General features: G+C 48.4%; 1 protein-coding gene across 2 annotated transcripts; it reads right to left on the bottom strand.

Moving 5' to 3' along the window:
* Nucleotides 1-48,253: 48,253 nt before the first annotated feature.
* On the bottom strand, nucleotides 48,254-58,810 carry INSIG1 (insulin induced gene 1). 2 transcript variants are annotated; one of them, XM_080386778.1, is made up of 6 exons: nucleotides 58,658-58,810; nucleotides 57,670-58,082; nucleotides 54,884-55,008; nucleotides 54,030-54,196; nucleotides 53,468-53,567; nucleotides 48,254-50,548 (listed from the first exon to the last, which is right to left on the bottom strand). In XM_080386778.1, the coding sequence occupies exons 2-6, from the start codon at nucleotides 58,064-58,066 to the stop codon at nucleotides 50,519-50,521; spliced, it is 819 nt and encodes a 272-aa protein (XP_080242904.1). In that variant the 5' UTR covers nucleotides 58,067-58,082; nucleotides 58,658-58,810; the 3' UTR covers nucleotides 48,254-50,518. The 2 variants fall into 2 exon arrangements, with proteins under 2 accessions (XP_080242904.1, XP_080242903.1); XM_080386777.1 differs by lacking the exon at nucleotides 58,658-58,810 and adding an exon at nucleotides 58,502-58,649.
* Nucleotides 58,811-59,223: the final 413 nt, after the last annotated feature.

Raw genomic sequence — 59,223 nt, 5'->3', positions numbered from 1 at the left:
CTTCCTTCCTTCCTTCCTTCCTCTTTTTCTTTTTTTCTTTTCTCTTTTCTTTTCTTTTCTTTTTTCTTTTCTTTTCTTTTCTTTTCTTTTCTTTTCTTTTTTCTTTTCTTTTCTTTTCTTTTCTTTTCTTTTCTTTTCTTTTCTTTTCTTTTCTTTTCTTTTCTTTTCTTTTCTTTTCTTTTCTTTTCTTTTCTTTCTTTTCTTTCCTTTCCTTTTCCTTTCCTTTCCTTTCCTTTCCTTTTCTTTTCTTTCTTTTCTTTCCCTTTTCTTTCCTTTCCTTTTCTTCCCTTTTCCTTTCCTTTCTTTTCCTTTTCTTTCCTTTTCTTCTCTTTTCTTCTCTTCTCTTTTCTTCTTCCCTTTTCCCTTCCTTCCATCCCTCCTCTTTTCTTTCTCTCCCTCTTACTTCTCCCCTTCTTTCCTTCTATCTTCCCTTCCCCTTGCCCTTTTGCGCAGTTCCTCTCACTCCCTGCTCCCGCCGGTCCCTCGGGCTATTTGCCCACACAAGCACGGGGGGGGCGGCCGCGCAGGAGGTCGGCAGCACCTCGAGGCCGAGCCCCCCCCGCCCCGGCTTGGTCCCCCCCGGGCTCCGCCGCCGCCCCCGCCAGCGGGCAGCGCTGCCGCCCGCGCCCGCCTCACGGGGCCGCACCTGCCTGCGGGCGGCGGGGGGGGGATGGGGGTGGCGGGGGGGTCGTCCCATTCCGTGCGGTATTCCCGCTGGGAGCGGGCAGCCTGCCAGGGCGAGCGGGGGGGACTAGCCAGACCCCTGAGGAACATCATCGCGCGGCTGCGGGGTGGCGGGGCGGAGGCGGGTGGGGGGGTGGCTGCCCCCGCCGGCCCCGCAGGGATTTGCCCTTACGAGGGGCGCGGGGGAGCTGCGCCCATCGCGGGGTGTCGGGGCTGGGTGAGCTGCGGCCGCGCACGGTTCCGCGGCGCTGAGCTGTTGCGCTCCCGGGGTGGATATCGCCTTCTCCGTTATCTTTGTCCCCTAGGTCCCCTGGATGCCCGGGATGTATTTATCTTGTCTGTCTGGGGCTGCTGCGCTAAGTCGCTGTGTCAATTAAAAGGCGCCTTTTTTCCCCCTTTTCCTCCCCTCCCCAGCTCACCACCTTTTTTAATTAAAGCTTTTAACTTGCCCGGTGTTTACTGTCTTATGTAAAGTATCTAAACAAACAGACCCGGCTGAATACAAACACCAAAAGGGAGCCGGCCCCCCATTCTTACCCCTTTATTGTCACCCCCAAAAAGCACATCTCCCCATGTTACAGTTCCAAAAGGAAACTGCTTTTATTTGTAAGGGAGGCTTTAAAAAGCAGTGACATGAAGGGGAAAAGCTCCTTAAGGGAGGAAGGTCACGGGGTTAGGGGTGAGATTAAAGGAGCGATCTTTCCACCTCGCAGGGAAAGCAGCGCCGGAGCCTCCCCAAACCTGGGAGAAGGGCTGCTGAGGCGGGGGGGGGGGGGGGGGGGGGGGGCGATGCTGGGGGCCGGGGCTGGAGGGGGCCACTGGGCCCCAGGCAGTCCCTGGTCCCACACAGGCACCTTTCAGCTGTCGGAGGCGGGGATGTATGCAAAAAGGTGAAATCCCTCGCTTCAATGCCCCAAACCTCACAACTGCTGTGTCATCCAGTAGGAAACATCACAGTGGGGGAAGTGGCTCCTCCGGAGCTCTGGTTCAGGTGGGTGGTGGGACACAGAGGGCCCTGAGAGGCAGAGGGGGATGGGGATGGGGAGCCCTGCTCCCCGCTGGGGCTTGGGGAAGGAGGCTGTGCTCCCTCCCCGAGGCTGTCTGTGGCTGTCTGTGGGAAGCTGAGCTGAGTGATGGAAGCGGTCAGGACCACACAAGCCATCACTCCCAACCCTCCCTTCCCTTCTACCACATCCATCCACGCTGGCTGTGTTTTTTGCTGGGTAACGGTCCGTGGTGCAGGCACGGCAGCGTGAGGGATGCGGGGGCACTTCCCTTTGCCTCCCTACAGAGGTAGCACCCTGCTTGGTCTCAGGCATGAATCAACAGCCCGGGGCTCCGGGGTCAAAGCCGACAAAGGCTGCTGCACCCCTCCCTGCATGCCCTCTGCCTGCCCGACCCCTTGCTCGTTCCCCTGCCCCTCTGGGCAGGCACAGCCCGCTCCATCTGGGGTTTGGGTCCTGGGCTGTCCATCTCCCATGCTCAGGAGGTCCCTGGTAGTAAGTGACCCCTACCATGGCAAGGGAAGGTGCACCCCTTGCTCTTCGGGTGCACCCAGCATGGGTGAGTGGCTGGGACTTTCTCTGCAGCCCTGGGGGAATGTCCTCAAGGAAGTGCATTTGGAAGGAGAGCCAGAGCTGGCCATACTTCCTCCTGGGATGAGCGTGGCAAGGGGGCCACATCTGCCGGACCCATTCAGGCTTCGAAAAGCATCACAGTGCAGTTACCCCATCACCACACCGAGCCTGAGCATACCAAGATGTGGATGCAGGGACATTCTCACTCAGGCTGTATGGTAAGATGTAGGATGTCTGCCGGGTGCAGCATTTGAGGCAAATGTTAGTGAGGTGGCCAAGTTCTTGCTGTGACCCTGAGCAGACTGCTTTTTCCCCCCATGCCCATATGGGGAGGATGCTCACACACTGTCTTTCCCAGCCTTTCCTGCATTCCCAGGGCTCTGTGACATTTGGGTAGCATGTAGCCAGTGCTCTGTGGCTTCTGCTTGGTGCTGCCAGTCCTCAAATCTATTCAAGCTTTCTTCTCCAAAGTGCAGTGGCCACATTGTCTTCAATATTTGGAAAGCATGTGTGAACGCAGAATGAGAATGGATGTATGGGAGGCTGCTTCTCTCCTAAAATATGTGCATTTAAATTGTCTGAGGGAATTACTGACATTAGCTTGCTTTGTTTTGGGGTTTTATTAGTGCCATTCAGTAAACATCCCCCTGCAACCTGGGTAGCGAATGCCCAGCCATGCTCACTGGAGATGCTACTCGGCGCTCCGCCTGCCACAGCAACTGCTTGAGGATAATAAATCCATTCACCGTTTTGCTTGCAGGTGTTGGGGCTGCATTACTTGTTCAGAGGTGGCTCCTGCACCTGTCTGAGGCTGGGTCACAGCTCCCCTGACTTACGGGACTTATGTGCCATGGAGCATCTGCAAACTGTCCTGTCCTGGGACAGGGACAGGCACAGGGACAGGGAACCCTCCCAGCGGCATGGACTCTCCTCACTCAGGCAAACACCAGTGGCTCGTGTGGACTGGGAACATGTCCTTCCCTTTCCCCTTACCTTTCTGCATCACCAGTTTTATATAAAAACACAGGATAGACCGTAAAGCCTGGCACACACCACTCGCCAAGAATTGACTGGGTATTGTAGATACACACTGCTTCTATCAATATTTATGGAGGTACAGTCAGCCTTGGTGTGGGCAAACACAAATGTAAATAATGCTGTACACTCTTAGCGTGCTACGGACAGGGCTGTGAGCAGGAATAGCAGTTCCTTGTGAAATCAATTTAATGAATCGGTTATAGTAGGAGGGAAATAATCCCAGCAGCATTATTATGTCCAATAGCAGGAACATTGTGATGATGGCTGGGTTATCCAGTGAGCCTCTGCCTGGGAGCATAGGCATAAGGAGAGGAGAAGGGGCTATCCCCAAGCTTCCCAGTGGAGGAAGATGAAGATGAAGAAGATGGATAACCACCAGAGGAGACATGTGGGTGCAGGTGACAGAAATGAGAAAGAGTTGGGCTTTCTTGGCTGTTACACACAAGGATGTTGTGATGTGAACTGGGATGGTGGCTGTTGGGGTGGGGAGAGGCACCCTGGGCAGAAGGGCTTGCAGAAGTGGATGAACTGAGATGGAAGAGCTTGGGTAGAAAGGGATGCTGCACACCCTGGGCCCCTCTGGTGTCAAATACCCTTGAGCAGAAAGACTGTTTTCAAGTGCTTTTGACCCCTAGATATCTGTGTGCCCTCAGTTAACACTGCCAAACCCTTGCAGGACATGGATGATGTCTTGCATTTTTTGTCTCTGCCAGGAAAACAAAGAGGTGAAGAGTTCGGGGATGAAATCTCCATTTCACAACAGGCTTCCTCATGCTTTCGAGTGAATCACTTCATCTTTCTTTCCATTTTCTGCAGCAGAGTGCTCTCTCCTGACCAGGCATCTCTTCCACACTCCATCTCTGGCACCTTGCTGAGTTATGCCGTAAGCCCTACAGCACAAAGCAGCCTCTGGTTTACTGTTTCTACAGCTGATGATCAAAGATCTTTCCTAAACGTGGAAAAGATAGATCCATATGTGTTGCTTTCGTTTGAGTAAAACCAACGGTGGTGCAAAAGGCCAGCGCAGAGGGCCTAGCAACTCCTATGTCCTTGAAAAGGCATGTGGACCTTTGAGGCACCTCTAGGCTGAAGGATGCTGTGTGTAGCTCACAGAGATACAGCACAGGGGATGGGGCGAATTTCACTGTCTGTGGGCATATTCCTGAAGCCATTCTCAGGCCACAGGTTGTTCACAAGCAGGTCACCGGGAGCGTGCAGTAGTTCACAGCATTGAGGCATGCTGCTGGACACACAGGCCCTGTCAGTGCTGATCTGCCCTCAAGGGTGGATGGTACTGTTAGAACTGGGTCAAATTTCTGGAGATCTTTTCTAGTGTATAGTTTTTGCAGGCTTGTTCCAGCCAGGTAATTAATCTGTTCGGCCATATAAGGGAAGTAAAGACAGAAGAGGCAAGAACACGGCCAAAGCAGATCAGAGTTTTTTTTTAAGTGAGCATGTCAGGATATTTTTTGAGCTGTCCATCAGCTCAAACAGTGAGGACTGTCTCCTTTAGCTGGGCATGGTCTTTGCAGAACTTCCCCATGTGCTGATCCTGTGTTTATTAATTCAGGGGTATTTTGACCTGACAGCTCCAAGGCCATTGGTAGAGCAGAAGAGTCAGAGGAAGGGGGTGATTTGTTGTCTGAAGAGTTGAGCAACCCAGTTTTGGTCAAACTGCCTTCTGAATAACTGGACTTCAGAGGCAAGAGCTGGACTTCCACACTGGGGACTCCAGCAGGGGCTTGAAATCTGGGTGCAGCTGCGGAGCGCTGTAGAAACCCAACATATTTAGCATCTTTAAAAGTGTATTCCTAGCAGTCTGATCCTTGGCCTCACAGTTATTTTCAATTAATTAGTCTATCAGAAACTATTTTTGTCCTTGCCTTCCCTCCTTCCCGGAGGTTTGCAAGGCCGTACACAGCGCTGTGCTCCCACACAGAGCGGTATTGTTTTCATGAGCTTCTGAGCGGATGCTCGTTTTCATTAACATGGCACATTAGCATCCATTAATACCAGGGACTTACACATCATCAGATTTATATTTTTTTTGCATCTTTTCCTATTCTAATTAATGGACTGAAGGTGTGGGAAAGAAAACCAGTGAAGTGCAAGGGCCAGGAGTGCAGTTGTTCAACCTCCTTGTTGAAATCAATGATTGTGCCTTGAGGGCTGGATCCTGCTCCTTATTACATTGCCCAGAATCTGGAGTAGCTCTGTGGGGCTAAACCCCTTTCACCGATAAGCCCATGTGACAGGAGCAGGCGGAGGTCTGCCGTAGCTGAGGGCTGGCAGTGGGTATTCAGCTGGGCTGAGAGGAGATGGATCTAGCTGGCAGATGAGCTGAGCAATAACATGGGGGTGAAAATAAAAGCAGGAATTTTATGGACCCTTGAGTGAGGAGCAGAGAAGGACCGATGTAACAGGCCAAGACTGGACACTAGCTCTAAGCACCCAGCTAGAAACCACAGTGTGGTTTGGAGCATCCCTGAGGACCGCTGTAGGTTTGTTTGTTATTTAAGCTGCTGACACTCCAAATTGTTGCCATTAAAGCCCCTTGCTCTGGCTGCTGCCACTGAGCAGAAGCCGGAAAGTGTTTGAGGCTAGAGGCAGCTGGAGCCTTCACAAAAGCAGCCACAGAATATCGAATCGGAGAGAAATTAGGACAACCCTTTCTGGGAGATTTGAAGGCAAAGGCTGTTTGTTTAGCCTTAAAGGAGGCAGGCTGCTCCCGTTGCTGCTTCGCTTGCCTCAGCCTGGGAGGCATCCTCCACGCTTTCTAAAGGCAAAAGCCCTGCCAAAAGAGGAGGAGAGGCTGGGTTCCTTTGCTGTGGGGTGTGGCGAGGGCAGCACGGTGCCATCGTGGGGTCCCTGGCTGCTGGCGTGCCCAGGTGGTGGTCAGCAGGTCGCCAGGGTTTGATCTGCCCTGATCCCCCTTCACAGGGGAAATGAAGCGACAGGGACTTTGCTCCAGCACAGTGGCCACTTTGAAAAAATGTTTCAGGCAGGTAATTTATCGGGTTTAATTGCTCTTTAATCCCCCTGATCGGCCTGGCGTGGAGAAATCCCCTCTGAATGGGGGACTCTGTTTGAAAAGGCTCGGGAGGGCTGGGAGGGCTGGAGTGAGGATGGAAGAGGGATAGAAGAATGGAGGAAGGACAGAAGGATGAAGGGAGGAAAGACAGAGGGAATGGAAGGATGGAGGGAGTGAGATACTGAAGAGAGGATGGAAGGAAGGAAAGACGGAGAGATGGAGGGAAGGACAGAGGGATGGAGGGATAGAGGCAGGGAAAGGGGAGGGGAGGGAGGGGTTGATGGAAGGATGGAGAGAAAGAGGGAGAGCTTCTTGCTGTGCCCACAGAGCCCATCCCCTCTCTGCAGCCTGGTGCCCCAGCACTGCTGCCCACAGCCTGCATCTCTTTTAGTGATTTTATGAATGGGTCAAAAAGCCCTGGATCAATTCTCCTCCCTCCTGTATCCTCCTGTGCAGAGAAGGCTGGACCAAACTGTCACTGCAGCAAGTGTGCAGCTGGGAGCATTCTTGCCCAACCCCATCTGGGGAACACAGCAGCAATGAGCCAGGGAGGGGCTCACCAGTGGCACCCACACCCCAGTACTGAGCCCCTGGGTCCCCAGAACAGCAGGGACGGGTGTCCTCCTTCCCCCTGTTTGGCAAGGTCCTTCTCTGTGTGCTTCTTGCTGTTTCCTTGCTATACACTGGGCTTTGTAAGGATTTCAGAGGAGGAAATGTTTGGCAGTCTTCACATAGGAGCTGTACCTCTGTGCTCTGATGCAGTTACTTGGGGAACGAAGGCTTTCCCAAGAAGGGCAGCAGATGCACAGGGTATGGCAAACCACCATCCTCAACATGGGGCAAAACCTCCTTTAAGACCCCCCCTTTATTTCTGTCCGGTGCTCTTGGACAGGGTCTGAGTCTGGAGGCAGGAATGACGGGCAGCATGGGCTCAGAGCATCCGTGTCACAGCTCTTTTTCTTTGGTCTTTATCTCCCTCTAGGATGGCAAGGGGTTTTCTAGTGGGATATCTCAAGCTGCTTTTGTGGGATGCATTTAGCCTTAAATACAGCAAAGGATGCTGTCCGTAACCCAGCCCACGACCATGAAATCATCTGGTCTGTACCATGACACTGAATGCTCAGAGAATTATAAAACTCAAATGAAGTTTTAAGAAAACCACAGGCTAAACTGAAAAATGTGTCTGTGCATCTCACCTCTTGCCATCTGCCTTTGACTTTTCATGGCCAAGCTCTGCTCTCTTGTACACTGGTGTAAATCAAGAGTGCTCCAGGAGTGAATTTGATTCGACAGACACCAGAGTAAAACCAGACCTCAATTACAAGGCAGGTAATATTTGCTGTGTGTAACCAGCAGAATAATCTATGTATCTTTATCCTGAAAAAAATGTATGTTTTCTATTTTTTTGGTACAGAAACCTGCCCAGCTAAGGGCTTCTCCTACTTCTGTTTCCATAACCCAACATCAGAACATTTATTATTTGTGTTGGATGCAGATGAGCCACTTCCTTTCAATCCAAGTGCTTACAGGTAATTTCACCATGCTGGTTCAAGGCATGTGTTGCCTCTTATCCTGTAAGTATCATTCTGGTTTTATTACACATTGAGTCCAGACTTCGCTTGCTTGAGTACAAAACAAAGCACTCAATTAATTCCCAGCATTATAATATGCTACTGGGAACATAAGTAGAGCGTCTATGGGCTCCCAAGAAAATTAAACCAGGCTTTCCACTTGAGACTTCATTGGTTTTAAATCAAGATCACAAAACCAACTATAAGCAGTTTAATGACAACTAGAAGAAAAAAATTGCACTGATGAGCCCAAAAGGCCCCTAAGTAAATTAACCACAAGCCTGATTTTTTTTTTCCTCTCCAACCTTCAGTGATACAAACTCTCAAAGAAAACCTTTGGAATGCCTAAAATATGCAACACAAGATTGTTTTCATTCTTACCTATAGCATAAAAAATATCCAGGCATCTTCCAGGCCAGAAAAGACTCAAATCTTTTATGGAAATTGCTGTAGCCGGAGGGGTGCAGACCTACCCCAACCATCCAAAGCTGCAGGGAACATCAAGGACGAGTTGCTGTGCTTTGCCAAAATAAAAAACCTGGTTGCAATGATGCTGCAATGAGCTTTGCGGATCACGTGAAGAAAGGGGATATTTCCACCTTAGAGTCTGTCATGTTTCAGCACAGCAAAATACGGGGACTTTGGCTGAGCAATTCATTTAGGAACAGGACTAGCTGTTCCCTCTTGCTTCAAGGCAAGCTGTGACCATGAGCTCTCGTTCATTCCAACACACTGGCATCTCCTTTGGAATTGCATTTCTGGGCTCAGTGATAGACAGAGCTGTGAGCTATAAAAAGGCAAAGGACCAGAAATCTTGTTGTTTTCTTCTTCCAGTGGTTGCTCTATCTGTTTAGGCAGACATGGGAGTAGTGGGCACCAGCTGCAGAAGTCTGAAGAGGTGAGCACCCCTTCTCCTGCAAGCCCATCTCCAACGAGTCAGGGTTTGTCCCACCACACTCACCCTCTGAGCTGCCAGCAATAAGTTAGATGCCTGAAACGACCTTTTTTTCTGGATAAGAAAGTTTGATCTGGGGATTTTTAGCAGTGAAAGTGACACACTACTGCTGTTCTGTGGCAATGAGCTAGCCTGTAACCAACCAACCAGATGTTTTCACATCCATTTTCCCAGCAAGAAACAAGGGAGGTGATAGAGCAAAAGAGTGACCAGGAAACTAATAAAACAAACTCAGTTTCCTTAACCTGCGAGCACTCCCTAGTGCAGGCAAAGAGATGGCAATGCTGTAATTAACTCCCTTAGAGCATAACTAGAGCAACTCCCACTGAGGCCACATTTCCCAAAAGTAACCCACAAACCCATGAAGTCACTGATGGAAGGCCAGGCTGAAGGCTGGATGGGCTTTTTAACTTCAAACTTCATTTACAGAGGAGCCTGCATGGAAAAAAAGCCACGGGGTTTCCTGAGTAATGCAGTTAGGAAGAGATTTTCTCTCTTGGTTCAACCACATCATCCTGGTAAATCCAAGTAAATGACTCCTGATAATGGTAATGTTGGAGAGTGGAGTCAGAACCTTAAAACCTCCTATTTTTAGCATGAGGTCTTATATTGCTGACCCAATGTACTGTAATTCCTTCCATCCATGCCTTTTCTGTGGTTTCTTCTTAATGGAGATGTTACCTTCCCTCTCTGTATCAGGAACCATGTGGAGAGACATTTTGTCCTTGCAACAGACACAGCCCATCTAAGGGCTGCTGGCCTTTTTTCTTTCTTCTTCTTCTTTCCTTTTTCCTTTTTTTAATAAATGTTTTTGGCAAATTTCTCTTTTGGCTGATGAAACCCTCCCTGAGGCAGGAAAGTTTTGCTTTCCCAGGCAGCGGGCTTGCCAGGCGTGCTCCCCCAGCCTCTCACTGCTCTAATTATTAACACGAGGACAAGCAGATGAGGAGCCACAAATGGGGTCAGCTCCACCTGAAAAAAAAATATTAATGTATCACCTCTGAAAACCCCAGGCCAAGGTGTGAAAGCAGGGAACAACTGGCAGCGATGGAAGTGCCCGACTGGTCCAATGCCAGCAGATATATAGTGTTGCTGACCCTAGGGCAATCTGTGAGCTCACTTTCCACATAAGAACTGATTTACCTGAGGAAGAGAAAAGTGAGGATCAAAAGTATCCCTAGGATCCTTCAGTATGAGGAACTAGCCAGGTGAAATTCCCAGGTGGTGGTAGGAAACAGGCAACACCTTGTGCTCTTTGGAAGAATGAACCAACATGGGATGAAGAACCCGCGAATCCCTTCTGCTGCTCCTGTCTTCTCTTCAAATGTGTTCTAAGCTGTCCTGGCTGCAGATCCAGGCCATCCATAGAGGGTCTGAATATATGCTGGAAACGGACACCAGTCCAGTTATTCCTACCCAATCTGAAGAGAAAAAATAAAGAAGATGAAGATGTAGCCATGACCGTAGCGCTGAATATCCTACTGGGTCATCCCTGTTCACTCAGGTCTGTGGAGACTGATGTACTTGTGCTTTCCTTCCAGGCTTTCTATTAAGGAGAAACTCTTTCTTGCATTTTCTTGGAGGAGCTGATGACTTTCAATGGGAAAGGGCAGAGCAGGACACAGAAATCAGAGATTACACGAGGTCATTTCATCTTGACAGGCTGCTGCCAATTTCTGAGCTCGATCTTTATCCAAAGACCTAGAAACAGTGTCAGGCTCACTGTAATGTTGAATGCCCTATGGAAAACACTTGTTTCCACTGCTGTTGACTTAATTAGGACCTAGCAAGGTTTTAGTCATAGTTAGCATTATCTCCAGCATGGCAAAGGAACAAACTTAAATGGCTGCAGGCATCTTTCCTGGTGGAAATTGGACATCCCCTCACAGCAAATGATGCTGATGAAAGGCCAGCTCAAAGTGTCTGTGGGCTGGAGCACATTGCTCCAAAAAGCAATGCAGTAATAATGCAGGCACCTGCACGATGATGGGTTTGATTATTTTAAGGATCCTGCATTGTCAGAGTGAAGCTGTTGCGAATTAATTGCTTTCAGTGATGGGATTGAAGTCATAGAGAGTCTGGGGCTTTTCCAGCCTTCGCCATTTGAGCAACGAGCATCGGATCCATGGAGCTGGCAAGTGAGTCGTGAACAGATGCTTGGGAAAATTGGATCATTTACAGTGTTTACAAATACTTCCTGCTGGCTCCTTGCCAATTTTGCCATCCTCCCCACTTTGAGAAAACATGCAGGTACGTCCCCAGCTGTGTCCTCTGGGTCCTTTCTGATGGGATTGGTGCTGAAGGCTTGTGGGGGGGCTTTGCAGGAACTTGTGTCCTCACCATTACCCCATCCACAAAGAGAAATACTACCTGCACAGCCTGGCTGGGGGAGTGGAGACAGCCATTGGCACTTATTGGTGCAAGACACAGCCCTGATTTGAATGCATTTTGAATTAAGAATATGGTAAATGGCTTGTTCTAAATATGCAGCCCAGCAGTGACTGGAGGTATTTCTCCTGTGCTGACAGGCTTTGTTGCTACATGCACAAAATTCAGGTGCCCCAACCCAGGGGATCCCCCCAAATGCCAGACAAGAAGGATGTGGATCATACTTACAAGGTGAGATAAACAGTGGTGCAAATCACTCTGGGGACCTAAGCATAAGAAAGACATGGACCTGCTTGAGCAGGTCCAGAGGAGGCCACAAAAGTGATCATGAGGCTGGAGCACCTTCCTTAAGAAGACAGGCTGAGAGAGTTGGGGTTGCTCAGCCTGGAGAAGAGAAGGCTCCGGGGACACCTTCCAGCAGCCTTCCAATACCTAACGGGGCCGACAAGAAAGCTGGAGAGGGACTCCCTGCTAGGAAGTGTAGTGGTAGGACAGGGTAATGATTTCAAACTGAAAGAGGGTAGATTTAGATTAGATATTAGGAAAAGATTCTTTACTGTGAGGGTGGTGAGACACTGGCCCAGGCTGCCCAGAGCAGCTGTGGGTGCCCCATCCCTGGCAGTGCCCAAGGCCAGGCTGGACGGGGCTGGGAGCAACCTGGGCTGGTGGCAGGTGTCCCTGCCCATGGCAGGGGGGTGGGAACTAGGTGATCTGTAAGGTCTTTTCCGACCCAGACCAATCTATGGCCTGTGAAATCACACACTGGCACAGGCTGGGCCATCAGGCTGGTCTGAGATGTGTCAGGTAGACCAAAGGAAACTTGCATCGTGGCTTGGATGTGGGCATCACACTCTCCTTCATGTGCTCATTTTGCAGTGAATCACCTGGCACTGGATCTGGTACCTTCATGAGATCTCTGGGCTTGGCTGTTGCACATCAGGGACAGACACATTGTCTGGGGCTTAAGGAAGTGTTAGCAGGCACAGATGGGGTTGTGGAAAAGCAATTTGAGTGGATTCCTTCATCTGCTGGATTTCTGTCCTTGCACCAACATCTTTGACATCAATCAGCTTACAAATCCATCAACAGTGATTTTGGGGAACCCAAAGATTTTGGTTTGTGGCTGAATGAGATGCAGTTTAGAGCCTGCAGAGGATCTGGTGATGGGAAAAGCAAAGGCTGATGTTTTCTTTAATGTACAAAATTAGTAACAAACCACTTAATGTGCCACAGAGGTCGTGATGTCTTGGACAGTGGGCTTGGCCACTTACCTGCACCATGAAAGACCATGAGCAGTGCTCAGTCTCTGCCTGCTTTCAGGACAGACATCTCTCTGAGAAGAGCCCCGGGAGGTGGCGAGAGGGGCAGGGCTGTGCCTGGGCTTCTGCCTCCACCCAGATGTGTCCTGGAGCTTGAGACAGATTCTGCCCATTCACTCAGCATTAGTTCTGGGTTAAATCTCCTGCATGGGAAAGCAGGGTCCCTCGGGGCTGGCTGGGCAGGTGTTTCAGGGGAACGAAGGGGGATAAAAATCACCATCTCCCGAAGGGGGATAAAAATCACCATCTCCCCCCAGGTGACTTTGTACTGATGCTGTATCTTCTCTTAGACAAGCAGTGATGCTGATGCAAATTGGTGTGTGCATTGCAAAGAATAAAACTTCCGCCTATGCAGGCACCTCCCAGTCCTGCTCTCTTCAAAATATCTGTTCTTTGAACCCCAAAATATTGCTCTGAAGCACAAATTTAACATGACTAAGGGGCTCCAGGGCAATCACCATAGCATGCATCTCTCCCTACAGCTCACTTACAGCCATTATCTCCACCTTGCCTTTCTGCTTGCCAGGAGCATAGCATCTACATGCCCCTACCCAGGCAGAGAGCATCCTCATCAGCTCTTAAAACTCCTTTTTCAACGGAGAAAACAAGGTCCTTGACTTTGTGAACTTGCCTTTCCCGGGCCGCGCATCCTGGCCACGCAGAGCCCTGAGCCCTTCACTGCTGCGGCAGCAACGGCAGAGGGAGCACACGGCGCTGCCTGCCAGGCACCCAGATGTGACTTTTAATTTTCATTTTCTAGCAACAGAGAGGTGGACTGCCCCTATCCTCCCCCCCGGTGATTTCTCCTGATTGGCACCGCAGGCCCCGAGCGAGTGCAGCTCGTGGGCAGCGGCAGGGAAGAGCTTTGCTCCGGCGGTGTGAGAGCAAATCCTGCAGCGCGGTTGCGGTTTGCTCCCTGGTAAGAGGCTTGGAAATATTGATCGAGACTGGAGAAGAGATGTGCACAGGAGAAAAAGCACAAGATTTGGGGATTTAAAAATGATATAATTGGATTCCTGAATTAAACACAGCAAGCAGGAAGGTCGGCAGCTACATCCAGCCAGGGGCTCAGGTTTTCTCAGCCTTGCTTGCCTGAATGTCCAACGTGGGACCATCCCAGATGGTATCTCCTGCGAAAGTGGTGTGCCTGAGCAAATATCTTTGAGAATGCCTTTGCTGATGGGTCAAAATTGTGGCATTGCCTCCAGGTGCATCGTGTTAGGGTGTTTTGCCTGTGGTGCAATGGCACGGAATGGTGGTTCCTCTGGTTGGGGTTGAACACTCTTTCTGAAGGATGGGATGTAGCTTCTGCTTTCCAGGGATGGCCCATAGCTGCACTTACCAGTGTTTTCTGTCACTAAAATTATTTACAATTTGTAGATTTTTAGGCTATGATGTTTTCTGCTGTTTGTGTTAATACTTGGATGCACCTGTTTATGCCATATCCCTCTCCCTAAATAGATCTCTCAATGCATGTGCCTATGTGGCATGGGAGCCAGCAGTTCTATAGCATAACCTCTTTGAACTGGTGGTGGCTTGGTCCTTGCACAGTGGGCTGCATGATGCTGGTATGGGAGACATGGGGTCCCTTTGTGCTGTGTCAGAGGCAGAGCCCAGTCCCAGCCCATGATACAGCACAGGCAGTATCCCCTTGCCTGGGAATGGTGCTGAGCTGCGCCAGGGGCCTCACACCAAAAGCAGGGACCACCCTGGCACTACTTTGACCCCAAAGACCCAAAGGCTTCCCCTGACCCAGGGGATGAGGCCATGCACCAGCATCCCCACCTGAAGCAGAGACTCTCCAAAACATACCCAGGTTCAGGTGGGAACTTTCAACTGTTTAACTGTGTGCTTATTATTATGTACAGGAAACCTATTCAACTTTTATATGCATTTAAACATTTTGAGACATCTGGGAGCCCCAAAGGAACAGAAAGCCCATGTTTTGCAAATTTCCCCTTGTAGTTTTCAGGTATGGAAACCTCTCCAGGAGGTTCCCCGCTCCCTGGGTGCCTCTGGCCAGCTGATTTTCTGGCCACATTTCCATGGAAACAAAAACTGGATGGGTGAAAAGAGGGAAAAAAAGTTCTTGCAATAGGTGGCATTTCCCAGCTTGGAAAATGGGATTTTCCCAGGCTGGGATATTTTTCCTGGGTATTTTTCTCAGGAGAGCAGGAGGTGGGACATGCCCTAGTGTGAAGGTAGGATGGGCAGCAGTGGGTTGCCCTTGCAGCCTGCTGCATTCAGAGTGTCGGCATGGATCTCACGGCTTTAATGCTATAACTTATGACCACTTTGCTGCTACAGAGGTGCCAATTCGGTTATAAGAAAGTGTTTTCTAATGACTGGGGTAGGACACAGGGGCTGGCCCATCCTGGTTGAGCCTGTTCAGTGGTGTGACCTTAAGGGATGGTCTAGCCAGTGAATAAGTCCTCTCCATGTCTGCACAGGTGCACAGTGATGCTTGTTTACTTTATACCTCTGCTACGAGGTTTCACTAAAAAGCATCCGCAAAGGCTTTGAAGTCCTTGGCTGGACATCTTGCAATGTCAACGGGAGCAGTCATAGCAACACCATCCTGTCAGATAGGGCTGGTGCAAAGGCTGTGGCTTCCGATGAAGATATCAACCCCAAGGTGCACTACAGCCAGCTCACAGCAAACCCGAAATTACAGTCTCTGCAGGGAGAACTGACAGCCCTGCTATGGAGATCAAGGATTTATGGAGATGGGGCGGCTAGATCTCTCTCTTGCATCCTGATAGCTGATGTGACACATCAGGTGTCAGGGTAGCTCCTATTCCTAAGAGGTTAAACAAGTCGTGCGATCAGGAGAGGCTGACATATTGGTCTAGGCGAGGAGCAAATCATTAAGTTATATTCCCATTGCTGAGACAGGCAGCGGCAGCTCAGTGAGGTTTACGTAGCCTCAGGTGAGCTGTACGACAGGAAAATATACATCTGATGTGAGCTTAGGCGCTCTGAAATGTGAAATGATAATCAGGATAGCTGCTTATTGCTGAGCCAGGAGAGGGGCTCAGCCACATAATGCAGGGTCATGGTTTGGGCTGGTATGTGTGTGTGTTTATGTGTATATATATATATATATATATATATAGCAGTAGATGTGTTCCTTTTGATATTTTAGACGGTAGTTTGCTTTAATTTTAAAAAATAATTATAGTCTGCTTCACTTGAAAACTAACTTCTGAAGTGTCATAAGATGGAGGGATGGGAACTGATGTGCAGCTCTTGGCTCCCAGTGGAGACGAGGCTGGTTATGGGTTCAGGGGCCCCAGCATAACGAGCACTGGGGATGGCCTGTGTCCAGCAACAGTCTTTGCTCATCATCAAGGAGAGGGAAGATATATATGTACAGATATACAGATATATACATATATACACATGTATGTGTGTGTATGCATACATGCATATATGTGTATATACACATACACATATCTATACATGCACATACATATATAAACCACCAGCACAAACCATGATATACATATATATGTGTGTGTGTGTGTATATAAACCACACACATGCACACACTGAAGGTGAGTGTTAGCATTTATACTGGAGTACACACACCTGGGGGATACCCGAGATCCCTGTCCCTCACTGTGGTTATTTCTATTTGTCTGCGCTGAAAAGCACTGCCACTCCTCTCCTGTCTTCTTCCTTGCACGTTTGGCCTTTCTAACCCTATTTCTCTTCTCACAACTCCAGGCTATTTTCTGTAGGAGTAGGATGAGGAAGTTTAGAGAGTGCCTCATAGGAGAAATACCATCAGCCTGAGCATCTCACGCCTGCAAACCTAACCTTGAGGACGGTGGACAGCGGTAGGGTCAAGGGGGAGGAACTGAGGGCTCATTTTACCGTGCCTATGATTAACAAGCCACAAGATACGCACTGAAGTGATGCTCCGGCTCTCCTCAAGCCTGCAGCAGTGAGGAGGGGCAGGGGCAGCGCTGTGCGGAGAGCGAGCGGCTCTGCGTGCGGGTACCGCAGCACATATGGCGAGCCTGGCCACACGCTGCTCCAGAGCTGCGAAATCCGGAAGCACAAGGGCACATGCCACAGAGAAAATATCGGCTCTGATCTTTAGCTAGCTCTGGGGCATTCTGTTCGGAGCCCTAGCATTACCTGAACTAATGTTTTTTCACAGTGGAAAGGGTTTGTTTAAAAGCTTTTCTCAAAAGAACAGAAAATAAGATCAGTTAGACAAGAGGATGCTGATTGCAGCAGCTACTTGCAGCAAAAGGCTTGTGATTTTTATGTGATTTCAGGAGCTGGGATGATGGGAGATGCGGTAGGCAGGGGCCACAGTGCAGAGCGCCAGCACCCCAGAGGAGCCCAAGGATGCTGAACCACAAAACTGTGCTGTCTTCTGCCTCCTTGATGACGTGCGAAGAATGTCACTTCTCTTTGCTGGACATGGGCCATCTCTAGTGCTCCTCATGCTGAGGCCCCTGAACATGTAACCAGCTTTGTTCTTCACTGGGAGCCAAGAGCTGCCCTAATTCCCATCAAGAAAACCTCTTTCCTTCATTTTGTGACACATTAAAAGAAAGTTTTCAGGTGAAGAAAACTACAATAATTAAAACATTTTTTTAAATCAAACAACCATCTAAAATATTAAAAGGAATACATCTACTTCTAACCTCCATCCCTCATGTTTGAGGAGCTGCTCCCAGTCTGTACAGTTTACTTGGGTAAAGTGAGTTGTCTCTGGTTTCATTGTCAGATCATTAAGAGGAAGTTTCATTATTGTAATTTAGCATGAAAATACATTTAAATAGCATTTCATTTTGCCCTTTCACAGTATTAAGTAACTGCAAGAATCTTTTCAAGAGCAATTTGCCCACAGCTTTTTGTGCAAATATTCTCTTTTCAAAAGTCTCATGATGATTTGAGAGAAGAAATAGAGGAAAAAACATGCTCCAATGACAGAATAAAGGAGAAATCTAGTGTAGTACTCAGTACGGTCTTATTTATCCTGTAGCTATTTACAAAGACAATCTGTTGTATAAGGGAGGCGTTTTGATGTCACATTTCATAAAAGGGATTAACTCTCAAGGAAAGACAACGTGATGGATGTCAGGGAGCATCCCTCCGCTCCTGCAGGTGGGAGCCCTCAGCTCAGTCCCAGCCACACTCCTGGCCACCGCGCAAGTAGTTTTGGGACTGACTGACTAATCTTTGGTTAGTTTATTAAATTCATAGAATTATAGAATGGTTTGGGTTGGAAGGGACTTTAAGGACCATCTAGTTCCCACCCCCCTGCCATGGGCAGGGACACCTGCCACCAGCCCCGGTTGCCCCAAGCCCCGTCCAGCCTGGCCTTGGGCACTGCCAGGGCTGGGGCACCCACAGCTGCTCTGGGCAGCCTGGGCCAGCGCCTCACCACCCTCAGAGTGAAGAATTTCTTCCAAATACCTAATCTAAACCTGCCCTCTTCCAGTTTGAAAACACTGCACCTTGTTCTGTCACTACAGGCCTTGATAAAAAGTCCCTCTCCATCTTTCTTATAAACCCCCTTTAGATACTGAAAGGTCTCAATAGGGTGTCCCTGGAGCCTTCTTTTCTCCAGGCTGAGCAACCCCAGCTCTCCCAGCCTGTCTCCATAGAAGAGGTGTTCCAGCCCTCTGACCATCTTCATGGCCCTCCTCTGGACCTGCTGTAACACGTCCATGTCTTTCGTGTGCTGAGGACCCCAGAGCTGGATGCAGCACTCCAGGTGGGGTCTCAGGAGCAGAATAGAAGGGGAGAATCACCTCCTTTAACTGCTGGCCATGCTTCTTGTGGTGCAGCCCAGGACATGGCTGGCTTTCTGGGCTGCAAGTGCTCACTGCTGGCTCATGTTCCATTTTTCACCCACCAGTGTCCCCAGGTCCTTCTCCACAGGGCTGCTCTCCATCCATTTATCCCCCCACCTGTACTGATACTGGGGATTGCCCCGACCCAGGAGCAGGACCTTGCTCTTGGCCTTGTTGAACCTCATGAGGTTTTTATGGGTGCACTCCTAAAGTAATCACACCAAACCTGTACAAGAATTTTGAAACACCTCAATGACCAAAACGTGAAATGATGTTAAAACACGAGTTTGACAGGACTTCTCTGTGTTCAGTTGTTTGCCACTGGGGAGCAGGTTTAAGAGAGCAGCTACTACTATATAGCAAAAGCATTTTAAAACCCAGTGCCACATACACCCTGCACAAGGACCTTCCTCTGTTGTACATACATGGCCCTAATATTTATTCAGCTCCCTGTGAGGTTAGTGAGTGGTGATCTGCAAGAACAGACTGAATTACCAGGTAATCACATTTCTTGTCCTGAAAAAGAGGGATGCAATATTGGTGTTGCTATTGCTTATGCAGGCAGAGACCAAAAATATTCAGGTAACACCTGTGGTGTTTTCCTAAGACTAATGAGAATGTACTGTGTGGTAGCAGTCGCCTGTCAGGTTTACCGAGTAGGAAATTTGCTCATAACCTTTTTGACATGTGCTTCCAGAAGCTGAGTGAAAAGGATACAAGTCCCAAGAAGACTGTCTCTGAGAGGGTCTGTTCAATTAAATCTTCCTCAAGACATCAATCACCCACTAAATCTTCTTCTTCTGGCGTGGCAAGTGCAAATCAACAGGTTTAAATGATCTGGGAAGAGCTGGACTGCAACAGCTGGAGTTGCTCAAGCCTCCACAGCTCCATGAGAATGCATGTTACCTGGACTGAGACTAAACCAATGCAAACCCAGTCTCCAAATGATGAATGTCCTCTGAACTCTAGCACAAAACAAAGCATTTATATTCCTTTGGATGATGTACTTAGCAATCCATAGGCACTAGAATAAAGTTTTCAGGTATCCAATCGATTAGTTAAACTGTGATGCTGCAGTGACCTTGCCAGGTGACCTTGGAAAAAAGCAATGGCTCCGTTTGTTGTTTGTAGCTTAATCATAAAAAACAGAGGACAGCCCCCTTTTCCCATCAATCTGGCTTTGCAGATTGAGAGCTTGTTGGGATGAGGAGTGCTGTCTGTGGTTTAGGCACAGAAAACACCAGGTGGGATGGTACCTGCATGTGCCAGAGCTGCATGAGGCAGTGGAATAATGATGATGATGATCACAACAACAATCAGCTGGTCAGGGAAAACCTTGTTAATAACACAACCAAGTAATTAAGAAGCATTTGCTCCAAAGTGCCTTAATCTGTGCAATTTTAGGCGAGACAAATTCTTGTGAAATCACATATTCAAATGCTGTCTGTGCTCTAGAGGGCAAAAGCCTGTCTGTGCCTCCTTGCACTGCCGCAGCTCTCCAGTGTCTCTGGTCTCTACCTAAAAATAAAACCCTAAGCAAAAAAGAACAAGCCCCCCGCCGGCAGCCTGGCACGGAGGCAGAGCACAGTCGCTGCCAGGCATGTGGTCTCTTTGTCCTTACAGGTCAAACCTGGAACTGAGTTAAGGATGCCAAGTCTCCAGATCCACACTCGGAGCCAGAGCTCCCTCTTGCCCGTCTCGTGCCTGCAGCCTGTGACCAGGAGCCTTTCCCGGACCCCTGGCTGGGACTCAGCCCTGTGGTGGTCTCAAAGCCGGGCACCGAGGTCGAGGCAAGGTCTGAGGGCATCGCTCGAGCTGAGAAGTGTCCTCTTCCCCTTCTCTGCCATGCACCAAAGGAGGGCAGAAGCAAAACCCAAGTGTTTTCTCCACCTCATGGTCCCACAGGATTCTCACTCATACCCATGAAAGTCTGGAAATTGTGAGATCTTGATTCCAGAGCGAGCCCAGGACAAGTGGGAATAGGACCTTCACCTTGCCAATGCTTTCTACTGTGTCCCTCTTGCTGGTTCCCTGGGGAATGGAGCCTGTTTCTTCAGGAGGATGTGGGAGGGAGGCTGGGCTGGGGCCTGATCCCATTTGCATCCTCTTACTTCCCAAAATCCAGGATAAACCACTGCAGTCCCAGCCAGTCTGAAGCACATCAGAACTGTAAAAGAACTGTCTGAGCTTCCAAAGTGCAAGGCCTGAAGTCCTCTGCTCTCAGGTGATCCCTGTTTCATTTAAGGAGCATGCCCTTAAATCCCAGCTGGCACTTGCCTTTTTTTAAGCCCAAGGAGAAAAAAGGAAACTAAACCAAACCCACGCAATGACAGACTGAAAAAAAAAAAAAAAAGAAATGCTGAGGTTTCACAGTACTCCAAATCATCACATAAACAGAGCATCATTTAAACAACATTCCGGGAAAGCCACCTCTCAGGCATCCTCTCCTGTCCTGTCCTACCCTGCCTCTGCCCCCCAAGGCAAGGAGCTGAGAGGTTACAAATAAAATGCTAAAGGAGGGGAGCTCTGACATAGGTTCCAGCAATGGGACTTCTGCTTTGTCTCAAAAAAGGTGGTGAATCTGTCACAGAGTGCTTACAGGTGATCCTCGCTGAACTCAGCCCTAAGCCCTGCGTGTTTATTAAACCCGTGCCCTGGCAGAGGGAGGGTGTCTGCCTGAATTGCAATAAAGCTCATTTTAAAACAGTTGGTTTAAGACTCTTTGTCTTGGTTAAGCTTTTTTAATAAATAAAAATTTCTATATTTTTAGAGTTTTATTTCTTATTTTTATCTTATTTTATTTTATTTATTACTTATTTTTTTACTTTTCTATTTTGTACTTTCTATAAATTAAAAAAATTGCTGGGATAAAGTGTTCAACCAGTTTCTCATGTCTAGGTTCTGGGTGCCTTGCCAGATGGCTCTGGTCACTCCAGCAGACACTTAGGGTTCTGGTCTGGCTGCTTCTGGGTGGTGTAGCATAGCAAAATAAGATGCTCCTGTTTCTGTTTATGAATATATATGTCTAGATGGATAGACATGTGCACTGTGCAAATATATACAAATATGTTAGATTTATTAATGTGGGGCTGGCTTTGCTCTCAGTCCCATTCACTAACCCTGGCACCAGCAACTGTCTATGTGTCTGAAACCTTTGTGTAGATCACGTACAAAATGGACCTGTAGGAAGAACAACTGCTGTCTTGGTCCAACCACTCACCTCTGGGCCAAGCCTTCCTAGGGGGCCACGGCACGAAGAGGCGGGTATGTGACCTGGAAGCTGACCATATTCCTCAGGGAACACAGTCTGGCTAGCCTCACTTTTAACGAACACTGGGCTGAACTTTGTTTCTGGCCAACAATAACAGGAGCAGACCTGCTGCTTGCACTGCAAAGAGGTGTAGGAAAGCCTCCACAGCCTGAAAAGTTCAGACTCCTCAGGCTATTTTCCTCATGTGGGCAATCGGATCCATGAGAGTCAACATGGTGATGTGCACATTTACATGGAGCTTAGTTCTGGGGAGCCAACTTTGTTGTTTCCAACATTGTTGTCATGCTTTCAAAGCTGAGGCGATGGAGCTACATATGAAGTTGTGGCCTTCTTCTGTCAGTCCGTGGTCATCTTCTATGGAGCAAGCAGACAGCGATCCAAAGGAGCAAGTCTCTCCCACCATGTTCTTCGCAAAAACCATGGTTTTGCAGCCTGTGAAGACCAGGAAGCCACCAGTGACCCTGCCCACGGCCGTTCTCCATGTCCTCATCTCAGCCAGTGTTTGATGTGCATGTCTTCTGTATCTCCAGCACACGCTGGGGGGCTACACCGGGCACCAGCACTGTTTAAATGACCTAAAGCCCATACCAAGCCTGGCAGCTGGGCAAACCGGGGAGAACAGTGGACAAATCAAATGTTTTGCTGTTTTTATGTACATTCAAACATCTCTGAACCGCCAGCCAGCAGTGGCCGGGCTGGGGCACCCATAGGCTATAGGTCATTTCATGGGGCTTCTGGATAGACCCAGCATGTTGAGGCAGCTCTTCATGGGCTCTGCAGCTGTGTTGGTGGGATCAAGCCTCCAGGCAGCCCTCGGTAAGGCCAGGCTCAGAGGCAGTAGCTTACTGAGGTTTGACAGGACTCTGATAACATCGCAAATGACCTGCTCCTGCCCGGGGAGGAGGATCCCCAGCGCAGGGGAACTGGTGCAGTTCAGCAGCCTGAGCAATACAGGGGTCTGTCCCTGCAGTGCTCAGTGGCAGGTCCTGCCCCTCTTGTCTCCTTTGGGGTCCCCTCCTGCTTACCTGCCCCAGCCCAGCACTGGGCCCTGTTGCTTCCCCCTCCCCTCCAGCCCCACACTGCTTCATTTTCCCCATCCATGCCCAACTGGGAGCCCAGGGGACAGGAACCAGCCTTTCTCTGCAGAAAATTTTCCCTGGTTATTTATGTTTCCCTGCTGCCAACAGAGATCCCACCGATCTCTGAAAACTGCTGAAGTTATTTGCTTGAGCAAACCGACAGCAGCCTCTGGGCTAAACTTTTGATGCGTCAGTTTTCTGCCATCTTCAAAAAGCACAGCAGCGCAGGCACGTGCCCGGCCGGCCGCAGGCAGCAGCCGTCCTGCAGTGGATGGGGCTGGCACGACGCTGCCTGGGCAAGAGGAGTCGGCAGAGGTGAACCTCCATCCTCCTGCATGTCACGTCTGGCTTGGCAGCAAGGGGACAGCTGGTGTTACCCGGTCCCTGGAGCTCAGGTGTGGGTGTCTCCACCCTGCCACGGCGGGAGGCCCCAAAGAAAGCACAGAGTGGTTCTGCTGTTGAAGCAAACCAGAGCTGCAGAGGCTTCAGCTTCCTCTTGGTCTTGCATCCCAGGAGACCTCCTGCTTCTCCTGTCCCTCAGGCAGAGGAGCAGTAGGAACCTGTCACGGAGCCCTGCCCAGGATGAAGTTTTTCATCTGGCAATGGCAAATTCAGCTTTGGTTGACTCTTCAGTGAAAGGTGTTTTTCAGTGTGTATCATTGACTCAAATCCTGAGGCTTTTCTATGCCCTCACAGACATTCAAAACAATCACACTGATGCCAAGGCTGTTGTTTCAACATTAACACCTCTGGGATGAATACTGTAAAAATAATGTGACAAAACAGACAAAAATGCAGGGGTGGATTCAAGCACAGGAGGGAGATGGAGTCAAGAAAGTGTAAGGTAAGATGGCTCAAAGTCTACAATGGATAGCCAAAACTTCCCACCCAGTTTCTTTAAGATACACATGGATTATGGAACTTTGTTCCCTAACTCAACAGGATGAACCAGTGTAGATGAAACCACAAGTACTGTGCATACACAGGGGTAGTAAAAAATACATCCACCATTCAGTTGACACTGAGAGACTGCCTGCTGTCCCAGAGGGATAAAGAGTATGGGTATGTTCTACTCTGGCCCACACATCAATGTTTGCTGACTTCAGTGTATGGCTCCTCACTGACTGCTGGAGCTTGCTTTTCAGTGGTCCTTCAGCTCATCCTCCAGTGGCGAGGACAAACTGCCTGAAGGCAATGCTGCTTGGGGTCGGTAGACCGGCAGACTTGGAAATGCACAGGGAAAGGTTATACTTGCAGGAATCGAGCACAAGAGCAGGTAAAAAGCCATGGCAGTGAAGAGCATTGTCCATCAGAGACAAACGCTCTGTTGTGACTGGGATGTGGATGGAAATCTGGGCAAGGGACCCCCCAGCTGGTACCATTCCTGTTGGTGAGCATGGCAGCAGCACCACAGTCCTGCTGGACCAGCTGTGGGTGATGCTGTCCAATCACAAGGGAGGAAACGCTGCCTGCCCTGGGCAAAATGTCATCCCTGGTCCCCAAAATGGGCAGAACCTGGTTGGCACCCTGTAGTGATCCTTGCTTGCCATTCTCAATTGATGCCTTTGAGATGGCCAGATTCTGAAGCCATTTCTCAGTCTTTGCTTCTACAGACTTTGGAGGCAGGTGAGAAGCAAACCAGAACAGCAGCTCTTCAGACACACTGGTGTCCACAGCTGGATGTCTAATTCCGCACTTAAAGGTACAGTGAGCAGTCTGACTGTCAAAGATGTTGAGCATCTGAGCTCCACACAGGGTCATAAAAGGAGGTCGACATATCTGACAAAAATGAGCTTTCTCACAGTCTCGCTGGAGAATTTTAAACCCCATTCAGCTGTCCACAGCCATGCAGGAAAATCTGCAAATCAGGAAGTTACTCCAGGCAAGATTTAAAACGCTCTAATTGCCTCTTGGATTTATGACAAAAGTACCATGAGATACAAACTGATTTCAGTACTTCACTGGTGTAATTTAGGGAAAAATATATCTTTACTTCTGTAACAAGTCATTATTACATTAAGTTTAGTGTTCAGACTTTCCCCATTAATATTACAGCATTTTATACCAAAAATGTGTGTATAATTGATGACCAAAAGTCCTTGAAGATCAGAAAAATACAATATTTGAGTGCTTAAAAACCCAACTGCTAAGTGAGATTACCATTTGGGGTTTTGCTGTGAAACACGATGGGGGGTAGATAAACAACCCAGGCCACATACTCTGATGTAATTTGGACTGATCCTGTCGAAACCCCGTGGGTTTCAAGGGTTGGCCCAATATATTTTTTAAATGTAGATTTAATGTTTTATGCAACTCCTACTAGGGGCCATCAGCCCCTATTATTAGTTGTGTTCACAGCCACAGGGTATGCTGATTAATCCCATAATTCTCTTGTTCACTTTTATAGCTCATTTTCAAGTTACCAAGACTTTAGGCAAACAAAAGATGTACTTATGCAATCCTTGGCAGACATGATCTCCATAACCTCAGATGCTGCCGATGTAAGGATGCAGGATTTGGCCATAGCCAAGGGAGGCATGCTGTGCCTGTGGTGGCACAGGGACACCCAGAGGAGCTGCCTATGGGGGAACCCTGTGGCTGTGTGCCAGCTCTTGCACTGCCTCCTCCAAATCTGAGTGAGCCATGGTGTCCCCCAAGCCTGCACATAGACAAAGATCATGATCAAAGAGAGGTCTGGGAGGGTGGGCTGCATTATCTCCCTGGGCTTCCCAAAAGATATCACAGGGTTGCAAAGGACACCACGTGGGGAAGGAGCCTGAGAGAAGGAGTGTTGTGTGTTTGGGAATGTGTGGCTGTGAGATGCTGTCAAGGACATGGAGATGGACCTATGCCCTGCAGGTGTCCCTGCTTCCCCACCGCAGGTGAGGAGGGACAGGGATGGAAGAGGAGGGTGAAGGGTCGAATAGGAGGGTGAAGGATGGCAGAGGGTGCTGAAGGAGCATCGCTGTCCCAGCTAATCCTGAATGTATTATTCCAGCTGCAGGAAACCAGCCTTCCCATCATGTTGTTGCACAACAAGGTTTTGTAATGGATGTAAGACCAAACATGCAGAAAGTTTCTCTTGAAAAACCAGGTTCTCACAGGGCTCAGTAACGAAGCTTCACCGATGAAGGTATCTAGTGCTGGTTTATAGCAGCTGTAAGAAATCATTGTAATGTAATGGCAACCAGGGGCATATTGACTTTAAATATGCTGACTTGTTTTGGTTTTAACTGGTATTTCGGATCAAGAATCTTAAAAGAAGATTTGACACCAGCTTTTATGGTAATACTTTTCCCTGATAATACCACACCTTTCCCCCAGTCACTACTGGAAGTAAAACTAAGAATAAAAGCATTTTTCTAATCTTTACACTTTATATTAAAAAATAACTCTCAATAAACACCTTCCAGGATCATTTTTGACATTAAACATTGATTTTTAAATCTGTTATAAACCTCGAAGAATTGCCTCAGGCACTTGTAATAATCTAAGCATTAGATAGGACCATTTTCACTACCTAATTATTACCCAGTTTAATACAAGACACACTTGAAAAATATTCAAAAAAAGAAATGATCTTAAAAAAAGACCTGTCCCCCAGCAATTTCACTGTTTCTGTTGGAACCAAATGGTGCACGCCAAGACAGGGAATACAAGTCAGACCACCCAGTAACATGACTTCTTTGAAAAGACATTGTAATGTAAACAGAAATGTCAGGGTCTTATTTTTAAACAGGTAAAATCTTCTCCCCATTGCCCTTATTTCCAAGAGGAATAACATTTGGCTTTGTTCTTTCCTATTTCCAAAGCATGCTTCATTGCTGAGCACATTCCAAACACACGGTTAATGTAGCAAAGGGGTTTGTGCACTCCCATGTCCAAGGCTGATTCCTGCTCGTTTACATTTGAGAGTGATCACTTATTTTGCATTTTTCTCCCCAAAACATGGCTTTTAGGCAATGAAAGCTAGGAACGTTCTCCCATAATTCAGCTCAAAGGAGGCCAGTAGGGTATATCCAGGCACAGCACTGAAAATTTCTGGAATAGCCCCAATTTGGTGTCTCCTCTACTTCATACAGCTCTTGCCATGATTTACATGTGCTTGCTTAAATTAGCTTTATCATTCTCACTCTAAAAATTACAGAGGGATAAAATACCCAACATAGGAAGTTAAATACTTGAGGTGGGATTAATCTCATCACATGTAATTACGCACCCTGGAACCGGTCACCTGGGCTGTCTTCTCAGTGCCATGATGTTTGCAGTGCTTCTCATTTCCCTGTAGGTATCTGAGATGACACCAAAAGGGCTTATTTCTCTTCACTGACCCTGAGGACCAGGGTGACAAGCCCACACAGAGACACATACACCGGAGAGAGCTACAGCTAAGTGGGGTGAATCCCACTTTCCAGTGTCCAAACGATTTAATAGAGATGAAACCCAAGAGATGTTACTGAAATGAAATAAATCTGGGCCGAAATGATTGCAATGGCGTTTGGGGAATGCAACAACAATGTATACACTGAGAGAGAGAGGGCCGGCAGAAAGCTTGCTGCTCTCTAGGGAAGCCTGTATGACTTTTCCTGAGTAGGAAAAAGTGAATGATGGCTCCATGAACCATCAATGCTTGCTTGGATCCCATCCTGAAATTGCTTGAGCTGTACCTGTCTTGTAAGGGCAGCTTTGGGTGCAGGTGGCATCCTTGGGAGCCGTAGGGGCAACCACAGGATGGACACACCAGCCCCTGGGTGCCTTCCCAACCCCTTCACCAGGGCGAGGGGAGACTGGGGATGGAGCTCACCCCTTCACCCAGGACATTTGCAGGGGAACCCTTCACCTGAAGTGTTCCCAGTTGCTGGACCAGAAACAGTATTTCTGAGGAGTCATCTGCTGGAGGTACTTTTGGGTAAGAGCTTCACCCTCTAGAAGCACCCACCTCTCTCCACAGCTGTAAGGGCACCCCGAGTGCCAGTCTTAGGTGTGACATTTGCAACACCCGTGTCCACATTTGGGCAGTGCATCCCAGCCATCTGCTTGCAACCCAGTCGCAGTAGGAACCCCAGCATGGCCGGTGAGCAGAAGGCTTCCCAGGAACAGTGGCTTTAGGTAGGGGAATACTTTTTATTACACTGGAAAGGTAGATGAGGTTGTATTATAGCTGAAAAGGTAGATGAAGTGCATTGTGCCCACGCTTTCCTTTAGATCTGAAAGCTGCAGACCCCAAAGACTACCTGCTGCGTGCAATCACCCCAAGTAATTTAATGAAGGGTAGTGTTTCTCCCCACAAGTTTTGCCTCATTTAAATGCTTGAATAAGGAAGAGCAATCACTGCTACCACCACAGTGATGTTTTCAGTACAGTGGGAAGATTTCAAGCTCTCCTTACGGCAGTGCAGCCCAAGAAGTATGAGACGGTGACAATATTACCAACGTTTTCCCAACACATTGCCACACACTGTGCAAACAGCTGAATGTGATTTGGGCTCCAGATATTGGCAGGAGAATACAATGGAGAGATCAGAAAATGTCTCCTGGTGGAAGGCATCAGGTTAAAAAAGGATAAAAGTCTTGAGGAAGGATGGGGTTTAAGATGAATATTGTAGAAAAATCAGAAGTTTGTGATGGAAGTGTAAATCAGCACAGCTTTATGGATGCTTATGTTTGCAAGTCCCATGTGTTTGATCAAACGTAGTTTGGTACAGGGGAATAAAGGAGTGTTGCAGAAGTGGGGGAGAGCAGGAATGCAAAATATGTCTAAAATAATACACTACCCAAATAGTCTTTCAGCCTTTCCTGAAGGAAAGATACACTTCTCTACAAGGAAAATGCCATATATCTCTACAGCCCCAGGAAAAGAATGAGGTCACATCTTTCACTAAAGCTGAAAGAGATTGGTGTTTTTTTTGGTGTGCAGCATTTCATCCCCTTCTTCCAGTAACTAGACATGCCTCACTGCAGTGGGGGCCTCTATATTTATCTTCTTTTGGGCTTCTCACAAAAAAAAGTTCAATCCTTACTCAATCTGAAGGGCTAAATCCTGCACCACCAAAGCAGCGCTGCTATTACAGAGAAAATGGGGTTGCCCCTTGCTTCCATCGGTGTGAATTGGGAGCAATTCTCAAGTGAAGAGGTGAAAGCTGTCCCACTGACTCCGGCTGCAGAAGACTTTCTTGCATGGGAATGAGGGAAAAGAAGCCAGCCTTATAAACCAGATTTTGGTCTCTTTACACAAGGACAATTTGTAATAAACCCTGTGGCTAACATGAAGTTATTGCAGATTTGCACTGGCATGAATGAGGTCAGAAACCAGCCCGGGGTGGCTGGGACAAGGCAACACAGAGGTGTTGGAGCAGACAAATTTGGAGTTTGACTTCCTTCAGCCCCTAAATGATCTCAGCGCAGTGACATCCTGCCTTTGATGTATTTTGGGTCAAATTGATGAGTGTCATGGCTCAGGACCGAGCACATCTGACATGGAGAAAGCCACGCGGAGCTTGTTGGAGCAAGCCGGCACCGTGTGCTAATTAGAGCTGTCTGCTCAATGAATTTAACTGCTTGCAGAGTGTCTGCAGCTAGATTGGGATTTCCTCAAATTGATTTGTAATTTGAGGTTACTCAATTAATTTTCTTTTTTTTATTATTTTTAGGGGTTTTTGTTGGGTTGTTTTTTTTTTAGTTTTCACTCTTTGGATTAATCGCACAAGTGTTTGACTCCCTGTATCCGTGCCCTCCTTGCTTCAATGGGGGCTGGCGCTCCCTGGCCGGGTGCCCTCTCCAGCATCGCAGCCCCAATTTGGCCACCAGCGGGCCAAACCTCCCAAGACTCACCAGTGTTTTAGAAGGAGGTTTCAAATAAGCAAGATAGAGGAAATTCAAACTTTTTTCCTTTTCTGGGCCACACAAGCCTTGCCCAAGGCATTATTCATAGAAAAATTAGGCTGCTGCAAGATTCACTGGCGGGGTGCAGAATTTAAATAGAATTTTCTCTTGTCCCAGTTACACAAAGTCAGCCTGATTCCCCCATCCCCTAAGCTGGTGTAAAGTGGGAGTAATTCCAGCCACGTGGCTGGGATTTACCACCCACCAGAGGGTCCAGGTCCAGCCCCAGCCCTGTGGGCGAGAGGATGGCCAGGGCAGATGCCCCGGGAGGCATCACACGGCAGCAGCCCAGGGCAGCCGGCTCAGCCCTGGTGGGTCGGGTTCTCGCTGTGTGAGCAGCATCTTCCTTCTGATGAGAAAACTGCACGGGTACAACTCAAATTTATTTTTTCCAAGCATTTTTTGTGGTCAAGCTTTGAGCACCAGCCTGTTGGGAAGCAGGGAATGCAGAGGATATGGTGACTGCTGCAGGTTCATGACCCTGCACGGCACATTATTCATGATGTTCATCTCCCAGCACTGCTTAATGTGGAGCAACCAAAGGACCCGCTTGCCTTTTCCAATCTTTCAGATCTCTCACTGCTTTAAGCTTCACAGGACAGAGTCATTGCTCCGTTGTGACAGTTTTATGCCAGGTAAACCTGGTTGACTCCAGGGAGTCCCAAAACAAGTGATGGGCTTTCGGGAACTGTATGGTTCTAGGAATGAATGCAGCTCCCGGTCAGTGAGATTTGCTTTTGCAGCAGCTGAGCCTGGTGACAAGAAGAGCTGAACTTTGCAGGGTGATGGGAACCCTTAGTTGCTGCTGCTCAGCCTTGGTCACTTTTTCCAGCACTCAAAACCAACCATCTGCTGGTGGGAATATCTGGTGCATCCTGAGTTCAATGAGCTTCTCTTTCCCCTCAGGATTTCCTCAAAAAGATGTAATATAACCCGGAAAAGGTACCAGGCACCACTCGCCCACCCAAGTAATACGGTTCATCGTTTATGCACTTAAAAAATGCCAACACAAATGCTTCTGTGATATTATGGGATTTTCACGACAAAGATGTTTGCTCTGGTTTCTGCTCAAGTTCTCCCCTGGGGAGCAGAGCCCAAAGCTGTTACTTGCTGCCTGTGGCTCTCCCTAGCAGGAGCTCAGACCTGGAGCCAGGCATCCCTCCTCTTGACTTGAGATTTTCAATCAGAGCAATTCCACTGACTTCAGAGAGCTGCTTCTCATTTCCAAACATATGCTTAGGAATATAATCAGGCTTACAAATCTCCGCTGACGGCGAAGCCGAGTGCCAGCTTCCCTTAACAAGTAATGCAAAACACTGCTGGGGGAGGGGGGAGCAGCCCATACCCGCCACCCAGAGCTCAACAAGCCCAAAGCTGAGCACAGTCCCGGCTTCCTCTTTGGAAATGAACATTTTAAGAGCAGGATAGGAAACTAATGGGTGCTTTGGCACTGCAAGAACATGATATACCTGCAGGAATGTGGTCTTTGCCATTGTGGCAGTGCTGGTGTTGCTTTGCTGCCCATGGGGTAGGGATGCATGTAGGGCAGGAGGGTCTCTGCAAATAACCAAACCCAGGGGAGAAATAGCATGGACTTCACCAGCAGTCCCCAAAGCACAACTCATGGGAGGCACGGGTTTCTCCCACCCACCTCTGAGCAGCCTGTTTCAGCCCCAGGTGCCAGCAAAGAATGTCCCTGTGCTCATCCTCACACAGGAGAAGGTGGCACAACAGGTCTGAGCCAGCAGATACAGTAATAAGCTACTCACACTGCTCAGCATGACAGTGCTCCAGACACATGTCTCTGCGATGAGTATCACCATGCTTGTCAATAAAATGATTCATCTGCTACCTGGATGCTGCTGGAGCTGGAGGAAACATTGCTCAGGCTTCTGTCAAAGTCGCAGACACGCTGGGCAGGATTTAGCCTGGTGTCTTTGCATCAGGGTCTACATGAAAGCAAAATGCACATGCTGTGATGGTGGTTAGCACAGACCAGTGCCACTGGAAAGGTGTCTGGGACACCCACATGGTGATGGTAGATGTCACCAGGGGTCTATGAAAGACCATTGCTCTTCTGGACCAGCATCTGGAGGTTGAGTGGGGCTTCATATGGGCAACCCAGAGCCCAGGCTTATGTAGATACCCACATCCAGACATCAGCACTTCCAAATCCAGTTGTCACCCTGCCCATGTTACCCTGACCATTCTGATCAGTTATGATGACTCTGACCATCTCTCCCTCAATGTTTGGCCACTGTTCCCAGCCACCATGGTGGTGCATAGCTCCAGAAGAACAAGACAGTCCTGCTTTGTCAAAATTCATTAAAAAAACTCCATGGAAACAGTAAATCTACAGGTTGGACCTTAGGAGCAAGAGAGTAGTTCTGCTCTCTGCAGAGCCCTGAGGAGAAATTCAAAGCATCCTGGACCACTCATGTTGGGGGAGATATTTGTTCAGCCAAGGCTCACTGGTGTCTCTGGCTGGACACCAGAACAGGCTCTGGCTTAGGAGGGAGGCATGACCCTGTGGCACATGTCTGTTCCACACCAGGTGGTGATTTTTGGGGCAGGGCACACACACGTGCAGCTGGGGCATATATGGCAGGACATGGCAGGGACCAGGCAGGCTCCAGGGTGCTTGGGCACAGGCAGGACACAGCATGGCATGTCTGAGGAGGGCACGGTTGGACTGGCTTGTGTCCTGAGAGAGTGGCATTGGGGTGTGCCTGGCACCAGGCACCGTTGCCTAGCCCCAGCTGGGTGGGTGTAGCACTGCTCAGTGCAGCATGACACTGCCCAAAAGCTGTGGCCGAGCTCCCAACAGGTGCCAGCATGCAGGGCTGCTACTCCCCTGGCTGTACTGGCACCGTGTCCCTCACCTGCATGAGGCCAAACACATCAGCAGCACCTCCAAAACGACCAAGACCAGCAGCACCAGGATCTTGGCTTGGGTGACAGGGCATCCCACCACTGCTTCGGGGCACCTCAGGGCCCCAGACCCACCCAGCACTACTGTACAACCCCTCTGTGTCCCCCTCTGCCCTTCTCCTCCGTGGAGGAAAATGGAAGTTGTCTTTTGTCTGGCAGGGGTCAGACAGAGCCGGTTTGTTCGATAAAGCTTTAACGCTTTGTGAACACGCAGAAAAGCTCAACCCGGGGCCCTTTGACAATCTCCATTGTTTTGCAGCTAAAAAAAAAAAAAAAAAAAAAAAAGAGAGAGAGAAGAAGGAAAAAAAAAAGAGGCTGGTTCGATTTAAAACACCAAGTTCATGGTATTTCAAAGAGAAATGATACACAGCGTATGGATTTGTGTGATACGGGGAGATAAAGCAGGAAATAAAATGCCAGGCAGGAGCATTACAAACGCTGCTCTCGGGGGTGAGCCTGGTATTTTGCCATCTGATTATTTTAAGAGGTTTCTGTCTCTGCAGCAAAATCTCTAGCATTAGCTTCACGTCCCAACTCTCAGCATTTGGAGCAAAGTCTGGGAAAGGAAAAGGTGTGAAAAAGATGAAAGAATAAGTGATACTTTGCCCTAATGTTGAATGTGCCTGGGAAATGGCATGTATATATGTGCGTACGGTCCGCTTCACCCACACCGGGGTTCATTGTCTGCAAAATTCATAAGCCACGTAATGCACCAGTTGCCAAGCAAAGCTGGGATATGGGAACCCTCCTCATAGTTTATTTAAGCAACATTTTTTTTTTTTTTTTTAAAAAGGAACTCCTGAAAGAATCATATTAGCTGGCGAAGAGGTCAGTTGATTGAATATTTCATTTATTGAATGTGCAATTGCCAAAATAAATAACTCAGGGAAGAAAGCAGTAGTCAGGAAATTGAATGTGGTTTTTTTGTCTCTGGCGAAGTTTCCCTTGAGTGATTTCCTTTGGAGGCTGCTGCTGCCCGTGGAGCGCATCCCGCTTCTCCGGCTCCACCAGCAACGCGCTCCTCCCGGCCAGCTTCCACCAGGAGAACAAAAATGTGTCGTTTCACTGTCCTTATAATGCACAGAGGAAATAGGATTAGGTCCAAATAGCAGCAAGGTAAGTAGGATTAATGGCTGGCTTAAATAAACTATGCCATTCTTTACAAGGTTTCTTGATATCGTTTCTGCCTGGTTGTGCTGCGTGCAAGGCAGCGCGTTGCCGTGCCCAAGAGGTGCTCGCATAGATAAGGTTGGGAGGACTGGAAATGTACTGGTTTGCAGATTTTTTTCCTTTTATTTTTAATAATAAATGAGACTTTTGCTATTGTGGGATGCTGAAACCCCTGTGGGATGCAGGGAGGGAGGGATGGAGGGGGGAAGGGATGGAAGGACGGAGAGATGGAGGGATGGAAGGACGGAGAGATGGAGGGATGGAGGGTTGGAAGGATGGAGAGATGGAGGGATGGAGGGATGGAGGGATGGAGGGAAGCAGCCTTTGTGAACGCCTCTTGCCCCCTGGCGTCCCCTCGCTGCAAGGACAGCCGGGGCCGGGGGGGGGGGGACCCGGGGAGACCGGGGAGGGGACAGGGGAGACAGGGGAGGGGACTGGGGGGACGGCGGAGGACGACACCAGCCGTTTCCATCTCTCATCGCCTCTTTCCCCAAAAATCCAACCAACAAAACCAGCCAAACCGACACAAGCGACACCCGCGGGTAAAACTTGTTTCTCCCTCCCCAAAGCACCTTGTAAAAATGAAGATGATCCTGCCCAGTTCCTTAAAAGAAGGTTCGGAGGGCAGGAAAGGGGGGAAAACAAAAAGAAAAAAAAAAAAAAGAAAGAAAGAATAAATTTAAAGAGTTGGTTGCTAGGAAGGGAATGAGCTGGCTTATTTGGCATTTCTACCCTCTTTTGCATAGTCTCAGTTTCAGCTGGCAGACCAGGAGGTATGTGGTTGCCTCCATTAAATCTGTTTCTCATTGCAGGCTGACAAGATTTTAAGAAAGGTTCCTAATGACCGGTACAGGCTGGCATCGCAGCTGAGTTTTGTAATTAAACGTTACTGAGCAGCGACAGTAGCTGGGGATAAATGTCAAGGCTTTCTTTCATTTTTTCCCCCCTTTTTTTTTTCTTCTTTTCTGTTTTTTTTTTTTTTTTTTCTTTTTTCTCTGCGATTTTCGGAGGAGAGGATGGGTATGTCACACGGAAACTGCAGCTGCCAAAACAATCTAACAGGAGCACATCAGTAAATATTTTACATCAGTAAAAATAACTTGCACAAACTTCCCCAGCGAGCCAAGGAAATGGCTCACGGTGCTGAGCTTCTCCCAAATCCCCCCAAAAGCTGCAATTCCCGCGGCGCCGGCAAATGCCCCGTCCCGCTGCAGCAGGACCTGGGGTGCTCGGTGCATCCTGCCGGCGTTAAATTGAATTTTACCGAGAAATGATACTCGGTTGGCAAATGGACGGTAGGGAAAAAAAAGAAAGGGAAAAGCAGGACAAATGGGAATGATTTCGTGTGCGGGGGGAGAGGCGGCAGGGCAGGTGCTGTGGTGACAGTGAGCCTGTGCCACTGGCATGGGTGCTGGCTGCCCGGCGGGGGTGCTGGCTCGGGGTGCGCAGCCCGCTCGGGGCTGCCGCATCCTGCCTGGCCGCCACGAAGCCTCCGTGCCCTGCCGAGGTGGGAGCAAATCCCACCCAGCTGCCTTGGCTACTTCTCTTTCCCCTTACCTTGCGGCTTTCTTGCTTTTTCTTTTTTATTTTTTTTTCTGTTTCCCGCTTTTTCTTTCTTTTTCTTTCTTTTTCTTTCTTTTCCTTCCTTCCTTCCTTCCTTCTCTTCTTTCGCTCTCCTCTTCTTTCTTGATTTTTTCCAGACAACTTCCCTTGCCTTGCCTTGCCTTGCCTTGCCTTCCCTCCCCTCCCCTTCCCCTTCCCTCCCTTCCCTTCCCTTCCCTTCCCTTCCCTTCCCTTCCCTTCCCTTCCCTTCCCTTCCCTTCCCTTCCCTTCCCTTCCCTTCCCTTCCCTTCCCTTCCCTTCCCTTCCCTTCCCTTCCCTTCCCTTCCCTTCCCTTCCCTTCCCTTCCCTTCCCCTTCCCCTTCCCCTTCCCCTTCCCCCTTCCCTTCCCCTTCCCCCTTCCCCCTTCCCCCTTCCCCCTTCCCCCTTCCCCCTTCCCCCTTCCCCCTTCCCCTCCGAAGCCCCATCCCCACTCCCCCTTGCTCAGCCCCGCTCCAGCTCAGTGCCGCCCCCGCGCCCCTCCGCAGCGCTCCGCGGGCTTGCGCGGGGGCCTCGGTCTCCCCTTGCCCCCGCCACCTCCGCCCGGTGTGAGCCGCCGCCGGGGGTGGCAGAGTCCCGCGGGGCCGTGCGCGGGTGCGGAGCCCCTGCCGGGGGGCGGCGGCAGACGGCCCGGTGCGCGCCCGCGGAAGCAGCGCGGGTGCCCCCGGGAGCGGGACCGACCCCCCCCGCTTGGCCGCTCCGCCCCGTCCTCAGCGCGGGGTTTTCCGCGCCGGCGGGCGCAGCGCCGGGCACCGCCGGGCTGCCGGGGACTCGCCCCCCTCCGGCAGAGCGACCCCGGCCCGGCTGCGCGCAGCGCGTCCCCTCCGCGCCTGGGCGAGGAATCGATCCAGACTTTGATTAATTTCTTTTAAACCGCATTAAAGCCATTTCCCTCGGCTGGGCGAGAGCAGGGGTTTAGCTCATTGAATATGCATGCGGAAAGTTTAACGGCGGTAGCAGCCAGGGGTTCAAAACTGCGAAGTTAAATATTTGTTTTTAATTTTCTGGCTCAAAAATTTTAACTAGCAGGCAGGATTCCCGGCTCTCTAATGTGCTTGCATAAACGGCCGTGTTATTACTCCTTCCCTGCTAAAACAACATTTGCTTCTCGTCCTGACACACGGTGTTTGAGAGCCGGGCGGGCGGGCGGATTTAGTATGTAAAACCGGGAAGGAGCCTGCGCGGCCGCGCAGCCGCCCGCCGCGGAGCAGCCTGCCCGCCCTGCGCCCGGTCCGCAGAACGGCGCGCTCGCGTCAGCTTTTAATTAGATTTTCTGATTATAGACGTGTTGAAAGGACAAGATTGCCTGTTTATAGAGGGAGATTTCCTCCAGAGTCTATTTGATGAAACGTATTTACAATAACTCCGGTGTTTAAACATTGTCACATTTTAGGGGACGGTTTAATGAAAGTATAATTTTAAAATGAGAAAAAGTTGCGGAGAACCGCGCACTCCAGCCTGCCGCGGCATTATCTTATATAATTTTATTTTATTTTATTTTATAATTTTATTTAATTATTTTTTATTTTACTTATTTTATTTTATTTTAGCTTTCCCTTATTTTATTTTACCGTCTTTTATTTCAGTCAGACCTTACAACCAATAACCCACAGAACCCGGGGCCGGTGGCCCTACAGCCAGACAAAAGGGTCTTTGTCACCGCATCTCCGCGGACGGGAGCCCTCAGGCCCCGCGGAGCGGCAACGCAGAGTAGGGGCTGAGGGTGAGCACCTGCGCCCCGGGCCACACCGCGGCCGCCTGCGCCGGGAACCCGCAAGCGGCGCGGAGCCGCGCTCGGCCGCTGCCGCCTCCGCGGGCGCGGACCCTCCGCGGGCGGCTGGGGGGCCGCTGTGGGCCCCCAGGCTGTGGTTGCTGGTCTCCCGCGGGGCACAAAGACCTTTGCTCTGCAGCAGCCAGCGCGGCTGGGGAATTTTTTTATTATTTTTATTTTTATTTTTTATTGTTATTTTATTTTTTTTTTCTTTTGGGTGGCGCCGCTTGTCGTTAGGGTCCCCCGACCCCCCATTCTCCCCTGCGGTTTCTTTCCCTCTTCCCCTTGCAAGCGCTCCTCCCGTCGCCGCGCACAAAGCGCGCCCGGCCGCGCAGCCAGCGTCCCCCGCCCTGCGCGCTGCCCCCCGCCAGGCTCCGCTGGGCTGCGGTACGGCGGAGCGGTGCTTACCGCCCGCCCCGTCGAGCAGCGGGGGCCCGGGGGGCGGCATGGCTCTGCCCTGGGGTGCACATGCTCTTCCTCCTCCTCCTCCCCCTGCTGCCTCCGGGGCACCCAGCCGGGCAGGGGCACCCAGCCCCCGCGGCCACCCGCACCCCGCAGCCCTCGACGGTGCCCGGCTGGGTCAGGTCCTGCCGAGGGGCAGCAGAATCACCCCGATTCCGGCTCCCTGGCACCTCGGCACTGACATCCCCACCGCTTAATTTTTTTAATTCCCCCCCTAGAGGTATAATTTCACCATGGAGAAAACTTTTTTTTTTTTTTGGACAAGCAAGGCTCCATCCGAAAACACATCTCCCTTTTTGTCTTGCCTATTAGATATAATTTAACATAAAACGCCTGTTATAATTACTGATTATACAAGGGGTCCCTTGTTTTTGCAAGCTACTAACAGGATTATCTAACAAGGGCTAGATTTCAAATTAGCCATAAACATTGCTCTGGAATTCATTTCGCTGCACTGGAAAGAAGAGAAGAATTTGGGGATGGGGGTATGGGATGGTCCCCGAGTCCCGTGCCCAGCATCTCTTCCCCTTTGCCCAAGTCAGGCACACCAGGTGGAAGCATCGTCCCTGCAAAGCCTACGGAGGCATTATTATAATTACAAAAATGTATATAAAAATGGGAAAAAAACCAGATGAACCCCTTCTAAAGCATTGTCTCGGGGCAGGGGGGTGGGAGCAGCCTGATCCATCCTGGGGCAGAGCAGCAGCTCAGCGTCCTGCCTGCTGCCTTTGCCCAGCCCCAGGAAATGGAGGGCTATAAAAAAATCTATTAGAGATGAGTTAATTAATGGTAATTGGAAAAGGGACCTCCCCTACACAAAATGCTCTTGCTCCACAAAAGAGCATTTAAAAATAACCTGAGAAAAAAGAACCACGACGTCATAATGAATCTTTTGAGCAAAAATGCTCATGTTTTTATTGCTGAGGGGGAGGCACGTTCCCCCTGGCCCCAGCCCTGGCCTCGCTCCTGCCAGATCCCGGCCCTGGGAGCAGCTCTCCTCGCAAGCCGCCTGGGCGAAGCCTCCTGCTCTGCCATGAAACCCACCTGTCCGGCCAACCCTGGCCGCAGCCCTGGTTTTCCTTCTGTGTGGAAAACCAGCTTGAGCTGGGGAAGGGGGACCTGGGGGGGCTCAGCCCCTTGCGGAGGCTCCCGGGGATCCTGCTGCGATGCTGGGGTCTCTCACCCCCCCAGCCAGCACTGCCGCTCCTCCCCTCCTTCCCCTCCTTCCACCAAAGCTTCCACTCTTTAGGCCTGGTGGAAAGTAAATCCTTTTAATGAGTCAAATAATTTTGGACATGAGAAATTTCCCCCCTCCTTTGTAATTAGAGCTGGCCGCGTGTCTAAAATGATCTGGTTTCCAGAGGGAAACAATAATTGAATTGTTGGGTGTCTCCCGAGCTTTGCAGGGCTCCGGGAAGGCTGCGAGGGAAGCTGAGCCATTCTCTTGTTAGCGCCTGCAATGAGAGCGAGACACCCTAGAATTCAATTACGCGGCTCCTCCAGGAACCGTTATAATTATAACGTCAAGTTGTTTTTTAAAATTTCATAATTACGTTTTAGGATCCTTGCGTGGATGTTTGGGAATGTGCCTGCCTGGCCCTGGCCCCCCGCGTGCGCCCGCCTTTGCCACAGCCTCTTCCCTGCCCGTGCTTCGGTGGCGTTCTGCTCCCTGCACCCAAGGGTGCCCTCCCTCTCCATCCCTGCCCCTGGCACCCATGCCACGGCCCCGCTGAGCCCTTTGCTGCTCCACATCTCTGGACATCTCTCCCGAGTGCTGCGCCACAGTGTCACGGCACACGCTGTGACAGGCTGGTGACATGTCCCCGTGTCAGATCTCCTGTCCAACTCCTCCGATTTCCCTGCCAGCAAAACTGATTCCTACGCATGCCTGTTCTAGAAGAAAATCAGGAAGACGTAGATCAGAGTTGCCAGTTACTTGAAATTTTGTGTTCAACTCGTTAGAAATAGGTGTCCAATGCTGTCCTCCCTTCGGTGGCGCCGGAGGGGAGGGGTGGGACCTGGGGCATGTCAGGCGGTGTCGGGGGACCCTGCGAGTGGGGTGCCTGTGCTCTGGTTGGCACCTTCTCTTTCAAAAATGCAAATGTAAAATACCGGCAAACTCTCCCGTTCCTTTTTCAGGTGGAAATGAAAAGCTCCGAGGGTCCTGATGTGCCACTGGTGACACCTCGCAAGCTCCGGTTGAGCGCGGCATCGCATTTGGGTGGCAGCTGAGCTGCTTTTAGGTTCTATTTAGAAAAGTGGATCAGACTGCTCATGTTTTGCATCCCTGCTGAAACCAGAGAGCTGTGACCCCTGCCTTGCTGCAGAGCCCTTGCTCGGTGCTGCTTCTCTCCCCTGCTCTCACTGCGTGCCCATTGCAGACGCACTGTGTCCACCTGGACACGTACCCGGAGAAGCCCCTGCCCAGGAGCTGCCTGTCCGGGCACACACATATAGAAACCAACCCTGGGCTGGTCGGTTCCAGGCCTGGATGGAGATCTCCTGGCTGTACAGCGCTGTTTGAAGGTGTTCAGTCAAGGAGCTGCTTCTGCAAGATAGGAAAGAGGAGACTGAAAGTGCAAAATGGCATAAGAGCGAGAAGAACAAATGGAGGAAAGGTGGAAGAATCATCAGCTGCTTCTGCCTCTTAAGAAACGGTGAGCAGAAAAACTAAGCCCAATCAGACCAGTTAGAGCACAGGCATTGCAGCACAACCCGTTTTCCAGGTATGTGCTAAACTTCCAGCACCCCACTGTCAGAGGGATCCATCACATTCCAGTTTGGTTCTCCTTACCAAAGCTGACCGAGACCCGAGAACATTCTTGAGTTTCATACAGCCCAGTTTCAAGTGTCAAACTGGGGAAAGGGTCTGACTCAGGCTGTGGTGCGGACACTTCCCGCAGAGCTCCTGGCCAAGGTGAACTGGGTGTCCCCAGAGGTCTGCACAGAGCAGCCTGCTGTACCTTGGTGGTGCCATTTTTCTGTAGAGGGAGAAACCTGACCATGTGTTGTGGTTTAACCCCAGCTGGTAACCAAGCACCACGAAGCCACTCGCTCACTCCCCCTCACCCTGAGGGATGGGGAGGAGAATCGGAAAGGAATGTAAAACTCGAGGGTTGAGATAAGAACAATTTAATAGGTAAAGCAGAAGCCGTGCATGAAAGCAAAGCAAAGCAAGGAATTCATTCCCCACTTCCCACGGGCAGGCAGGTGTCCGGCCATCCCCAGGAAAGCCGGGATCCATCACGCGTAACGGTTACTCGGGAAGACAAACACCATAATGCCAAATGTCCCCCCCTTCCTTCTTCTTCCTCCAGTTTATGTACTCAGCATGACACCATATGGTATGGAATACCTCTTTGGCTAGCTTGGGTCACCTGTCCTGGCTGTGCCCCCTCCCAGTTTCCTGTGCCCCTCCAGCCCTTCTGCTGGCAGGGCCCAAGAAACCGAAAAGTCCTTGATTCAGTATAAACATCACCCAGCAACAACTGAAACATCGGTGTCCTGTCAACATTGTTCTCACATCAGAGCCAAAACACAGCACTGCACTAACTATTAAGAAGAAAATTAACTCCATCCCAGCTGAAACCAGGACACCATGCCTTTAGAATTATCTCCATCCCAGCTGAAACCAGGACACCGTGCCTTTAGCTCCCTGTACCCAGCAAAGACCCAGGGCCATGCGCAGCAGGAGCAGGTGGCACAAGGCTTGATGTTCTCCCCGCCTGCCCCATGGCCATTGACAAGAAAGTCTGACAGCCCCAGGCAGTAAGAGGGTATGTCAAAATGAAACCTGGTAACCACCCACCAGCACCCAGACACAGGTGCCACCAGAATAACCTTGTTTGGATAGGGCATCTTGCACTCGCCTGCTCAGACAAGCTTCTCCTGAGCTTGGACCAGGTCCTGATGAGGCTGGTGCATGCCGTTGGCTTTATGAACCTGCACTGCTGGCTGGGGAGGTGCAGAAGATGAGGAGCGTGTCTTGGTCTTTGCAGGTCAGGGCCCCACGTAACAGTCGTGGCACTGGGACAGGAGAGCGGAGAGGAATACGCAATGACTGCTGATTTCAGTCTGGGAATAGATGCACTTTTCATTCTCTCAGACAAGCAATTAAAGCCGTCTCCCCAAGCAGTTCCCACCCAGCAAGGAGTTCCAAAATATGAAAATTCTTCCCTTTCATATTATTTTCCAGATGTTCAGTCTTCGCTTCCCTTTATTAATGCTTCTTCTGCCAGGGTGACTCATTTAACAATTAGCTCAGGCATAGGGTGTAGCAGCTGTTACAGATATTACCTGTGCCTCTAAGGCAAAGCTTCTTATCGTTGTTTTTTATCCATCTCTCCTTTCCTTCTAGGCCTTTAATAATGTGTAAAAATATCTTTAAATTAACGGGAAGGTTTGATTCCTCAACCAGGTCAACAGATGGCTCATTTGGACCTGCCTTCAATTAAGCAGGTGGAACATGCCCAAGGAGCAGGCAGGCAAATGCAGCTGTTCTTTCTCCCAAGTCCCACTGCAGATCTGATGGGAAAGACTCATTCACTGGCTCCTGTGTGAGGCTACTTGTTCTACCAACCTCCTAACTTTGCGTTCAAACTTCCCTCACCTGGCCACACCTTCCAGGAGATCGCTCCTTCTCATGACCATCAGCTGCAGGTGTGATGACGCTGAGATATCTGGGCATTGCTGGCTTCAGGGTCTACTTCCAATGTTTGCTTGTTGGGCAAAATCCTGAAACCCTGGTGTTTCTCAGCTTAAACACTGACCAACAACTTTGGTTCATGTATTAGTGGACACTGAGGGTGGGGTTCAAAACTTGCGCTTAGTGCTGTCTTTTAGGATGAGAGGAAAAGACCTCAAGTCGCATCAGGGGAGGTTTAGGTTGGATATTAGGAAAAATTTCCTCACTGAAAGGGTTGTCAAGTGTTGGAACAGGCTGCCCAGGGAGGTGGTTCAGTCACCATCCCTGGAGGTATTTAAAAGGTGTGTGAATGCAGCACTGAGGTACATGGTTTAGTGGTGGACTTGGCAGTGCTGGGTTAACAGTTGGACTCAAGGATCTTAAAGGTCTTTTCCAACCTAAATATTTTTATGATTCTGTGGTTCTAACTGAGATGTCCCACATCCTCAGTCTGGACTTCAGCTGCCACTCTTGGAGGCTATGCGTCTCCTGCGACAAATCTATCAGCCCCATAGGGATGCCTTGAATACCTTGGGGTGTCTAAAATTATGGTAATGTCCGAGTTCCACCGAGAGAATCACTAGCCCTCCCTGTCGTATCTTCAAGTCTGTATTCAGTATGGATTCATTTATACCATGGTAGGCCTGTCATCCCAGCAGCACTGAAAGCTCTTTGAGTAAAGATTAAGCAAAAACTAAGCAACGTTGCCAGGATCTGCCCTGGTGTTACCAAGTGCTTTCTGTGCAAGAAAAGAAAAAATCTAATAAAAATCCGAGTAAAATCATCAGGACTGGTTATCCTGTTAGATACCATTACTATCTTCTTCCACTTCCAGCTGGTAACTGAGCTGCTTACTACTGTGTGGGTCTTTTCCTGATGTTTTTACCCACTCTTACTCAGCTTGTTTCAAAATAGCCTTAAGCAAGGTGCTTGGGAGGTGATCTATGGGAGGTTTGGTAGCAGGATTACTCAATGGCTGACCTCCAGCCCTTAGCCGTGACAGTCACTGCTGCTCCGCTATGGCTGTTGCTCCCTTCTGCGAGCAGAACTCCAGACCTGGAGCTGCTTGTGATGCTCAGTGCATCTCCAGTCCCACTGATTTCACCTATGACACACCTCCTGTCCTGTGTTTGAATCCTTTCTGGGATCAGGACTTCAGCAACCGCACTGTCTGTGTGCTTCAGTAAAGCAAGGCAAGATGTTTAAAACCAGAGCTTGCAAGGAAGTTCATTGCTGCAGAGCTCTGCGCAGAAATCAATGAGCTCTGCTTTTCTGGACAAGGTCTCTGTTGCACAAGAGAGCCCTTGGAGTTTTGATTTTTCCCATTTAGTTTGCTAATGCTGGATAAGTCAGCAGGCATGTATTCCTGGTGATTCTTCCTTAGCTTTAGGTCTGCATCTCCATTAGCTTTGCAGGGATTTCTGAACTATGCTGTCTGATCCTTGCAGGGCAAAATTTGAGTGGGCTTGCGCAGTGCTGGCTGGGGTGTGCTGCACCTCCTGCCCATCTCAGCTCACTTTGCCTCCTCCTGCAGCCCAGCAGCAGCACATTTCCTGCAGAAACCAGAGCCCATTGCTCAGCCCGCCAGCACGGCTCCACGCAGTGCCCAGGCTCCTGCAGGGTCCTGCAAGAGCTCAGCAGTACAGACCCCCACCAGAAGGACTATCCACTGCCAGCTGACCACCAGGAGCGATCAGAGATCACAGACAAGTTTTCTAGCTTTTGGATGACATCAGGTTCGAATAATACCTAACATTAAATTCAACAGTAGCTTTCTTTTTATAAAACAGCAAAATAGGTACTGGTATTAAAAACTGAACGATGGCTTGTAGGTTTCAGAGTTAACACACAGCCTGAGGTATGCCATCTCCAAGAGATGCTGTTTGAAGTCACTCCAGTCTCCAGTACAACACGGCAGCTGTGTAGCTGGCACCACAAAGCTGCTCTTCTGAGCCAGGGCAGAACAGGTAAGAATGCTCTTTTTTTTCTTTTTTTTTTTTTTTTTAATAATAATTTAAAAACCTTTCAGTTCATCTTCTGAAATGCAATTGTCAGAACAAGGCAGAGATTCCGCACAACAACCCAGTCCCTGCTTGCTCCCCCTGGCACCATGGTGGGGATGCGAGTCCTTCCAGCAAGCTGGCTTTTTTGTTGTGGAAAGGTTCAGACACAGGCAGGAATAGAGGGGGGGTGGGGGGGAAAGCCTTGAACAAATTGAGAGTAAAGTCTGAGAACAAAAAGGTGCAGACAGCGCAGCATGCAGACTACAGATCCAGCAGGGTATCTGCTGCCTTTCAAGCCACCATTGGGGTGGCATGGAGAAAGATGAGGTCTGAAGGGTGATGAAGCCAGTGTCAAGCCTGGAGGAGGCTGTTTAATTGAGAAGAGGCACGAAAGAAGAAGAAGAAAGTGATTACCCTGGGCCAGGAAATAAAAGATTGATGAGGTTGGTGAGTGAGCAGGGAGATGCTTAGTAGAAGTGATCAAGAATTTTTGGAAAAAACTTTTTTTTTGGGGGGGGGGCAAAAAGTGTTGATTTATCAAAACAAAAGATGATTCCTAAAGCAACACATTCTGATGAATTTCTGTAACATGAAAAACAACTGGGAAAGAACTTTGGAAACTGAAGTGGCTCATCCCACTTTTATAAAAAAGCATGGTTTAGATTTTTGAATTGGTGAAGCATTTTTTTTTTGTTAGACAACTTTGACCACTTTTCAGAGGTCAGAATCAAAACAACTATTTCAAGGTGGTAACAGGTGTTTCAGTTGGCCCAGACTTTGTGCTTGGAGGTCTTGGCTTCACGCAAAAAATATAAGGGCCTGGCCTTGTTTTTACTGCAGTCAGTGGCAGATGTCCCACAGCCACCTCTGATGAAAGACTTTTGTAATCACTACAGCACATGAACAGCTAGTGCCATTTGGGCACTTGCCCTCATGTACGTGCCAGCCTGTGGTGAGAGGAAACACCACAACCCCCAAAGCCCCACATCATGGGCCAGGCCAATGGATTTCAGGTGATGAGCTGAGGAGCACCTTAACGTGTCCAGGAAAACCTGAACTTCAGTGACCTCTCTCAGTGATCATACCATCTCCTGCTCCTAAACGGCCTCTGTAACATAACATCTCCTTTGTGTCCAAGCCAAAGGTTTAGAAATCTTCCCCCCAAAAAGGGATCACAGCCCCCTTGTTCAACTCTGCATGTCCCAGCAACTCTTTGGTGATTGGAAGGAAAGGCTGTAGGTACTGCTGGGCATGTTCCCACCTGGCCACGGGCCTTTCTGCATCGCAGGATAAAGGCTTCTCCAAGCTGTCATCCTAAGCTACCTGATCTGAAGTTTTGTTCAGATGCATCTCTCTGGTACACCGCAATTCAAAACACAGCCAGAAAAGCCACGGGACCTTGTGTCCTGAAGAACTCCATGGTCACATGCAAACAATTTACATTTCTGCAGGAACATCTCAGCGAGCCTTTCTGTCATGGGCCCTTATTGGATGGGACCTCAACTCTCTTGTGAATCCAGGTTATCTTTTAATTTTTGGGCAACTAAGATACCTTGAAAAGGATGAACCTCCTGTGCACTCATATGCAGGTAAGAGACATCCACCACCTTCAGCAGGACTTACATATACATGAGCCAGTTCAGCTCGGTACTACTGGCCTCCAAGGCTTTCTGAAGGGGGCTGAGGATGTTCAGGGTGGATAAATGTGACCCCTGTGAAGTCTGTTAGCTTTGGCTTGTGCCACACTGTCAGCTGCTGTGATGGCGCTAACCCAGACTCAACCCAGTCTTCAGGAGTTGGCCCATGCAGCACATGGACAGATTGTGCAACGCAGGAACGTGTGCTCTTCTGTCTGGTGAGAACCTCAAGGGAAAGGGTGAAAACCACCCTTTTCTCTCCTCTGTCCACCCAGGAAAATGTGGGCCAGCTGTAATTAGTTCTGTGACTATTCCAGTTCTTGCTGTTTGAGCTACTGGGCTGCTTTTGACCAGTTAGAAAACAAATAATCAGCATCGGCACAGACAATACTCAACATCTACTGCTTTTGGGAAGAGGAAGCTTGGAGCATCCCTGGAGCAGCTACAGGAGTTCGCCTTCCCCTCCTAGCCCCAAGCCATGGGTGGCCTGAGAGATACTTGCTTGGCTGCCACAGGGCACTGCTGGAACCACTGGCCAGCTACTGCATGGGAGAAAAATGAAAGCCATGTTTTGTTTCTGTGCAAAAATGTTGCTTTGTAACTGGTATTTTAAATCCTAGGAAACACAGCAAGTTGGTGTAATCTCTGTAGCACTTGCCTGACATTAAATATAATAGCACTCAAATTACTTAGTACACAGACACAACTTACTGTAATGGAGAAAACATGATTTGCAGCAAGAGAAAGACTTTACTGAGTCAAATTCAGTAAAGCTCTGAGCCTTTATGACTTTTTGGGCAGTAATGCAGTATTTATAGACATTATCATATGTATTTTGAATTCTGTCTTTGAAAGTTAACCAGAGCAAGCCAGAAGCACCACCACAACTTCCAGACTTTCTTATCACACAGATCGGCATGAGGACTGCGGTTTTACGGCACAGGTAATTTCTCTCTCCCTATTTGTAGCCCATGAAGACAGAACAGTATTGCTGCAAAACAGGAGGATTTAAACACAGGGAGATGACTCCAAACTAGGTATTGGGCAATGAGGGTGGTACTTCATTGCCCAGAGAAATCACCATCACCTGTAGGGACATTCCTTGACTTTTTAGATGGAAGAACCTTGCATCACCTGTACCTCTCACAGGTTTCCAAGATAGGGCCCTCAATCTCTTATATGAAGTATGCTTTGTTCAATTAGTCCAGCATGTAATACTTTGTTCTCATGAATTTTGGAGCTACTCTGATGTGCAGTAAGGCAACTGAGACTTAATTTCATTATTCATCTCAATATGTTCCTGTTACATTCAGAGAACAGACTATGGGCCCTCCTGTGGCTAATTTAGCACCTGCAAATCCCCACGCTTAAAGCCGAAGGCTGAGTAACCCACCAAACAAATTTGCAGCAACTATGCACAAGTCAAATCATCACACCTGCTGGAAGACTTTATTGTTTTCCTTTAGAAATTCTGTCTTAAAATTGTCTTTAATTGTCTGTCTTAAAAGGAGACCATCATGTCCTAGTTCTCCAAGACTAGGCTGCATCCCACAGCTTTTTCCAAGAAAATATTTATTTTTAATTCCTTTTGACAAAATCTGAGCAGAGTTTCAGGGAAAGCAATGTACCTGTAGGATGTGAACCACCCTCAGCTTGGAGCTGTTAATAGAGCATGCACTGAAGTTAAGCAAACGAAGGATATTTAAGCTAAAATAGTTAAGAAGTTCCTAATGAAGCTTCCTTCAGCTAAGCCAGACTCTACACTGATACAGATGAAATTTAATGCACTGATCAAAAAGCCATTCTATTATTCATACCACAAACGCAGCAGCTTCTACAAGTCTGAAATAAATATTTAAATGCAGTAAAATTGGAAGACTTTTTGTCTAAATTTGCAGGATACCATCTTCCCTAAATCAGATGATGCAACATTTTTGGAACTGCTTAGCTTTATCATCTGTGCTTGCTCATTCTTACTGTTTGCACTGTAAGATGCTTCAGACTTTAGTAACTGCTACTGCAGATAACCAAGCCACAAAAGGAGCTTGCATGTTTACCCTGCCCCATCCTTATTTTGTTTCAAGTTACGAATTTCAGCATCTTGGAAGACAATGGTAATAAGATTATGTACCTTAAGTCACATAACCAGAACATACATCTATGCTGCTTTGTTGGTACAATAGCAAGAATTTTTTCTTCAACTGTATAACCCAGGCCAGAAGCCACTCGAAAGGTTAATATCTCCAAGTTCAGTTTAGGGGTATTTTTTTTTTTTTTAAACCACTGAGTATGCATGACTGAATATTTGTTATGCAACCATAACAACTGGCCTTTTCAAGCAAGATTCCTGCATAATGTGAATACAGAGAATCCAAGGCAAACATGACTTGATCTTAAAACTTTAATAGTAAAAAAAGTGTAAAACCAAACACACCGCTGAAAACTTATCAGTAAGAATGAGAATTTAAGTGTTCAAATTCAGAATAGTGCAAATTTTCTTCACTCCCCTCCCCACCTCTTCCAAACTTAAACCACTTTGGTTAAGATACTCAGAAGTATTGGCAAAAAATGAACTTTTGACTTAATTTTTGGCTGCATTATTTCTAACACAAACAGATTTATTTTCAGTCTTTACAAATAAGTCTTAAATACTTCTCTATCAAACATCTGTAGAGATCACTGTCATCTTTACTTACATCTGGTTTTACAATGTTTTGAAATTGGTTTCAAGATGGTTACAAAACTGCCTCCCCAGCAGGTAGCATACTTCTTAAGACAGCTGAGCTGATGCAGTCCTGATCTGAGGAGCTACTTTCTTCAGGTAGTCCTAAAAAAATGTGATTATTTAGGTTTGAAGAAGGACCTCACATCAATGAAATTACTCTTGATTTACACCAAAGCAAGATTAGAATCGGGGTCCGCTCTGTAATACAGACTTTGTGCTAAACTTTTCCTGCTACAAAAAAGCACAAGCAGCAGTTACAGCATTCCCTTAGAAGAGTGAAAACAGCCAGAACACTGCTACCTGGCCTCAACTTTTTTTGATGGTCAGCCTTTAAGTGATGCCTCTAACTGTGTCTGAAGCCATGTGAGATTGGAAATGAACACAAAAAAATTGCATAATACGAAAAGGCAAATCCATAAAAGTTTACAAGTACACCATAACCACAAAATTGGAGTATTCCTAAAAATTTGGGTTCAACAAAAGATACAACAAAACTAGCTTTACTAGTTAAATAAATTATTGCTCCATTTGACTCCATGCAGCATTGAAATGAACTCAGAACCTTTTCTCTTTAATCTCTCATAAGAAATGATCGATAATGAAGAGAACATGAGGCTCAGATTTACTGTACATTGCACTTCAACTTTAAGACCTAATACTTGCTACTTAGGTCTCCTGTGGTCTAAGCTATCAAATGAATACCTTGTGCTCACCAGAACTAAGTATTAAGAAACACCAAATGTTTAATGTAGTGACATAAGCACTTCTGTTTTTTTTAAGAAGGCAATCACAGATTGCAAGTTCTATAGGGTTGTGAAAAAACAAGTAGTGATCTCTTTTAGAAACTGAACTGAGAAAACAAGCTGTTCGCTATTCTTCACATACAGTTTACATCACATTTTAGGCCTGCTTCTGTTTCCCATCGTTTCAGTCAAAAACCTGACTCAAACAGAAGCAAGATCAAGGACACCTCTAGGAGGAAACAGCAAATGTAAGGAGCTGGGGGCACGTACTCAATGGCCAAGCACTGACCTGCAATGCAAGTTTCCCAGTGACACCAGACATTTAAGATACCGAAGACTTCCTTCAGTGAGATACTGAAGTGTATGTCCCTATTAAGCAGGAGTGCGCAGACACCCTTAAACTTCTTCCTGAACTGGGGCTAGAACGTGATTCTTGCAAACCTAACTGCAAGCTTCAGAAGTAATGAAATTTCCAGTCAGAATTTCTTGATATAGTTCATGTTCGAACAAGATTGTCTCCATTGTTCACCTATCGTACTGAATTTATGAATTCTAAACTAAGTGACTTCCAACCTTTTCTCCCTCCAACCCTCTCCACCATCAAAGACAGAAACTTAATGCAGCATAACAAGTAAGGGCATGATTCCTTCATAAGACTCCTAAAAGCATTAGTGCAATGCCTTTAATCTGTTTCGATCACTCTTATTTTTAAATAACCCTATTTTTTAAAGATTTGGATAAATACTATTCCTATTAAACCATACTTCATCATTGTTAAGCACCATCAATCTACTTCCTTTGGGCACTGATACAAGAGCTTGTAATTAAATTTCAGTTTCAAGGCTTTAAAATACGGCAGCTGATTCAATAACTTACATTGGAATCTAATACTTGGAAAACTGCCACTTAGCCTGAACAGCTGTATGCAACTTGGTGTTAAACTCTTCCAGAGAACAGCCATACGCAAATGCTTACGCGGTAAATCAGGGTAAGATTTTAAGATAAGCAGTTAATTTCACTTGGCTATTCTAAGAGTGGATTAATATTTTTTTTTCCACAAGTCATTTGTGCAGTGAGCCCATAAAGAGATTATTTTTTCTAAATAATCTTCAATTTAAAACAGGAACACATCTTCGTAATGTTGCTTTCACACTGGCATCATGCTCTCTTCTTCAAAGATTTAGTCATTGTGTGGTTTCTCTGGAATACCCTATGGATAAAAAATACCAAGCACATTATATTTTAATGCCATCTGGTAAGTGAGTACATCATGCAGTTTTCAACGATTAAATGGTCAACTAGCTTCAGAGAGGATGACAATGACCTAGCAGATATGGCTTCTTATAAGAGCTCAACAAGCGTGTGCTCCTTAAATCATTATGGGTCTGTGATGCCTCTATTAGTTAATCTGATAAATCCACTTACCAATTGCACTACTTTTTATAAGCCTTTGCTAGCTTTCCTCCCCATCTCAGTTTATTTCTTAGCAGAAGGCACAGAGTGCTTCACTTAATGGGCATTAATTCAGCTTTTTTTAACAGTCCTCTTTCAAATTGCCTTGAAGCATGTTACTTTATTTTCCAACTAACACCTGGTATCAGATAGACTTACTCATTTCCTCCTAAGTCCCTTTTCTAGTATGAAACCCTGTAGTATGTCAAGCATAACAAATTTAACGAACTTCTTTAAAACAAGCTTGTTCTTTTCATTCTAGAGTCAAAATGCAAAAGTATTTGCAAGCACTGAATGCATTCAGAGCTCTGCAGCCTCTAGCAGTAACAAACAATAGACTTTTGTGAGGTCCAAGTTCCGAATACCACCTTAGTTCACCAGATGTTGAGAATGATGGTTACAACTCAAAGTGAAGTGTTGCCGTCCGTTTAATGAGCACTGACTGAGCAACTTCAGGTGGGTTAACTCATGTAAGCTCACTTGAAATCCAGTGATGGAAGGCAGAAAGCATCCCCCAGCTAAGATTTTTCAGGATGGGAGGGATGTCTCTGGGACATTTCATGCTCTACATCTTTCTTTTCTAACTGCAAAAGCTAGACAGGGCCTGAGGAAGAAGTGAGGCAACTTCACTCCACTAGAGTAATTTCCACAAGTGCAGCCTTCTACACTAGACATGCCCAGAAAATATCTACTGTTGGATCTGTGACTGTCACACGCAGCCAAACAGCTCAGGGACTACAGGAGAACATATCTACAAAAATAACTGTTTTATTCAAGTTTAGTTTAAAAAAAATGCAATATTACATCTTCTTGCCACATTCACAACAGCTGACGAAACCATTCTATTTTAAAAGTGATATTCATTGATCTCCAGCACTGAATGCTTCACAGTGATATACAGAAGTGGTCCTATGAAAATATAGGGCTTCAAGTTTTTCCAGACTACGTAGTGGTAACGACAAGATACTTCTAAACAACCAGAATATAATGCTTTGCCTTGCCAACTTCCCTCTTTCTTTGTAAGATGACAAGCTTGACAGAAAAGTTGCAGGCAGGAGCCAATCTGATTTTAACTACATTCAGGTGAGATGTCAGGTGAAAAAAAAGTCAAAGGAAAAAAAGAAAAAGTCCTATGTGCCTATGTTTATTTTAGCTCTTCTTTAAGACTCTTTTTTTTTTTTTGCCTTCTCAACCTAAGAAGCATAGCAACTGGAAGTACTGCATATGCCAATGTGAAATACAGAACTGTAGCATATAACTGACTATAATTTTATTCTGACACTCTGCTTGCAATAGCAAAGCTTAAATAAAGCTACATTAATATATTTCTTTACTCAATGTGAGTGGCAAATTTAGAAAGAGAAATGACCCTCTCTTCCCCCCATACACACAGTCCTAAGGAAAAACACATGCAGACAGTATGCACTGCTGGAATTTGAAGGGGAAGTGGTGAGCTTGTATTTTAAAGAACCTCAGAGCAAACCAAAATTGACTACGAAGTTAAGGTTGTGACCATGGTCACATAGGGAAATCTGTAACTCGGTATCAAGTCTGCACAAAAAAAACCCCTCAGGAACAGGTGTAGATTTGCCCCATGCCTTTTTTTTTCCCCCCCAACAGCCTTTTCTACAAGAGGTTACTGTTAATTTAGCATAACTGAGAATCAATGGCTAACATTAAAATTTAATTTCTTTAGTAGTGGTGGTCAAGCAGCAAGGCTCTCTTCCCCAACTTGTCTGCAAGACTGTTCAGCCGCAGCGTCAAGTTCGGACTATCCACATTAGAAGTACATTTGCATCCACCCATTGGGTTAGCAAGGCTAGACAGAAGAGACAGAAAGCCCATTCCAGGCAAGACAACTAGATTTACATTAATCTTTTTACTCATTCGTGGTTCAGTCCCCAAAAGCAGCTCTCTCCCTTATTAAACAGTTCAGAGACTAGTATTTCAGGAACTCCTAAGTCTACAAATGCCCTTCCTTCAGTAAAAATGCAATGCAAAGGACTTACGTAGCAAAGAAGACAGAAGTTAAATCAATACAGTATTAATTATTATTATCCATCAGTGTCAGAACAGTTTTCACAACCAAGCCTTAGGCTGATGTGCAGGCATACAGCCAGGTTTACTCTTACATATGCTGCAAGGAAATAATTCCTTAAGAACCTAGCAAATGAAACTGTAATTTATACTGTATTATCCCATATATGGAGTGATACTTGAACTACATTTTAAGTGACCAGAAAGAGCATATTTTACTCTAGAGTAGTGGAATTTAATGCTATATAGGGACATTTCCTTTCATCTACATAAGAAAATGCTTTACTGCATAATTAGAGAAAGCCCATTTGTGGCTCAGTTTTCTAGCTACCTTAGATGTTATTTCAAAGTACTGAGCAGGAGTGATTAAGATTCTCAGCAGAAGTGGCATGCTGATTCTAGTCTTATTTAGACTGTTGCTGGAAAACGTTAAATACAAAAGATACTCAAACACTTACTAAGACAATTCCCACTCTACTGGCAGCACACATTGTACGCTTACATTTCAACTCTTGGGAAGATACCTATCTATCTCTGTCAGTTTGTGAGTCATACCCTTAAAGGCATAGTTTGTTCTTGGATTAACAACAATGGAATGTATTTGGATTGTTAAAGGAAATGCTAATTATACAGTAATTACCATAGCCAGTTGGCGTCCTATGTTTCCTACAGTCACACCTCCTGAGAAAAATATACACGGAAGCCAAGAACGAATGTAAAGAAAATCTGGGGATGTATACCTAGTAAACAAAAGGAAGTAAGTTAGAGGCAAGTTATTAACATCACCTTACATACTCTTAACAAGGTGCTATGGAATTCTCTCTCTGGACCCAAACAAAAAACCAGTAACATAGGAGAAGAAATAGGGAGACCAAATGAAGTCTGTTAACTTGGTAAGCTTCTTAAACCCAATGTCCTAGCTAGCAAAGTTTAGAAGCCAGTTAATGATACACCAAGCCAGCGTAAGTTCAGTTTTCTGAGCTTTTACCACTTCAACATACATCTCAGTTTGTCTGCTCTCCACCCTCCACCCTCAGTTCTCAATCTGATCATTTCTAAGAGACAATCAGCTGCCTTAGACAAACAAAAAGTCTTATTACAAGAATATGCTAAATATGTTAATAACTAATTCCAGTGCAGATGCATCCCTATATCTAGTTAAGACATGAGAACTCAAATAGTAATTTAAAAGCTTAACTTACTGATAAACACCATTATATACAAGAAACTGGGTTATCAGAGTTGCTACAAAGGCTATTGTAATTCCAAGTCCGAGACCACTTCTTGAACGATCAAATGTCCACCACAGACCCAGTGATAAGGCTGCTAGAGTCAGGGACAGCTGGATGTTGTTTGCAAAATCTAGTTTCTGGAAAAAGATGTTAAGGACAATCCTTTTAAGTCCGCAGACATCCTGCTGCTGAAATTGAACAAGGGAGAACTCAAACCTGAAAATGAGCGTGATTCTGTATCTCTACAATACATTAGGGATCTCGTTTTCAGACCTGACGAGCAATCATAGCTCTTGTTGACTTTGACTGGAGTGTGAGTAAAAAGGCAACATCAACTTTTGTCAAACTAAGTGTCTAAAGAATATACTATTTTGCAATATATTTAACTTTTATGGATTTCTGGCTCAAGTAACCTAGTTATCACTGCTGATTTAGATTTTCTGCCCAAACCACCATTATCCAACACAAAGAACACTGACTGAAAACTGTTCAGTGTACCTCACCAGTAAACTGTGTTAACTCTTAGATGCAGACAACATACGAATTAAAATAACACAACTATACTGTTACGCTTGCAGTTAAATCAGACATACCATGATGTCTACCCCTCTTCCCTCCCAGAAGCCCCCCCCAACTACTTTTAAGTGAACTGTGTTATCTATCTTAAAGTAACTAGTGTGGTGTACTGCAAGTCTCAGAGAATTTTGTCTCTGCCAGTAGCACCATCCTTACCTTTGTAAATTTCACAGATGTGAGTCGGAGAGACTGTTTCATGACAACAGACTAAGCACATCGAGCAACAATGCAAATTAGTTCAAGGATACAGCACTTGCATGGTTAATGCCAACGAAAACTGCTATACATCGCATTACGCTGGCCCATTCTCTCTTGAATTTGTGTGGTTCCCCAAGGTGGCTGTCAATGCAGGGATACAGCAGGCCAACGACAGCTGCAAGAGAAGCAACACAACTTGTACGAACCATTATACAATGATTACTTCAATATTACTAAGTATTAGTTTGGCAAACAAGTGCTTGACAAAATACAGGCACTTGTCATGCTACTCCAAGTCTGATGAAGTAAAGCAAATTATTACTCCCCTACTTTAGAAAAGAAAAAAATCCACTCTAACAAGCAATTATCTGTCTGAATCTTTAAAGCAGAGATACATATTGCAACGTTAAAGTGTTACTCTAAGTTCCTTTTCTCCAATGAGCATGTACCATCTGACATCCTGAGCAGAAGCTTGTTTTGTACCAATAAATAACAGAGCATAACAAAAGCTGAGTTACAGTGAGTAATGCAATTATCTGTTTATTGGTCACGTGCAGGGCAGTTTTATGAACTCAGCTCATTAGCTGTGAATCAGGCCCTGAATTAAATATTTGCCTGTACTCAAGTTTCTTGGCAGAGCTGCTTTCTCTTCTTCTGCCAGGCTGTAGATCAGCCTATGCTCCCATCCAAATCAGGTGGATTACGATACTAAATAGAAGCAGAGCTGAACTTAAAGAAGCACCTGCTATTGGTCATATTTATGAGAGGGAAAAACAACTACTCATACTATTAACCAGACAAAGTTTTTCTCCTCATATAGCATCTTCTCAGTCTGCATGTTGGTTGGAAAAGAAAAACATAGGCTAGTGTTAGATCAGTTGCTAGCACAAACACTAGATGAGTTTCGTTCTTCTAAGCCTTGCAACTCCATGTGTTGTCACCAACTCCAGGGCTAGACATGCTGCTTTATAACTGTATGTAACATCTGTCTTTGTTCCCTTTCCTACCCTTCCCCCCCCCCCCTCAAACTCTGAAGAGAAGTAGCTTAGTAACTTCAATGTTAAGAAGGCTACAAGACATATGATTCAAAGGCAGGCATGTGGTCTGATGCTGAAACAATTTCATTATTCTAATGCCAGTTACCAGATCCTTTACCTTATGGTAACAGCTAAATGCCAGAGTTTTATCCAGCTGTGACAGGACTATGAGAACTGTCATTGGGGTGTATCAACCTCTTTTTACTACAAAGTTTGTAAGTCATTCAAGTTAATGGTGTATCATTCATACTCCCTTACTATCAAGTACAAATAGCACATGCCAATATGTAAGCAGCCCTGAGGAGAAAGACTTGGGGGCGTTGATGGATAAGAATCTCAACATGACTTGGCAAGATGCATTTGCAGCCCAGAAAACCAACCACATCCTGGGCTGCATCAAAAGACGTCAGCAGGTTGTGGGAGGTCATTCTCCCCCTTGACTGCTCTTACAAGATTCCACCTGGAATACTGCGTTCAACTCTGGGGATCCCAACATAAGGAGGACATGGACCTGCTGGAACAAGTCCACAGGAGGGCCATGAAGATGGTCAAGAGGCTGGAGCACCTTTCCAATGAAGACAGGCTGAGAGTGTTAATGGCTGTTCAGCCTGGAGGCGGCTTCAGGGAAACCTTACAGCAGCCTTCCAGCACCTAAAGCGGCCGACAAGAAAGCTGCAGAGGGACTTTTTACAAGGCCCTGCAGTGACAGGACAAGGACGGGATAGCTTAAACTGAAAGAGGGTAAGTTTAGATAGGAAGAAATTTTTTACTGTGAGAGTGGTGAGACACTGGCACAGGTTGCCCACAGAAGCTGTGGATGCCCCCATTCTTGGAAGTGTTTAAGGCCAGGCTGGATGGGGCTTTGAGCAACCTGGGTGAGCAGCAAAGGGGTTGGAACTAGATGATCTTTAACTTCCAATGCAAACCATTCTATGAATAGCGCTGCATTAAAAAAACAAAATGCAAGAGTTGTTTAAAGTACTTTCAGTACAAATAAGGTATGATTACAGTGGGTTTATTTCCTAAAATTTAACGTCTTTTTAACCCTCCAATCCTTCATTAAAGCGTTATTTTGTTTCGACAAGGATAGGAGTGGGCTTATTAACGCTAATGCACTGGCTGCTGTGCCAACCGCACCGCAATCCGCGTTTTCTGGGGTATTTTGTGCTGCAGCTCTGGAGGCGGCCAGGGGCCGGGGGCAGCGGGCAGCCGCCGCCGCACGTGACTTCCTTGTTTTCGGCCCAGCCCGTGGCCAGTTCGCGCCGGCAGCCAATGGCGAGCGCCACCCGCCACTCACCAGTTCGCCGGTAGCCAATGGCCGGCGGGGGGGGGGGGGGGGGCGGGGACAGGGCGGCACGCCGCGGCCCCGCCACGCCCACTCGTGCCCCGCCGTGGGGCGGAGGGGGCGCGCGGGGGTACCCCGCGGTGAACTCGCGCCCTCACCAGGGAAGCACGGCGGAGCTGCGTGGGCAGCGCCTGTTCCCACAGCCACCGCCGCGCCACGGCGCTGGAACTGCTCACTCGCGCTTCCAGACCGCACCGCCGGAAAAACGCACTTTTATCTACATTCAGAGTGCACCGGCTCAAAGAAAGCCTTGGGACACGCGGGAAACGCGTGGGTGGCTCCTGCACGTGGATAACGCTGGAGCAGGCATGCATCCTTCCAAAAGGCTGAGTCGGCATCACTCTGGGATGGAAGCACTGAGCTCCCGCATGCACAGGTCACAAATTCAGCCTCACCACCTCTGCTCCCCACGGAGGGGTAGGGAAAAAGATCACTCGTGGAGTCAGCAACTCACCTGCTGCTGTCCCGCAGCATGGGGGCACCCACCAGGCTGAGGAGAAGAGAGTAGAAATGACTTCGTCGGGGAACAGAGTCACATTCCTCTGGATCTGCAGCAAGTTCAGCACCAGGGCCATGAAAGCACCGACAACGAAGAGGACGACACTCCTCTGCACCAGGTGTTGACTCAAGTTCAAGGTGCTGGTGGTGGTGGTGCTGCTGCTGCTGGCACTGGTGGTACTGGGGCTGTGCGCTCCGTGACCCACCAATGCCAGCGAGGGGCTCGGTACGGAGGAACTCAGCATCTCGCCCACCTTGGCGGCCAGCCCAGCAGCCGTGTCCCCCAGCTGGGTTTTGTGCCTTCCCCTGGCAGTGCAGGAACAGCTCCAGGCGCAGGTCTCCAGCCTGGGCATTGGCTTCACCAGAGTCCTGAAACACAGGGCCAGGCTGTTAAAACCCTCCAACAACGGGTCAGCTCGACGCCTTACGCACCGCTGACACGCACCTCCCCCCGCCCCCCGCCTCCTCCAGCGCCAACCGGGCAGCTCAGGGCCCGACAGGCCGGGGGAAAAGGTGGGCGCTGAGCAGGAGCGGGGTGACCAGACCCACCTCAGCGGCCACACGGCCGGGGGCTGCGCTGCTGCGGCCCGTCACCGGCGGGGCCCCCGGCCCCAGTGACCCGAGCGGCTAAGCCCCGGGGGAGGCCGGGGACAGGGACCCCCGCCCACTGCTCCCTTAGACCCTCTCCCTCGGGGACGGGGCTCGCTTCCCAGCTGGGGGACTGTGTAAAACCGCGCCGACCCCCTCCCCGCCGGGCACCGGGGACGCGGGCCTCCCCGCCCTCTCACCTCAGGGGGCTGCGCCCGCCGCCGCCTCAGCCCGTGGGGGAGGGCGACCGGCCGCCGCTCTGCCGCCTCCCTGCCGGCTTGCCGCCGCGGCCCGCGCCCCGTGTAAGGTTTATAAGCCCCCAGCCGCGGGTGTCACGTTACCCGCCGCCGACCTACCCGCGGCCGGAGGCAGCGCCGGGCCCGCCGCTCCCCTCCGCCACCCCTCCCCTCGGGCCGGGCCGGGGCGCGCGGGGCGGGGCCGGGCGCGAGCGCCGAGCGCGGGAGCCGCCGCGCCAGCCCGGGCGCCCGCGTCCAGTCGGGTGAGGCGGCGCAGCCAATGGCGGCCGGGCGGCTGATATGACGTGCGGGACACACCACCCGCCCCCCCCACCGCCCGCCGCCCGCGCTGCGGCTGACGGCGGCAGGACCGCGCGGCGGCGCCGGCCAATGGCGGGGCGGGGGCGGGAGCGCGCCGCGGGAGGGCGCGCGCGCCGCCGCCGGGCGGGAAAGGGACGGGGGCGAGGGGGCGCGCGCAGCGGCGGGGCTCATCGCCCCCACTGAGGCGGCGGCCCTGGGGAGAGCCCGGCGCCGAGCTGCGCCCGCCAGCCCGCCCCGGGGCGGTGGTGGAGGCGCTGGTGGCGGCGGCGGTGGTGATGGTGAAGGTGGTGGTGATGGTGGTGGCAGTGGTGGAGGTGGCAGTGGCCTCCACAGCCCAGCCCTCCCGTGCTCACCCAGCCCACCGT

This window comes from Falco punctatus, assembly GCF_963210335.1.
Source record: "Falco punctatus genome assembly, chromosome: 4".
Lineage (NCBI taxonomy): Eukaryota > Metazoa > Chordata > Aves > Falconiformes > Falconidae > Falco > Falco punctatus.
The sequence above is the reverse complement of the archived record's forward strand: the minus strand, read 5'-3'. Positions and strand labels throughout refer to the sequence as shown.

What these genes read in the sequence shown, in the direction of transcription:
- INSIG1 (XM_080386778.1), bottom strand. Translation starts at nt 58,066, where the DNA reads ATGCCCAGGCTGGAGACCTGCGCCTGGAGCTGTTCCTGCACTGCCAGG. An exon ending in ATGCTGCGGGACAGCAGCAG is followed by an intron (nt 55,009 to 57,669) that starts GTGAGTTGCTGA and finishes CTTCTCTTGCAG; the next exon opens with CTGTCGTTGGCCTGCTGTAT. An exon ending in GCATTAACCATGCAAGTGCT is followed by an intron (nt 54,197 to 54,883) that starts GTATCCTTGAAC and finishes ATCTTTTTCCAG; the next exon opens with AAACTAGATTTTGCAAACAA.